The 63341-nt window shown below is 33.5% G+C and overlaps 4 protein-coding genes and 1 long non-coding RNA gene across 7 annotated transcripts in view; 2 read left to right on the forward strand and 3 right to left on the reverse strand.

Annotated features, from left to right (window-relative positions):
- LOC105319370 (uncharacterized) overlaps positions 1–198 on the reverse strand; it is a 2416-nt gene extending 2218 nt beyond the window's left edge. Inside the window, exon 1 of the long non-coding RNA XR_898634.4 lies at positions 1–198. This exon is cut by the window's left edge and continues 53 nt beyond it. This is a non-coding gene — a long non-coding RNA (uncharacterized lncRNA).
- An 11609-nt stretch (positions 199–11807) lies between these two features.
- LOC105319371 (potassium voltage-gated channel protein Shaw) lies at positions 11808–16798 on the reverse strand. Its single transcript, XM_011416888.4, has 2 exons — positions 16051–16798; positions 11808–13117 (listed from the first exon to the last, which is right to left on the reverse strand). The coding sequence occupies exons 1-2, from the start codon at positions 16537–16539 to the stop codon at positions 12254–12256; spliced, it is 1353 nt and encodes a 450-aa protein (XP_011415190.3). The 5' UTR covers positions 16540–16798; the 3' UTR covers positions 11808–12253.
- A 7110-nt stretch (positions 16799–23908) lies between these two features.
- LOC105319372 (neural-cadherin) lies at positions 23909–42003 on the forward strand. Its single transcript, XM_011416889.4, has 21 exons — positions 23909–25105; positions 29958–30137; positions 30716–30956; positions 31428–31674; positions 32667–32769; positions 33052–33157; positions 33776–34023; positions 34117–34394; positions 34484–34595; positions 34770–35143; positions 35258–35617; positions 36042–36245; positions 36877–37054; positions 37904–38044; positions 38348–38463; positions 38646–38807; positions 39174–39421; positions 39770–40029; positions 40433–40573; positions 40767–40877; positions 41303–42003. Exons 1-21 carry the CDS (start codon positions 24058–24060, stop codon positions 41557–41559), a joined length of 5115 nt encoding a protein of 1704 aa, XP_011415191.3. The 5' UTR covers positions 23909–24057; the 3' UTR covers positions 41560–42003.
- Positions 42004–42311: 308 nt separating this feature from the next.
- Positions 42312–53539, reverse strand: LOC105319373 (transmembrane protein 134). Of its 3 annotated transcripts, none has more exons than XM_066079334.1 (7): positions 53305–53539; positions 49657–49712; positions 46928–47056; positions 45867–45943; positions 45706–45750; positions 44795–44848; positions 42312–44410 (listed from the first exon to the last, which is right to left on the reverse strand). In XM_066079334.1, the coding sequence occupies exons 1-7, from the start codon at positions 53461–53463 to the stop codon at positions 44328–44330; spliced, it is 603 nt and encodes a 200-aa protein (XP_065935406.1). In that variant the 5' UTR covers positions 53464–53539; the 3' UTR covers positions 42312–44327. The 3 variants fall into 3 exon arrangements, with proteins under 3 accessions (XP_065935406.1, XP_011415192.1, XP_011415193.1); XM_011416890.4 differs by having other exon boundaries at positions 46967–47056; positions 53305–53536; XM_011416891.4 differs by lacking the exon at positions 46928–47056 and having other exon boundaries at positions 53305–53537.
- A 136-nt stretch (positions 53540–53675) lies between these two features.
- LOC105319375 (macrophage migration inhibitory factor homolog) lies at positions 53676–59121 on the forward strand. Its single transcript, XM_011416892.4, has 3 exons — positions 53676–53836; positions 58379–58545; positions 58811–59121. The coding sequence occupies exons 1-3, from the start codon at positions 53729–53731 to the stop codon at positions 58875–58877; spliced, it is 342 nt and encodes a 113-aa protein (XP_011415194.2). The 5' UTR covers positions 53676–53728; the 3' UTR covers positions 58878–59121.
- Positions 59122–63341: the final 4220 nt, after the last annotated feature.

The following is a 63341-nucleotide window of genomic DNA, read 5'->3' on the forward strand; positions in this document are numbered from 1 at the left end:
GAGAGCAAAGGGAAATCAGATTCCGGTCAATATCTGGATCTCCAGGTATCTACCAGGTCGATATATAGCCATAGACATCCAAGGAAGTATATATAAGATAGTCACTGGATTGTGAAATAACCCCATTAAGATTTCATGAAGCGAAATCATTTATTTCAATCTTTGACGTGCCGAACCGAAATTAGTGTAACCAAAGCTTTAGATGTTTGAACCCTTTATGATTAAGAAAACTTTTGAAAAAATGATGAAGGAAAATTATTAACGTTAATACAAAATATTAAAGATTTTAAAATAATACCATTCTTTTTAATAGCAGTAAATCTTAATCACGACGATAAAGCGGATAAGTAAAAAGAAATACTGTGGTTTCATCATTAACTGTTGAATACCTGCTTAATTTTCGCGGATTTCGTTGTTGTGTTTATCCACGAAATTAAATGTTCCTTAATTGGCCACGAATTTATGCCATTCCAAGTTTTTTCTATGTTTAGCGCCCGCGGACGGATTGGTTTTGAGATGTTAAAATTTAAAAAAAATACACACACAATGGTTGTTCATAAAATTAGATCGCTTTTTCATATGTCGGGCTCAGGATCGCATTTTTAAATCCGGATCAGAAATCAAATATAACAACATTCCAAATGGAAATCATATAGTAGGTATTTGTTATTTTTGTTACTAAATGAAGAAAATACTTCAAAATATATAACAAATTTTATTTTGTTAAACTTTAAAAGTTGTGGTTTTTTTTTATAAGGTTTGTGGTTTTTTTCCTGATAGAAAGATAGGTTTTTGAGTTTTGGGTGGACGCTAAACAAAGAAAAAACTTGCAATGGCCTTATGTATCCTTGAAACTGTGTTTTTCATTGAATCCGCGAAAATAGATGTCCACAAATATTAATGAAACCACAGTAAATTACAAAGTTAATTCAATAAAGAAAGGTCGCCCGAAAATTTTACTTAGAATTCAAAATTTCGCCATCCATACACGGCGTAATAGAGACAATCCGACCTTTAAAATTCTTTAAACTTTGCGTTTTAATTTTTAAAAAAGTTAAGTTCAAGCATATACCTCTCTATACTTACATTGTGTGTCGGTGCGGGAGCGAAGTATTGTAGAATTTAGCACAGTTCTGACAGTAAACAGACTTTTGTGGAATTTTAATAATTAAGTCTAATAAAGAAGAAAATCATATACTGACTTTATGTTAAATATAAGCTCTTTTAAAGGCCAAAGTATGATAGGTTCATTGGGAGAGGCATTCTATTATACTAGTAATTCATGTTCGTGTCTGGTTAAAATACACCATAATCAGTCAAAACAAAACAAAACAGAATAAAAATAAAATAACCAATAAAGAAAAAAAGACATCCCTTGCGTTCTATGGCCTTTTTTACCACCTTTTTTTTAACCTCTTGATAAAACACCGTACAACCGCTTTGAATCATTTCATTCATGTGACGTATGATACAATCAAAATTGTTTGTTTACCTGTGCAGCAGGCGTTCACCAAGGAAGATTTTTTTCTTTATCGTCCATGTTTAGCAAATATTAATCTCAGTTATATGGTTGCTCTTTTATCATCTATCTCGTTTTTTAACAGACATTGTCACATAAAGAAATTTAAGCATTTTTTAATGCAATTTTTTGAAAAGAATACAAACTTCGTGGTTTGAACAGTTATAAAACTTAAACGGTGTGTGCTATCAAAATAATACAATATCAGAATAGCGTATTATCTAGGTTTTTATTTAATATTTGCAAAATGTTCTATAGTTCATCCCTGTGGCTGCTATTTGAATTTTATTAACGCACCCTTGAAAAAAAATCAAAGTACTGAAAGTACTGTTAGACGGTGACGCCGTTTGAAAGTGGCATATTACATGCATGGAAATTATTGTTGTCGAAAATCCACAGCCAGCAACTCATACATGTACTAGCACAACTGGTCGTGAGTTACTCACATGGATAATTATGTGGAAATCGTAGTTGTGTTCACAATCCACACTTTACAAATGTTCAGTCTCTTTATAATCGTCATCTTTTGGGGAAAACCCATAGATTTATCACAGTACACAGGGCGAAAAACCATCTTTAAGCAAGTCCTTAAAGGTGGCTTAAAGGTGACTTAAAGGAGCTTAAAGGCTATACAACCTTTAAGCCGCCTTTAAGTCACCTTTAAGCAAGTGCTTATAGGTCCTTAATGTCCAAACTTCTTTAAGCCACCTTTAAGCCACCTTTAAGCATCTTTAAGTGGCATTTACGCTCTCTTTACACTGCCTTTACACTGTCTTTAAGTGGCCTTTATGTCAATATTGATCAAGCTGAACAATAAAAACATATATTAAATGCAAAAGCTCTTTTATAGAGATGGGAGGGGGTCATCCGAGTGATAATATAATTTCCAAGGAAGGGGGGGGGGGGTGTTCCAGGCGGTTTTAATCGTCGCTCCATTAAACACAGATCGCTATCATCAGCACCGCTCCGATGGACACAGATTGCCGTTATAAAATTCTTTATAATTTTTGGGGGGTTTCAACATTATTGTAGGGATGAGCGCAGTCTCTGTATCTTAATATGTGCATAAAACTAATTAAAGTATGTTTGTTTCCTATTATAAATTAATCGGTGAAAAAAATCTCTCTCTCTCTCTCTCTCTCTCTCTCTCTCTCTCTCTCTCTCTCTCTCTCTCTCTCTCTCTCTCTCTCTCTCTCTCTCTGTTCCTCCGGTTATTAAACAAAATAAAGATAATGAACCAAAAATGCATGATTTAATTTGATAACCGGTTTAAGGTTTGTATTTTTTTTTTTTCAATTTTCATTATTTCTAACTCTAGATCTGCTAGATACATGTTAAAGATGAAAAGACTCTCAACTGCCTTTGTTATATCGGGCAGGATATTACTGCTTTGTTTGTCTAGACATAGTTTTGTTCGTTTGTGTATATCTAATTAGAGTCTATTGTTTGTCCAACTTAAGAAAACCCCTGGAACTAACACAGAATATACAAGATATACACAACAGTTGTGTCGTGTGCCCAGGTGCATGTTTGTGTATATCTAATTAAAGTCTATTGTTTGTCCAACTTAAGAAAACCCCTGGAACTAACACAGAATATACACGATATACACAACAGGTGTGTCGTGTGCCCAGGTGCACGTCAGGGTTTCTAAAGGCGTTGAATCTTAGTATGTACGAGTATACGATAAGTCTAGTGAATAAAAGTTAATTTATATTTGTAATTCATTTTCAAAGTATTATTTCCTAGCTCTGGGTTTCAAAGATGTTACGTCTACAAATTAACGATACATGTATGTAAGAGTAAAATCTTGAGGCTAATTAATTAATGTACCGGTGATCATAAATAGGGGTTGATTATTTAAATATATGTATAAGGGTAAATATGTCAAATATACCCGGCCTGGCACATCATACAATTGTATGTACAAGTCATTTGCAATTGCCACATGCAGTAAATACGTCACCGGTAATTGGTTATTTTGTTTGTTATAGAATTGATAGTTTAAAAATCATGTACATACAATTACATGTAAATATTTAAACATATTGGATCGGCGCCGCGATCATGAAAACCGAGAAATTGCGGGAAATTGAACAAATACCCTAATAGTATCAATGCATATAATAAAAGAAATGATTTCATTTTCTTTCTTACATTTTTTAGCTATAAATTAGATGAACGTATATCTACTCGGTTTAAATTTATTAACTAAGAAAGCCTACTATAGTGAACCTAACGGTTTCCATTTAGGTATAATATATTTTTGTTCACTGAAGACCAAGTTCCGTATTTCATTCTAAATACACGCATGCATGTCATTTATAAATTAGATATAATTGATTGTTACAAACTGAATGGTTTGTCAAAATCTTTTCAAGTAAACACATTCAATACAGTGATTCAATATCCACTGTTATATAGGATATAAAAACGCTCATATATATGTAAGTTGCCGTGGCGCAGAGGAAGAGTGGTGATGCTAGTAAACTAAGGGTCCCGGGTTCAATTCTCGCCGTGGCCGGGTTTTTTTTTGTGTTTTTTTTTTTCATTTTTCTTTCTAGAACAAAAACCGTTTTAATACCTTTTCTTTCATAAAGTTAATACATTTTGTTGGAAATTAAGCACAATATTGAATTAAATTTTTTTTAATGGCTTAAAGGTGGCTTAAAGGTAGCTTAAAGGTGGCTTAAAGGTGGCTTAAAGAAGTTTGGACATTAAGGACATATAAGTTGTCCTTAAAGGTGGCTTAAAGGTGGCTTAAAGATAGTCTTTAAGCTGCCTTTAAGCCATCTTTACGCTTTCTTTAAGCCATCTTTAAGCAACACATATAGCTTAAAGGTAGCTTAAAGGTGGCTTAAAGATCGTCTTTAAGCTACCTTTAAGCATCTTTAAGCTATCTTTAAGGAGAACTTAAAGATGGTCATTCATCCTGTGGTAGCCTTTGTAGTATAGAAGTTTGTATCTTTATGTTTGTATCTATATTTGTGTATCTATATCAGTTGACATTAAAACTCCGTTTGAAAGACTCATTAAATATGTGGGTTGCCACCACATATTGAATGAATAAATCAAATCCAAAGTGATTTCATCACAGTACGCCAAAATATTTGATTGTATAAAGAAGGGGAATTTTGGCTTTTTCCCTTTTGACCTTTGGGTTGACCCAGCAAAGGGGAACAATTTTTGAAAAGTGTGGAGTGGACTATTGTGCTTTAAAGATATTGTAGATTTCTCAAAGTAACAAGAACAAATAAAGCTTTGGTATGATAAAATACTTATCAAGATTTTTACTGAGTATTTGGGCATACATGTAGTATGTTTATTGTCCCTCTCGACAGCATTTTTTTTCAATTTCTTCACGGGGAAAAAGTTGCATCATCACACTAGCTTGTGGACCATCACACTTGCTTTTGTCCTCATAGTCAGTTATACATTTAGGTGTACAGAGAACGGAATGGATTGCAAGAACCTGTTTGATAAAACTGATATTGCTTTTGGAATGCACGTCATCATGAAACAGAAGAGTCAGTCAATATTTTATCTTCGACTGTAGTGGATTATTTCCATTTGCTCACAACGAAAGTGAATAAAAATTTGAGAAAATAATATCATACAATATTCAGTCGCGGCAGTTTCATTACTCAACGTTTTAAAGTTTATTTGTCTTATTGTATTTAGCTATAGATTTATTCAAATCATTTGAATGAATTTGGGAAAGTCACATGTATATTTTATCGCTTCTCAGTACACTTTAACACGCATAATTAACTTGCTACATTAAACCTTTCTAGTAAACTTACAAGAAATATAGATTAATTATTTAAAATAAGTTTTAAAAAAAAACAAACAAACAAAATCCAAGTTAAACGCATGTTTTTCCCACCGTACAGTTGTGTATATTAATTTCATTTTATTCTTTGCATGTACTATAGTCTATACAATAGATCTAGGGTCTGCAAATCCCGGCAATTTTTCCGGAAAGCTATAGTTCTGTAGCTCAGCAGAATACTACAGTCATCTATGAAGCACCTTTAGTTACCTTTTACCGTCATGTTTCATTATTTATCGCAAATATAGCATGGATGTATACGCTACAGCCGGTGTAGCATTTCGTTGAGTGATGACACTTTCTAACCTGCTCGCCTATTTGTAAATGGAAACAAATATCGAAGAAAGCTCATTAAAGAGTTGTACTCACGAGTTAAAAATTATTTGAGAACAAAAGAGGCGATATTTACGTACATGTGTAAATAATGTTATCTGTTTGCGAAAAAATCCCCCAAAACCAAAGGAAAGGTTCTCTAGTAGCAGAGACGGGCGCATATGGATTAAAGTCACAGATTGTACTTCGCTCATCAAATTGCATTATTTCAGTTTAGTGTGAAAAATTCGTCAGAAACTGTTAAGTGAACAAAATTATTATATCTTACATTACCGTTCACAATGTACCATAAATGTATATGGAATATTGCATGAGTTGAACCGATTGTTTTTTCTCACAAAAAAAGCTAGCGTTTTCTGCAAGTAAATTAAACAATTATATCGAAATATATTTAGATTTTCCAGTGTCTTTGCCTGTGATAACACTATATATCGATTTTGTACTATATAACCCATAATACAAATGACGCCAAATTGAGGCGCCATCGGGGTTTGCTTATTTATTTAGAGATACTGTGGTTTCATCAATATTCGTTGAATACCAATTTTCGTGGATTTCGTTGTTAAGTTGATCCACGAAATTAAATGTTCATTGAAGTTCAATTTTAACTAACAATTTGTATTGATAGGATCATTGGCCACGAATTTATGTATTCTTGAAACTAAGGTTTTCAGAAAATCCACGAAAACTGATACTCACGAAAATGAATGAAACCACAGTACACGAGCTGACACGCCATGAAATCCATAAGACGTTTTACAGCATGTCTTTAATCCTTTATTTGCTTACAAAAAATCTGAACTGAAAATCTTTGAAACATCGTAAAAGTTTGTTTGTTTATACATGTGTACATGTAAAATGGCGACTTCATTTGCACGTGAATTTTACAATCCGAGGTCGATCGATTAGCGTGTTTGAGAGAAATTCAGCAGCAAGTAAAGCGTCAACATCAGTAGTAAATATTGTCTGATGAATATTGAGGTGCCTGTATTAATGTTCCTACAGACTGAGTGGGTTACAAAATACGGTAAATCACAGGATAGTCCAAAATTAAACACATTTGTACCGTAAATTTCAAGTTTTTTGTATGTTAAAAAAACACATGCACACTTGTAGAAGAAAGTGTGGCATTGATCGGTTAAAGTTCAATAAAATGTAATTTATCTAATATTCATCGTCAGTATCTGTTGTGAATTCTTTAGAATAAGCTACAACAAAATAAATAATTATTCTGCCTCAACTAAAATTAATGCGTTGAACAGCTGTTGAAAATTAATGAATTTATCGATGAAGCATACTTGCTGAAATATGAAATGGCAAACCTGTTTAAATAGTGTGTTTCTGACAATTGTTTACATCATAAAACACAAGAAGCGATTATTATGAGATCTCTTAGCTAATTATCGCAGTGATATAGTTTATGCAGTCTTGATACAGAGTTTAACGTCACAACTGGCAGTTGGTGCATAAATTATCGATACCGCGTAAGCAGACAGGGTAACGGCTCATTTAAAATAAAACACAATTTCATAAATTATTTAAATATATGTACAAAATGATTAGCAGCTATAGTGCTTAAAATATCTGATAAGATTAAAATTAGTTATCAAACTGTAAAACGACACATAGATAAAACATTGCGTGTAACACTGCATACCTAACAGAGTTATCGTTCCTTATCCGCTAGGGTCCCCGTGAGAAATACTCTTCCGGTCAGGACCGTAGCAATAGACCGTGGCTATTTATAGCCACCGTCTAAAAACACGTTAAAGTTTACAGCAAGAGTTTCGGCTATCGACTGTTCTCTTTTTGCTGACTGGAATCAAACCCAAGCCTCCCGCGACGTTAATTAAAAAGTCACATAACCACTTTATGTTGAAATGACTTATCAAATCTTGTACTATAGCTTTATACAAGAAAAATTAAAAAAATAAAATAAAATGACGATCAACAAGTCGACCTTGAAATTATTTTTTATTCAATAAATATTCATATCTTATAAAGTATATATCATGTAAGTTAAACATTCTTTACGATTTTTCAAATTTATTTTGAAGGTTGCTTTATCATTTCAAATAAAAAAGGTGATCGATATCTCAACAAGAGATAACTAAAGTAAGTAAGCTGTTAAAATGAATAACAACGACAACGCTTTTGCCAGGAAGCTTTAGCACTGAACAAATTCAAGCGCGATGACATCATGGGATCGGATAAAAAACTACTGTACAAAAAGAAAAAAAAAAGATTTCCCGGGTAATTCTCATGCCTCTTTGCTATGGTTCCCTACAAACTCAGACACAGTAAGATTATTGATGTGGCATCTAGAAAAACAAAATCACCCCCTCCCATAAACACTCGCACACACGAATCCTCTTGTCAAGATCGATTTTAGCTGCAAAAATTAAGTAAGTTTTAAAATGTATGCACTCGCGATGCACTTATAAAATTATGACTGTTGTTGTTCAGCCAGCTTTGATGCTTATGTGGTTTATAAAAAGTATTTGTTTGTTGATTACCAAATGTTTCAGTTTAAGTTTCATACCAAGCCCCTTTTGTTGTTGTACCTGTAAGAAGATTTTTCTATATTCCTATTCCCCCCCCCCCCCCCATTTCGTGGCTTCACTTTTCTCTAGGGAATCATGGTTTCATCAAACTTAAAACTGCATAACCTGTGCTTTCACACTAAGTACTGAGTTTTGGACCGAAAACTTTCCCAGAATATTTTTAAAGATTTTTTCTAGGAATTCCTATGTAAAAATTCAAACCGCCATCACGGCCCCACCCTACCACTAGGGACTGTGATTTTGCAAACTTAAATTTACACTACCCGAGGATGCCTCTACACAAGTTTAAGCTTTTCTGGCCAAATAGTCTTTAAAAAGAAGAATTTTTTAAAAGATCTTCTCTATATATTTCCTATGTGAAAATTCATCCCACATTGTGGCCTCACCCTACCCCTGGACTATTATTTAAACAAACTTGAATCTATAGGATCTGGGGATGCTTCTACTCAAATCTGGGCTTTTCTGGCCTAATAATTTTGAGAAGAAGATTTTTAAAGATTTTCTCTATATATAAAAATTTATCCCCCATTGTGGCCCCGCCCTACCCACTGTGACCATGATTTGAACAAACTTGAATCTACATTATCTGAGGATGGTTACACGCCAATTTGTGAGCTTTCTTGGCCAAATAGTCTTTAAAAAGAAGATTTTAAAAGATTTTCTCTATATATTCCTGTATAATAATTTATCCCCCAATTGTGGCCCCACCCTAACCCCGGGGACCATGATTGGAACAAACTTGAATCTACACTACCTGAGGATACTTTCACTCAAATTTGAGCTTTCCTGGCCTAATAGTTTTTGAGAAGAACATTTTTAAATATTTTCTCTATATATTCCTATGTAAAACTTGATCTTTCAATTGTGGCCCCACCCTACCCCCTGGGACCATGATTTTAACAAACTTGAATCTACACTACCTGAGGATGCTTCCACTCAAATTTGAGCTTTTCTGGCCTAATAGTTTTTGAGAAGAAGATTTTTAAAGATTTTCTTTATATATTCCTAAGTTTAAGCTTTTCTGGCCAAATAGTCTTTAAAAAGAAGAATTTTTTAAAAGATCTTCTCTATATATTTCCTATGTGAAAATTCATCCCACATTGTGGCCTCACCCTACCCCTGGACTATTATTTAAACAAACTTGAATCTATAGGATCTGGGGATGCTTCTACTCAAATCTGGGCTTTTCTGGCCTAATAATTTTGAGAAGAAGATTTTTCAAGATTTTCTCTATATATAAAAATTTATCCCCCATTGTGGCCCCGCCCTACCCACTGTGACCATGATTTGAACAAACTTGAATCTACATTATCTGAGGATGGTTACACGCCAATTTGTGAGCTTTCTTGGCCAAATAGTCTTTAAAAAGAAGATTTTAAAAGATTTTCTCTATATATTCCTGTATAATAATTTATCCCCCAATTGTGGCCCCACCCTAACCCCGGGGACCATGATTGGAACAAACTTGAATCTACACTACCTGAGGATACTTTCACTCAAATTTGAGCTTTCCTGGCCTAATAGTTTTTGAGAAGAACATTTTTAAATATTTTCTCTATATATTCCTATGTAAAACTTGATCTTTCAATTGTGGCCCCACCCTACCCCCTGGGACCATGATTTTAACAAACTTGAATCTACACTACCTGAGGATGCTTCCACTCAAATTTGAGCTTTTCTGGCCTAATAGTTTTTGAGAAGAAGATTTTTAAAGATTTTCTTTATATATTCCTATGTAAAACTTGATCCCCCTCTTGTGGCCCCTCCCTACCCCCTGGGACCATGATTTGAACAAACTTGAATCTACACTACCTGAGGATGCTTCCACTCAAATTTGAGCTTTCCTGGCCTTATAGTTTTTGAGAAGATTTTTAAAGATTTTCTTTATATATTCCTATGTAATACTTGATCCCCCCATTGTGGCCCCACCCTACCCCCTGGGACCATGATTTGAACAAACTTGAATCTACACTACCTGAGGATGCTTCCACTCAAATTTGAGCTTTCCTGGCCTAATAGTTTTTGAGAAGAAGATTTTTAAAGATTTTCTCTATATATATTCCTATGTAAAACTTGATCCCCCCATTGTGGCCCCATCCTACCCCCAGGGACTATGATTTGAACAAACTTGAATCTACACTACCTGAGGATGCTTCCATTTCAATTTGAGCTTTTCTGGCCTAAAAGGTTTTGAGAAGAAGATTTTTAAAAGATTTTCTCTATATATTCCTATGTAAAAATCCATTCCCCCATTGTAGCCCCACCATACCACCAGGGACTATGATTTGAACAAACTTGAATCTACACTACCTGAGGATGCTTCCACTTTTATTTGAGCTTTTCTTGACTATTAGTTTTTGAGAAGAAGATTTTAAAGATTTTCTCTATATATTCCTATGTAAAACTTGATCCCCCAATTGTGACCCAACCCTGCCCCCAGGGACCATGATTTAAATAAACTTGAATCTACACTACCTGAGGATGCCTCCACTTTAATTTAAGCTTTTCTGGCCCAAAAGTTTTGGAGAAGAAGATTTTTAGAGATTTTCTCTATATATTCCTATGTGAAACTTGATCCCCCAATTATGGCCCAACCTTACCCCTGGGGACCATGATTTGAACAAACTTGAAAATATACAACCTGAGGATGCTCCCATTTTAATTTGAGCTTTTCTAGCGTAACAGTTTTTGAGAAGAAGATTTTTAAAGATTTTCTCAGTATATTCCTATGTAAAACTTGCCCCCCCCCCCATTGTGGCCCCACCCTACCCCCGGGGACCATGATTTGGACAAACTTGAATCTACACAACCTGAGGATGCTCCCATTTTAATTTGAGCTGTTCTGGCCCAATAGATTTTGAGAAGAAGATTTTTAAAGATTTTCTCTATATATTCCTTTGTAAAACTTGACCCCCCTCTTGTTGCCCCTCCCTACCCCCGGGGACCATGATTTCAACAAACTTGAATCTACACTATCTGAGGATGCTCCCATTTTAATTTGAGCTGTTCTGGCAAGATAGTTTTTGAGAAGAAGATTTTTAAAAATTTTCTCTATATATTCCTATGTAAAACTTGATCCCCCTCTTGTGGCCCCTCCCTACCCCCGGGGACCATGATTTGAACAAACTTGAATCTACACTACCTGAGGATGCCTCCACACAAGTTTAAGCTTTTCAGGACGAATAGTTTTGATTTAGTTTAATTCAATTTTTTATATGTAAATTTTAAAAAGAGCCCCCCCCCCCCCCCCGAAGCTACGTGCCTGGTGCCAGCATCGACCTCGTGCATTGGAATAAACAGTTCAACTATATAGTGTCACTTTTAGAGCTCAATGGGCACTTTGAAATACATTAAAAATTTTATTTTAAATGCATGCAGTTAATTTAATTTAATTTAAAAGATGGTTTGATTCGAATGAGTTAACACTGTTAATGTTAACTTTAGTAACATAATACAACGAGTCGAAAAAAAATTCTTTTTAAACGAATTTTTCAAAATTAGTTTATGTTTGTTTATTTTTAACACACTTTAATCAATTGTAAGTCTAAATCATATTTGTATTTGTTTAGTTTTTAAATATCTTATTGTATTCCTAAGACTCACTGCCAGCAAAAAAAATATCGACCGGGTAAGATTGTTTTAGCACCATAATTTGTTGAATGTTTTATTTTTTCCCTCTTTGATTGATAAATATCACATGCAAAAGAACTTTTTTTTTTTACCTATTTACATAAATTGATCGTGCCACTCTCGTGAAATCACTAGAAAATTCAGGAGACGTTTAAATTTTTTTGAATCCTGGAAAGATGAGCGGAATTTTATCTGAACAGTTGTCTTTTTAAAACATGTTGAAAGAATTACTAAGAAAACAAAACAATTGCAAAAACTGACGAGACATCTTCCCAACAGTTTATAACAGCTTAAATCTTGAAGGATTATTTTCTTGTTTCGAATAGATTCTTTAGTGTGGATAAAGAACAGCTGTCCACGCTTTCCTACTTGCCATTAAAATTTGGAACACCCAATTCCACCTGAATTGTTACATTTCTGTTTCTTTTTTTGTGAAGCTTTTCCTTCTTCAAAATTCTTAACGGGAAGACTAGATTTCTTGTGTTTATCTCGCACTTTGTAGCAACTGTAGAAATTTCCGTAATTACTTGAAATCACAACGATCGGTATTGTACCGATCAAAATTCCAGAAAAGGCAGCCATTGTTCCGATCACGTGACCAAAGACAGATTCCGGAACTTTATCACCATAGCCAACGGTTGTTAATGTAATCAAAGCCCACCATATAGATTCAAAGAAGTCGGTAAACTCGCTGTTTTTTCCTTGTTCGGCAAAATAAATAACCGCTGCAAATATACACGCACACGTCAGAAAGAGGGCAGCGAAAAACAAGAACTCGATGAAATTGACCTTGATACACAGTTTGATGATTTTCATTCCCCTGGTGTGCATTAAAAGACGAAATAAGCGCAGTGCTCGAAGTGCATAGACGTATTTAAAAATACTTGGTCCCATAATGTCTTCATGGCCATTAACCCGAGACAAATCTGAGTACACGATGTGAAAAATCAGAGCAGACACTAATAAATCGATGTAGTTCAATAAATTGAATGCAAACTCCTTTTTGTTGGGACACGAGTACAGTTGGAGTAAGAAATCGATGAACAGGATCAGGTTGGAAGCAAAATCTGTCCACAGGACACAGTGCCGGAACAGTGTTGTATTAGCTAAATGGTCTTCTTTCTCCGCTTCGGATGCGTTATGTTTCGTTGAGTCTTGCAGACTGTAGATGTTTGTTGTTGATAATCCGAACACCAGGATAGACACTGTCACCGAGAAAAAGACCAGTGTAAACCAAGCCTATATTGTAAAAATGTAATAATATCATTCATATTGGATAAATTTTTGTTTACAAATTAAAATTAGATCTTTGATCCGCGCCAACCAAATAAAACGCTACACACAAGCAATCTATTTGGAGCGAATTTAAGGTCTAATTATGATTAGATTGAACTTGTTACTCTTGTATTGACTCAATTGAATCTAAGAACATGGGCGGTCTAGATGGCCAAGGAATGTGCGTTGGTTGAATCGTAAAAGAAATGTTATTTACTATAGTACAAAATCACGTAAAAGCCCACCTTAGTAGGTTTGATTACTTTATGAAACGCAATGAAAAGTAAGTTTACTATTAAAAACAAGTGCTGTCTACCACTGCTTCCCACTGAGTCTTAGCAAATGATATTTACTAGTAATAATATGCTATACAATATAATGTCCATAAGTGTACTCAATTTACTTATTTTTTTGCACCCTCCAAAAGAGTATTGTGAAAACATTTTAATGTACATGTACATGTATAGTGGAGTATCGGTTCAAACTTTTGTTCACCGAAACTGTTTTTTTTCCCATTGTTTATAAAGAAGACTTTAATAAAATATGGAGTATAGACCTACTTAATCCAAAAAAAAACTGAGGCTCTCATGTTTTTAAAGATGTTCTTTTTTGGATATACTAGTATGTACTCACCAATTTTGTATCAATTTGCTTCAAGTACCCAGCTTATCTTAATGCTAAATAGCTGAGAAAGGATTTTTTAAATCTTCTTTAAGCTAACGTATTCACGAGGTATTATTATTCCATGATATAAAATCAGTTTACTTTACATCGTAAAATTCTCATTATTTCAGACAGAATTTCTGTAAGAGTGTTTCCCCTTGCTCCTATTGGACAGTCAGAAGGCCGATTGTATAAATCTAATGACCTTAAACTTGATTGGAGGAAGGAATTCTAACTGCTTTATACTCGACACATTAACCCACAAACCACCACCCCCCCTCCCCCCCCCCAAAAAAAAAAATAAAAAATAAATAATCACCTACATAAATAACCTATATGTGTCTGTAAGTCAGATGACATAATATTTATGTTAAAGACCACGTTTATGCTGAAAAAAAATAAACAAATAGCTATTTGTCATATTATGTGAGGGGGGAAGCTCTGTGGCTCTGTGTCGGATATTGGTGATCAAAAAGACAGTAAAAAAAATACAACACTATTGACAGTGTACTCTTATCTGTCACGATAAAGCTCTGAACGTAATTGATCGCTGAATTTGCTACCTATTGAAAGATATTATAGATCTATATTTCATTAGCTCAGACAAACTTTTTTTTAGTACTAAAACGGATACGAGTAAAGTGGGATTGCTACAGGAGTCCCCTGCAACATGCTTCAAAGGCCCTTCGTTAAAAATTAACATTCCGTTATTTATTACGAACTGTAATGTACGTGTGGGGAACTCACGGTTATTTTTTGTTGTTGCGATTTTGGGCCGTGTCCCGTGGAATGAAAAAATGAAAACGATGTTAAATTACATTTAATAAAAGATTAAGGATTTAAAAAAAAAGTTTAATATTATTTATCGAAATAAAGAGATATTTTGGTATAATACACTACCCACTTATTTATTGACTTCCATTTTATTTTATTAACTTGTTTCATTACTTTAACGATTTTTCAGAATAAGGTTTTGTATTAAAGGAATAAAAAGAATTTTTCAGGGTAAAGGGACATATTCACAATTTTAATCATATTTCATTTTTTTATTTTCATTTCAATACTCTTTAGTAAGGCATTTATAATGATCAGCGAATATTTGAGAGTCAGTTGTCGTGTTGCAAGTATGATACAGAGCTCATAATTCTTGAGAAATAAATGTAATATTATTATTTATTCATCACACGGAAATATCGAGCTAAGGATATAGAAAATTTAATTAAAAAGGCCCAGGGACTTCGAAAGTATTGAGTTTTACCAGTTTCTTTGCCTCAACAGTATTTTGATCCATAATGCGTGTTAGGGTCTAATCAATTTGTTTGTGAATTAGCTACTGTTTTATTCGATGCATTTGGTGTAGCACATGTTTGATATACATGTTGTAATATATCTTTCAATCGATTTAGATATTTTTTGTAACAAATAACATTTTTTACAATTCTATCTCAAGGAGAGAGAGAGAGAGAGAGAGAGAGAGAGAGAGAGAGAGAGAGAGAGTCTGGGAAGTGAGAATTAGAATCAGATGTTAATTTGTTTTCCAAACAAAAAATGACACAGTCATGTTGACATTGTAAGTTTTTTAGAAGGCAAAAACTTTTATGCTGACGCTTTTCGACAGAGATAGTCAGTGCTTGTAGAGTCAGAGTTATATAGTTGTAAGAATGTTTAATTAAGAGTTTTGGGTGGTCGTGGTCTTTTTTAGACTGTATTTATCTTCTTCAAAAGAAGAGCTCTGTAAAAAGATATAGCAAAATATTCAAATTTTAAAGCTAAAAATTAATAGAACCATTTTAACAAGAGCTTGGACTTTGGGTAGTGGTGTTAAACAGCAATGTGACGTAGGCCTTTCTACATTATGTAGGCCACTCAGCCATGGCTCTTTGAAACCAAAAAGATTTGTCTGGCTTTTGAGCTTAGCCTACGCAATCGGTGCATATTTTGCTTGAAACCGCGTCATTTTAAACTTGTTTTGACGCAAGAATTAGATAGCTACGTCTTACTGAAAGTCCAAGGTCTTGTTAAAATGGTTCTACATGGATTTTTTTTCTTTTCTAAATGATAGGTTGTTTATCATAGCTATACAACTTATATACATGAAAATTTAAGGAAAATTTGATGGTGAATTTGTTGACCGCCCAGCCTCCTTAACTATGGGTGTATTTGAAGTTATTCAACGTTTATTTCTACGCTAGCTTTATGCATGGATATTACACATGCTTGAAAATGGTTCTTACCTTTCCAAAAATGCTGGATGCAGGTTTTTGCAATATTCTCCAAATATTGTATCTTAATTTTCTCTCGTGTTTTAAGATGCCCATGCCTTCGTTATTGATGATTCTCTCAGGTTTTACCTTAAAATCAAGATCATTTATCATTGCATAGGCTTCACTATCGTCTTCATCATTATATCGAGTTTTCCAGCAACATGATCGTAGAACATTTTCCTGAATTTCCCAGAATTCCAATTCGTTTTTGATACTTCCCGCGCACAACGTTTTTGGAAGATGCAACTCCCCTTTATCATAGAAGTCTAAAATAAAATGAAAAACCATCGGATTTCTATCAATGAAATATTCGTCAAGTTGTTCGTTGTATTCCGGTGCATCTTTCGTTAATTTTCCAAGCTTAGTATTTGGAAACTTGCTAAATTTCGAACCCAACGTGGTGATCAGCGATCCGCGAACGTTGAAGCGTATTTTAAGCTCCTGTTGCTCGCTTCCCATTGTGCGTTGGTATGACACCGTGCACTATAGAACTTGTATTTTGTAGCTGTGCATTCTTGATGTAATTATCAGCTGATTACTTGTTCTCGCTATTGTTGACAAGATGAGCAAAAAAATCGATAAATTAAAATGTACACAGTAGGTGGTAAAAAAAAATTTACCTTGTAGAAATAGACATGAAAAATTGTAATTGCTACTTACTCCCTGGAAATTTAAGAACAAATTTAACTCTCATAAAATATTCATACGTAAAAGGCATGCAATAAACCTGAAAATAAATAGGATGTGTCTAAAAAATATATGTTATTGCATTGATTCATCACATAATGCTACGTATGAAGCAAACTATCAAGTGAACATGCAAGGAAATCCGGTGTTCATGATGCTTAGCAACTCATCTTTATACATACAAAGCACACACGTATTAAAAAAAAAAGAGGCAAAAAGTAAAACAGGATATCAAGAGACACATAGGTCTCCTGAGTTATCTAAATACTTTTGAGTCAACCCATTACTCTGAATGATTTCGCTCTCTTTGATTTTAAAATAATGAACTAAAACACAGTACAATTGAAAATGGGTTTTTATACCAAAATGACGATGGACTTGCACAATGCTGACACGTATACGAGGGTTGTTTGGAAATTATTGAGACATTTGCGTTTACTCCTTTGAAACGAACGACAAATTATTGAAATTTCACACAAATTTCAAATTAATCAAGAACATGTTACACAAATATTTAAAATTGCAAAGTGATAGCATCATTAGATAATTCCCAAATGGGAAAAACGAATTTTATATGTCTATGCACTCGGCGCAGCCTCCAGCGGTTACGACGACGTCATTTGACGTAACTTTCACAGCGCAAGTTTTGATTAGGCCCCTAACTCAGGACTACTCTTTTTCAAAGTAAACACCATCTAAGTGGACGCACCTCTTATGGCGAGCTACGCATTTGTCATAAACAGATCGGCACCAATCAGTATATTGATCGTACAGCATGTAAAAATAATATTAAAACATATGCTATATGTAAGGTTTGTTACTTTTATGTTTACACTCACTACCCAAGAACAGAAAAAAATGTGATGTCTACGGGGATTTTGTACTGCAACCGATCCGGATGATAACGTTGAAAAACTGTGCGCGGTATTTCGAGTGTCTTCCGAATGGAGGAAAGATGTCAACATTCCCCACTATAAATCTCCGTAAGAAATCAGTTTTTGTTCCTGTGAATATTTCCGAGTGAAAAAAGATAAATGTGTGAATGAAATTATCTTGGAAATTTTCCCTTTCATTTATTTCAATTGCACTTCTTTCACAAGTATGTGTATTTTTATTTTTTTTTAAAATCGTCCAAACGTGCTGCATAAATAATAGACAGACTATAGAATAGCTTTCACATACATGAAGTTTTAATTTCGATCCGTAGCTGGTCTAGGTTAGAAGACAAATTTTTAAAGTTGCCACTGAATTCATAAATACGTTTTACCTCTACATTGTAAGCGGACATGACTTTATCTGAAAGAAAAAAATAGACTTCCAATATTTATGGATGATTAGTGGTAAGATTGATTGAAAATGGCAAAATGATTTTTTTAAAAAGAAGATAATTTGTGAAATGATTTTGCCGCCAATATCATTATGAAGTTAAGATAAATGGAGACTTTTCACAAAGACGAGATTAGAAATGAGGAGACTTTCCCCAAGTTAAAAAAAAACAACAAATATATTTATTATACGTTCATGTTAAATACTGTCAACCGACGCGAAGCGGAGGTTGACAATGGTTTTCGAGGGGTGTCAATTTCAACTGTTTTCCTCCCAAACAGGCACTATTTATTTTGTTATACTGAATGTCTTAATTTTAAAGAAAATTTTACTGCTTTTATATAGGAATAACGTGAATTCTACAGCGAACCGTACGCGCATAATTTTCGCGCATGTAACATTTTTTAATGTTACCCGTTGCTAAGTGCGTTGCTAACGCTGAGGGTAATAGAAAGAATTGTGAACTGCGTCTTAACCAATCAGATTTCAGTATTTAACATGAAAGTATAACAATAAAACATATGCTATATGTAAGATTTGTTACTTTTATGTTTACACTCACTACCCAAGAACAGAAAAAAATGTGATGTCTACGGGGATTTTGTACTGCAACCGATCCGGATGATAACGTTGAAAAACTGTGCACGGTATTTCGAGTGTCTTCCGAATGGAGGAAAGATGTCAACATTCCCCATTTTAAATCTCCGTAAGAAATCAGTTTTTTTTCCTGTGAATATTTCCGAGTGAAAAAAGATAAATGTGTGAATGAAATTATCTTGGAAATTTTCCCTTTCATCTATTTCAATTGCACTTCTTTCGCAGGTATGTGTATTTTTATTTTTTTTTAAAATCGTCCAAACGTGCTGCATAAATAATAGACAGACTATAGAATAGCTTTCACATACATGAAGTTTTAATTTCGATCCGTAGCTGGTCTAGGTTAGAAGAAAATTTTTAAAGTTGCCATTGAATTCATAAATTCGTTTTACCTCTACATTGAAAGCGGACATGACGTTATCTGAAAGAAAAAAATAGACTTCCAATATTTATGGATGATTAGTGGTAAGATTGATTGAAAATGGCAAAATGATTTTTTTAAAAAGAAGATAATTTGTGAAATTATTTCGACGCCAATATCATTAAGTAGCTAAGATTAATGGAGACTTTTCACAAAGACGAGCTTAGAAATGAGGAGACTTTCCCCAAGTTAAAAAAAACCCAACAAATATATTTATTATACGTTCATGTTAAATACTGAAATCTGACTGGTTTACACGCAGATTATCGTTCTATCACCCTCAGCGTAAGCAACACACTTGGCAACGGGGAACACAATGAATCGTTACATGCGCGTAAATTATGCGCGGACGGTTCACCGTAGAATCCACGTCAAGCAGTATCATTTTTTTAAATATAGACATTCAGTATAATGAAATAAATAGTGCCTGTTTGGAAGGGTAACAGATAAATCAATTGTTACCCTTCCAAACAGGCACGATTCATATACTCGTAGTATCATAGCTGTTGTCTGTGTTTTCGGAAGTTGCCGACACAACCACTGATGCTCAATAATGCATTGGTTCCTTAAAAAAATTATTTCTGATTTCGTTTTGCCTATTACATGCATATTTACTCATAAATTATTCATTCTTCGAATTAATTCACAAAAAACCTCCCATAGCTAATTTCCTATGCATATCCTATAAAACTTCATGCAAACCGATATCAAACATATAAATAACCAAATTGCATATCATTATTCTTGAAAGTTCTAAAAAAAAAATAAAAATCAGCACATTGCATATTCTTGAAAATTCTATAATCTTACAACTAACCGGCTTCGCTGGTTGTTTGTTTGTTTTGTTTTTGTTTTCGTTTACTTGTCATTGCTTTTTATTGTTTGCTGCAAATCTCATTCTGATATATTCGTTACAGAAAAATAATACTTTAAAATTGCATTCAACTTAATTATTTGAAGTGCTTCTTTTCTAGCTGCAATAATGTAGCCCTCTCCGATTTTTTATATCTGATGTTTACTGGAGAGGGCTACAATTCCACAGGATCTCCGTAATGGTGCAAAATTAATTTTTTAATGCGGTTGACTTTGGTCTAAAAAGATCGATTTTATATTTGACTTCCTTTAGATAAAATGATTTTTTAATTCAGGTTGAACAAACTAAACGTATATAAATCAAAACCAGATAAAACACATCAGCATGTTTACCAGTCGTGTATTTCAGCAGCCATGACAGTTCTCGCGTGATTTTATAGGATTTACGCTTGGAGTCTTGATGGGCTTGATAACGTGAATGTCAGTGTAGATAACCGATCTTACCTTGTTCAATCACTAAAGCATCATTTAAGGAAATGGTACATAATGGAAAATTCATATTTACCGCGTTAATTATGTTTAAAATAGGGGAATTCCTATATTCAGTTCAAGATCCGCTCCTGAATTCTCATTGGCTGTCCAAAAATAAAACCGGTCAAGGTCAATAAACATGGCGGACAAATTCAACTTGTGTTGTTGACACACACGAAAAATAACCGATGTATGGACTATACTTGATATTTTTGGATTAATTTATGCCATAGACATCTACAATGGTTGAGTTCAGGTAAGAAATGCAAATGTTATTGGCATATATATACGATTTGAGACGAAATCGTTGCGGGAGTGAATCACTCCCGCACTTGCACCATTACGGAGATCCTATGGAGTTGTAGCCCTCTCCCCAAAAAAAAAAAAATCGGGAGAGGGCTACATTATTGCAGCTATTCTTTTCCAGCAAGACCGTATTAAATGGTACAGTCTGCACGGCTCATTGCGTTTAATTAATAAAAAAGTACGAGTTTTCGTGAGAGTTGCATAATAACCTTCAATGTCGAGAAGCAACATTTCGAGACCGAGAAGGTTATCCTGCAACATTTTACGATAACAAGAACAAGATTTCTAGTTTACTAACGTTAAAAGCTCAGATTTTTCACTCAATCTTTTTTTCTTTTAGAGGACGAATAACGTCATTTAGATTGCTAACCCCAAAGGTTTTCTTAGTAAAGCTACATGTGCACTGGCTACCGATCAGACTGATAAGCAGACGACATATTTTGTTTGTTCCATATGAAATACACCTTTTTTCCAAAAATCATATTTCTTTAAATTTCAAGGGTAAAATACGATTATTTATGCTACTCTTTATTTAGCTCTGATCTCTTAAAAAAATTTTTGATTGGAACTAAGACGCGAAATTGCCATGACGATTTAAAAACTTTTTATGGTTTGAAGTTATATACTTTAATAGTTAGTGCGAGAAAAATAGGTATTTTTGATTTGAAAATTAATTGTTATTAAATTTTCATGTTAAATACTGAAATCTGATTGGCTTAGACGCAGTTGATAGTCCCTTCTATTTACTCTCAGCGTTAGCAACACTTGACAACGGGTAACACAACGAATTGTTACATGCGCCTAAATTATGCGCATACGGTTCGCCATAGAATTCACATCATTCCTATAAAAAAGCAGTAAAGTTTTCTTTGAAATTAAGATATTCAGTATAATTAACTAAATAGTGCCTGTTTGGGAGGATATTGAGATTGTATTGTATTGTTTATTGGCTAAATTCAAATGAATTATAAGCTGTTGAAACATATGTACATAATTATAAATATATAATGCTACACTCTATCCAATCAAAATCAAACAGTTCGCTATTGACGTTAAACAATATTCTAAAAAAATATTATTCATACAGAGGAGAGACCCTATAAATAAGAGTGGAAATTAACACACCTCGATTCCGATTCGCGTCGTTTGACAATGCTTTTCTCGGGGTGTCAATTTCAACTCTTACCCTCCCAAACAGGCACTATTCATATATTTATAATTTAACGTCTAGGGTATACATTGGAGAATAATGTCTGCGGCATCGCTTTGATCTCGGCATAAACTGCAGTGGAATTCATGTTTTATTCAGCATTTCCAATCAAAGTGTCATTTTTATGAATTTTCAAAGTGTTTGAATTTATAATCATTTCGGAATACCCAAAGGCATAGGGAAAAAAAGTATATTTTACCTGATATGGTATTTCCGACAAATTATGATTAACGTTCTATAAAAATATTGAGGAAGGATAATTTCTCAATTCTGTCAGTGTCCTGTTCGGGGAGTTAGTATTATATGATTGATATGCACAATCAGGGAACTTGGTTTAATGTATGGTAATATGCCCTTATGCAATGATTGAGGGAAAACTGTGTGATGATGGTTGTTAACAAGAAATGATGACTTTCCTCAAAATAACCAACATTATTTAAATTAGCCACAATCTGTCATGATCGTCCTCGTTGTTATCATCGCCGCAATCATCATCATCATCATCATCATCATCATCATCATCAAACATTGAATTCGCACTATCATTAAAATTAATCATGTTTTTCTTTGTTATTCTTTCGAACCATATATATCAGTGGACCATGAGGTACAAAAAATATCTATTTACAAATGTACCTATACAAGGTCATTTGAGGAAGAATAGTTTGAAAGATTTAAGTATCAAAACGAACAATTATTTTTTTGACAAATATAGACAACCTTTCCAATGAATTGATAACGACTTACTTACAAAATCGGTATCGTAAAGGACAAAATGTTCAGAACTGGTGGAACATTTTGCAGATGATTAGAATCATTTTTATGCTGATTTATTGGAATCGTGGTTCTAGTGCTTGTTCTGACAGTTGATATTTTAAACGTAATTTAAATGCCGATATTCTCAAATGAATTGAAGAACAAGTTTCATATAATGTACTGTTTGATACAACCACGGAAGACAACTCTCATCGACAGAACATCAATAGCTACGCAACCTGATTAGAAACTACTGGTTCATGAAATTTTTCTTTAACCGAGAACAAAATTAGGTCTTTGAAGGTAATACAAGCAAGTATAAAATTGTGGGTCATGATGTAGCGCATATTTGACATCATGTACCTTTGGAAAGTCGATGTAGACCAGTAGTTTATTGCCATTTATCATTGTCATTGTCATATTATATAATATTTTATTCCTGGTAAAACCAATTATCACAAATAACGTCAGTTCAAATATTATTTATCATTGACTTATAAACCGTATCATTGACTTATAAACCTTATCATTGACTTATAATCTTATCATTGATCATTGTTTTAGATTTATCAATTTATCATCGTTTCATTTTGTACAAAAATAAAGCCATGGCAGAAACTACCAACACCTGTTCTGTTACTCTGTTCTGTCGAAATAAGAAAATTCGACTATTTATCCAATGTCCCCCCCCCTCCCTTTCCGAATATTATTATTAATTTTTTAAATTACACTCGGAATAACTTTACATAGTACAAGGTAGACTTAGTTCAAAGACTGATGCATCCTCAGTTTGGAAAGATGACTCCCAGGGGTTTTGTTGATTTTAGCCTCAATCAATAGTCATAAAACTTTTTATAGTCTGCAATAGTACAGTCATGTATGTGCATGACTGTGCATTCTATCCCGACTACAAGGTATACCTCAAGATTTTAATAGAAATGTTTTTGATGTCAGACCTTACTATTTGGTATGTAACTCCTACATACTCAAAAGATTAAAAAAAAAACTACAGGTAAGGAATGAAACGCGCACCCACTCCGAAAAAAGCCAACCTCTTTTTTTTCACTTTTCAAATACTTGTTGTATGACGAAGCCGGGTATTATTGTACCCACCATAAATGACTAAGTGCCCGGTTTTGAAGTGATTTGAATTTTCTGCCCCTCACCTAAGTCCAGATAACGCAGCTACCTTGTTTGAACAGGTAACTGATAACGCACTCAACACATTCCATAAAGCACAGCCAAGGTCCAAAAACAGCAGAAGAAAGAAATAATGTTATCGGAAATACTTTTATCGTGTTTCACTTACAAACGGGGACTGTACTAGTACATGGATAGGATTTTTTTTTTTGATGTGTGTTTATATGGAATATTTAATATATTATCCGTAAAGGAAAACAAAACAAAAGGAAGAAACAAAATGGCGGCCATTATGAGGCTTGCCCTGTGTGTATTGATGGTCTTCTCGGATTGTGTTGGAAGTAACATTATCGAGTTAAGTGTATCAAAAGCCGCAAAGAAAGGCGACATGGTGGCAAAGTGTGGTTGTAGTGATTTGGACTGTTCGTTTTCAGGTGCTTTCGATTCGCAAGGTTTTGACATTTCAAAATCAGGAAATATCATTTTGGCCAAAGATGCCGTGAGTTTCGAACAAGAAACACTTCCGGTCTTGGTGAAAACAAAAGATAGTTGCTACACCAATATGGCGGCAGAGCAAAAATTCATCATTCATATTGTGGATTCGTCAAATTCAGTTTCTATGTCCTCACCTATACTCCATAGCTCAATGCTTAACGATTTCCCAGCATTGGTTGGGACCGTTGAAAGTTTAACTCCACCTGGCGGTGAAACCGATCAATATAAGTCATTTCATTTATTAGGACCGTTGTCTGAACATTTCAAAGTAAAAATAAACAGTGCAAATGAAGTTGAAATATTAAAAGAACCAAGTTTTCTGAAGAGTGAAACCTTTTCAACGTTTCTATTTATTTTAGTGTTCAAAAGCGAACGCCAGACGTACTATTATAATGCAGAGCTTTTCATAGGTTCTGATATTGAAGATTCAGAAGACAGATATATTAGTGTACAAGAATCTCATGACGTCATGAAGCGCCAAATCTCCACAGTTGTACCAAGAAATGTGGCAAAGAACATTTCTGTGTATGAAAACAATACGGGGGTTTTATTCAACATTCTGGATAATCCGTCTCAAAACAATGGAATGTCTTTCGAAATATTAGAAGCACTACCGGAAGAAATTTTTCAAATCGATGCAGACGGCAATGTTACCTTAAAAGATGGCGCTCGTCTTGACTATGATAAAGGACACCGGGTATACACTATTCGAATTGAGGTCAAATCAGAATTAGGAGGACAAGGTATATTTTCAGACTCAATGGAAACACTTCGGAAGTATCCACTGCAAACAATTTAAAGTAATCAAACGAATAAAAGACATTCCTTCCCCATTAACACATAAACACATACACGAAACCCTCTCAAAAAGTATTTTAATAATGTCTTAAATATAATAAAGCCTGCAGAGGATTTTTAGGTAAATATACATGAGCATTAATTTTTACTTACATAGAATAAGTAAACGTTATTTAACTCTGTTTAATTTCAAATTTTAATTCAGAATTTTCAAACGGCCATCATATGATGCTCGCTTTCAGGCTGTAAATTTGAATGTTTAAAACACTCCAGATAAGAGCCGCTAAGTTCTGTAACGCACAGGTAGTAGAGGGGATATTAGCCAGTTTACGATAAGATTCAAATGGTCAACAAAAGCTTTAGATACCCATTGCAGTGGCTAGTGTAATGAATACAATGACCTTTAGTACTCCTCTAAAAGAACCAATGCGTATGATTATAAAATATCTAAATATACGGTGTACATATTTAAATAAGAAATAAACCCAAATTTGATGCTATCGACAACAGATGTTGCGCATTTGATTAAATTAAGAAAATAAATTATTCATATAAATCATTTTTTCTTAAAAATGTCAATTATGACGTCATCTTTACAAGTTTACATTTGTATATAAGGTAAAATGTGGCGTTGCAATGCGTGTGATAATTCTGTTATTCCCAAATTACCATATTTAATCCAAGTTATTTAATAAATGTCTGCAGAACCAGCAACATCAGATTGTAAACTTGAGATGAAGAAATTATTGTAATATTTGAGTTGTGTTTTAAATCTGTATTTTCGATAATTCTTTCATGGATATGATATTCAAAGCCAATATAATGTAGTTATCAATAATAGAGTTAAAAATCTGATTAGGTGACAGACAGTAACCAGAATAACATTTAAAGCCATTGTTGTCAATAAGAGGCAATTAAATTTTCCAAAATACAAATACACGTGTGTTGACATTCCCTTGCCAAATAAGTCACGATTTTTTTATCAAATCAAATATTAGTAAAATAGATTTACTTGGTAAGCTTTATGTAAATAATGTACGGAATGACAGCACACTTGTGCTGACTGAAACTTCTATTTAAAAAATAACAGTAATGTTAGTAATGTGAACATCAGATATTTCTGATTTCGCTTGGAATAATAGTCTTTGTCAGAAGAACATTGTCAAAACCCCTAAAATTTATGACTAAGTTGTTTGAATATTAAGAAGTAACCTTGAAACGTCAATATATGTAATTAATCCGTACATAAATGTCCTCAAGAGCATACCACCTGTATACAACACTGTGTCGGATAATTATGCCAGTGCCAAGGTGGCATTTTTACACCCTCTTGAGATGCAGTTTCGGAAAAATCCATTTTTACCAAATGATAGACCATTGTCTAGAGAGTATATAACCACTTTTGTTTTTAGTGTGTTTCACCTGACAGATGAGATATTTACCTTTAAAAATTAATATCCCATAGGAAAATTATAATTTCCATAGGAGAAATGATTCTCCTACAGGAAATATTGACAATCCTATCCCAAAAATCCTAGAAGAATTATATTTCCTGTAGGAGAATTGTATTTCCTGTGGGAATTTGATTCAGAGGGGCAGTTTTCCTATAGGAAACTAATATTTCCTATCGGATTAAATCAAGTCCTGTCGGAATTGAAATTCCTGTAGGAAGTTCTTGTATTCCGATAGGAAATTTCAAATTTCCTGTAGGAATATTGTTTTTCCTATGGGAAAAATAATCTTCCTGTAGGAATTTATTTTTGAAAGGTAAATATCTCACCTGACAGGTGAGTTACGATGATAACAAAGGTGGTTGTAAACTCTTTAAGCAATGATCTATCATGTGGCATATTTGAATTTTTCAATATATGCAGCTTAGACGGGTGCAAAAATGCCACCTTGGCACTGGCATAATTACCCGGCACAGTGTTATATATACTGTATTTAGAAATATATATTTTACGTGCATGTGTTCGGCTAATCTTGCGTTGTACATATGCATACTGTTGCTCTGAAAATTAATTTTCATACATCATAAACAGAAACGACCGATATTAATTACATTTAAAGGCTGATTTTTAATATGATTTTAAAAGTAGAAGAATAATAAAAGTCTTTGCAAGATTTTATTCGTAAATATAGTTCATTTACATGTATTTGAGTATTAATCCCATTTAAGGGCATGTTAGCTGTAGGTCAATACCTTCCTTAATTTAATTTAATTACTTTTAATGGCGAATGAACCAATTATCAGTTCTCCAGGGCTGCGTTTTACAAATGAACTTACGACTCACGACCAAAGTAATGAATGCTAATTAATCACAAACTAATCAATGTTTCAGTCTCATGACTGTAAAATATTATTATGAATAAATATGGTTTTGTTCTTTAAATAACATTCCATGAGACTGAAAATATTCACGACTCTGTCGTAAGTTCTTTTGTAAAATGCAGCCCAGGTCAGAAGAGCTTAGTCTATAAATACAATGCACACATACAACAAAGCGACTGGTCAATCTGACAGGTCGGCTCTGTTTAATGGAATATTAGTTTTAGATCAGTATTTGATTAAAAAAAATATTTAAGGTCGAATAACATATCGTCACAAAATGGCTGACATCTGATCGAAACGACATTTCGTTCTATTAAAAGGATTTTATCGACGATAACATTTAACTTATTGCATAGCCGAGCGGATAAGTGGCGGGCTTGTGATCCGCACGTTCCGAGTTCGAATCCCGCAGGGCCTTTTGTTGTTACTTACTGAATTGAATTTTTTAGATATTCATTTTTTATCCCCAATCTGCAAATTTTTCGCTTATTTGACATATGTACAGTCAGTTTATTTATCGTTATATCTTTCATAATCAAAAAATTTACTGTTAAGTTAAGTGACTATTTCCAGGCGTGTTATTCCACCTCAATTAATTGTCGACCAAAATATTGACCAATTGTAAGCATTGATCAGTAGTAGCTATGGGCCGCACATACAGTTAGCACATTAACAAGCAAGTTGATAAATTTGACGCATAGGACATTGTTTATTTTATGCATTCTTTTGTTATTTTCTACAACAACAAAACTTGTTAGATTTGATCTCCTTATAAGATTTCTTTCCAAAGATTAAACAAGAAATCATATTGACGCAAGCGTCAAATGGGCCGCAAAAAGATAATTGTTGGGTGAATCATCATTGGTTGTTTACATAAAAAACACACCGCAAAGAAAATAACGAATTGGTTGTACTAATTTTAATGGTAGATTTTAATTTTAATTGCTATATTTTCAGCAACTCGTTTTGATTTTTAACATTTTACTATTATTATTAAGAATAGAGTTCGATAATTTTTCCTAAATGGAATTATAAATCTTACAGTTTATGAAGATAATCATTTTTATTTCAAAAAAATTAAAAATAAATCAGGTTAGCTCAAATTTTCAGGTCCATACAAATTTTCAGTCCTTTCAAATGTATGCGTAAAAAATGATATGGATGTCATTTCATGATAATGTTCTTCCAAAAAGCATATGGCAATATAAATTCACACACAAAGTCATTTTATTTGACGCAGCACATAGAAATTCAAATACATCATTTATATAAAAGTTCATGTCATTCAGGTCTTTAGTATTTCAGGTCTTTAGTATGTCCCGTATACCGATCCCGATACAATGAAAAACTCCGAAATTTTCCGAATATATTATAGTCTCGATAAAAATGCGTCTAAAACGACAGTCTTTGACCAACTTTTCATTTACGAGCAAAACAAAAAATATGTAATATTTTTAAAAGGCATTAAACATATTTCTACATGCAAATTTACTTTTAATTGATAAACATGAGCATTATATCAATTCATTAAAAAAAAAAAGCTATCCCGCAGAAACGCAGTAACAATATTTAAATGTGTATCAAACAAGTTTAGCTTTTTAAAAAAAGCTTACCGTCTTAAGAGCGAACCCGAAACAGCATTTAGTTATCAAAGACAATTTAATTCTTTTTTTATATAAATGTCACCTTCCTCATGGCGCGTGGAACATTTTTATGTCATTATGTATCTTTTAAGCCAGCGTGTCTAAAATTGAGAAATGCGTACCCGAGCTTCTTAGTTGATATCGACTATAGTAGGGTAAAAGAGGTCTTAAGAAGGGTCACAGACTCGTATTATTTTGATAAAATCAAAGTTATATAGCTGCATTCAGCATTTTGTTCAACAATTATTACATGTAGTTTTACATATCTTTACCGATATTAGCCATACCGCATCATTTTTTTTTTTTTTACATTTTTGTATCTAAATAAAAAAAAAAAAAAGCAAACAGCTTCAATAGATATTATTGAATATTGCTTTCAACTAGTTGGACCTGAAAATCAAAGACTGAATTTCATTCATAGCTTTTTGTATTGCTTTTTTCGTTTTCTCACTTTTTAAGATAAGAAATCTACGAAATTTGTTAAGTCGTACGTGAAAATGATCATCAGAAAATTACCTCCCGTGTGCCGAACACTATTTCAACCAATGAAATAAATGTAAATTTTTACATCATGTATTTTCTACCAATCACAAAGGAGAGGAAGTGCACAACCCGGAGACTGTAAATTATTTCAACTCTTTATACCGTCTTCCAAGGAAGACGGTAATAACGGGCCGCCTCCTGGCGGCCCGTAATAACATACAACCAACAAAAGGAAACTTGTCTTAATGTATATATTATATATTACATAATATAATTTGAAACTGTAATGTGCCCTCTAACTCTTTTTATATTTAACCGAATAAAAACTATTTATTTCAGTCACTCGCTATACAGTACACCTAAAAGTCCTCGACAGCAATGACGAATTTCCGGTCTTTGTGAACGAGCCACGCCCTTTCCTGTCTACTGTGCGCAGTAACGCCCCTTTAAGGACAACCGTGTATACCCTGAGCGCATCGGATCCAGATCCCGGAAGCAGTTTGCGGTTCTACAATAATGGTAAACCATACCTGGTACCTTCATTAACAGTTTATGCGAAAAAAAAATATTAAAAAATCCTTTTGATATCAAATATGTGTAAGAGCAGTACTTTATATAAAATATGAAAAACACACTACATTTGTAAAGCTACTTGAGGTTTTATAGTTATGAATAAATATAAATAATGTTGTTTTTTTTTTTATCCTAAATTGATAAAAAAAATTGTGAAGCCATACAATCATATGAAAATGCATGCAGTAATACATGTACATGCAATATTCATTTATACATGTTGTACTGTATTTAATAGAACTCCTTTTTCAAGGTATATTTTTCCAAAAAATCAAAACATTCCATTAAAATTATAAAAAAAAGAATGATATCAGAAAAAAACATTAATCTTCATTTTGTTTTTATAACGTTTTTAAAAAATACTCGAAGGCTTCATGGAAAAATAAATAGTTTTTTATTTAAAAGATTTCCATCTTCAGAATACAAAGTTTATAAACTACTAGTTGGATATTTAAAGGTAAATATTTAATCTCTGAAAAATGACTCTTTATTTCCAAAACTTTGATTAAATTCTACTTTTAAAGGTTCTCTTGACTTTGATGTGGACGAAAACACCGGAAATATCATGACTGCCAGGATCTTTAATGATGTCAACGATACAGATGGGACTGATTACGTCATAACCGTCTATGTGTCGGACATCGCGGCCCCGGTACTGCAGACGACAGAGGCCACGGTAACGGTCAGGATGGGGAGAAGAGGGCCCCAGTTTTTCTCTTCGTCATACTCTGCAAACGTTCGAGACGACAATGAAATCAATCAAATGTAAGGATCGTTATTTATCAAAGATGCCTAAAGCATCATTATATTAGTAGTTACATCACCGTGGCATTTGAATTTACATTTCTTGAGTAACTTCACTACAAACCTAAAGATAAAATACATGTAGTGTTGACTGAGAAAGAAATTATTTCACTTTGAAAATCAAACCATTGTGTACTAGTATGTTACTTCTACTTTCCATGACGTACTTAGTACCACAAAAAGTGGAAATTTTGAAATAAATATTCTAATTTTTTATACTGGGGGGGGGGGGGGTAAAAATATTTTTACTGAACATGCAGATACATTTAGGCCTCTTATTCTTTTTTTAGGATTCTTTCATTCAAAGCAATTTTACAAGATTTGAACAATTAAAGAATACCATAAGATCAAATTTGATTTGTTAGAAATGTCATTAGATTTTTTCTGTACACAGAGCAACACAATAAACACATTTTTATTCCGCTCTTTCAGATTTCCCCTTTTGGATAGTAACGGAGACAATTCACCTGTTCAAACTCTGAACTTCCAGGCTGATTCGGGTGGCACCACGACTTATTCGGTGTATAGCTCCACCTCCACCACATCTGATAAATTTGACATTTCTCCAGACGGAAATCTCCGAGTACTATCCAAGCTGTTGTTGGGCGTGGATCCCCCTCAGTACTCCTTGTACATCCAGGCCCAGGATTCTTTTACGGGATTATCGACAAACGTCGACGTAAGTTTAAAAATTGACGAAGTGAATTTTCAATCGATCTATTTATGAAATAAGGAATCATTCTTTGAGTACTTATATTGATATTATTTCGAATTTCTATACTTTAAAACAATATTTTTAAAACCACTATTTTTTCATGAAGCACATGCTATGTATTACTACGCGGCGAAGCCAATACCGTGTCTCGGTTATGTTGTAAGACACGCCCATTTTGTGTCACTCATGTTTTATGAAGTTATCGGGTTTTAGGGTTCAAAATTGATTCGTAATGTTATCACAGACAATGACTGCTAAAAATGTAAATATTTTTGCTAATTGTGAGTAAAAAAACAAATCTACGAGCCTGGTATAACAGAGATACCTGCATTGTTTATAAAGGAAATTGGACACGATTTGAGATCAAAAATTTTATTTCTATTTTTTATGTATAAAATGGTTTACTGGTGCATTTTAAATAATTGACCAAAATATTGAATGTTAAAGTCATGTTATAAGCAAGATACATAGGTAGGAATTGATTGTTATGTAAACAAAGTTCGAGTCTTATAGTTGTTTACAAAAAATGTAATGTAGAGAATTACCATTTCTTAGACAAAATGACATGTAAAAAACATTTTAAACTTGTTCAATATCTTCATAAATACTATTATCAACAAAAAAAAATACATTTGATTGAAACTTACACAAATGCAACACATATGTAAAAATGACAATATTCGATCTTTGTTTACAAAACAAAGAATTATGAACTCTGTATCTTGCTTATAACTTGATATTTGACTTTTAAATGTTGACATAGCATTATAAACTTCTATATTTATCAGTATAAATATTGAGAATGGAAAAATAAAATTTGAAAATTTTAAGTCAAATCGTGTCCAAGTCCCTTTCAAATCAATTACCCAATTAAAAGAGCTTTAAAAAAGTTTTTCCCCCCAAGAAAACTATTCAGTTGGGAACAAAGCATAGTTTGCTTTTTTGTGGCTTTTCAGCTGACTGTTCATCTTCTGAAGAATTACAAACCAATGTTTACGTTGCCCGTCTACACGCAAACCGTGCTGGAGAGTCTGAAAGTCAACGATTCCGTTTTGACTGGTTGGTTTTATTTTATGTTATTTTTTTTGGAAAAATATATTTCTACAAAATACATGTAGAATTCCGTCATTTTGTTGACTGATGTCAACTGAAAGAAAGGCCTGATAAGGTGACAAAAAAATTAGTAGAGGTATTTTGATAACCTTTCAGTTAATATTGTTAATATTCAGTTAGTGGAATGATGGAGCTTCTTCCTGTGGTATATTCCGTCATACTTGATAGCAAACCCGCAGTACTAGTAAAGCGATCGTAATTAAGTTTTTTTTTATATTATTATTTCAGTGGAGACCATGGGGAACAATGGCACGCAGAATTTTAACTACAGCGTTGACTCGTCTGTGTTCTGGGTTGAAAACTCGAATGGAAAAGGCATCATCCGAGTGAGGAGGTCAGTACATTTACCATCGTTATTTCGGTCCTAGGGTTATTCAGAAAAGGTGATAAATGTTTAATTTTAATTTATCATATTATAAAATCAAATATGAAACTGAATCCATACACTAAACCTCGTTTAGTACGAACACGGATTTAGCAAAACCTCGGACATATCAAATTTTTTTTCGAGTTCCTGGTAAAATTATTAACAAATCTGCAAAATTTTACGGTTATAACGAATTCGGATATAACGAATTTGCGGATATAGCGAACTGATTTTGAGTCCCGTAGAGGTAAATAAGAATGAAATTTAACATTTTTATAGCGAATTTCTTTAAAGTTTAAAAAGTTTGCACGACCATTTAACATAATAAATTGAATGAATTTATTTTAAAATAAATTCTTCAATTTACAATCCGATCGATTGTTTAAAATATCAAAAAATGTATTTTCATTCTAAGCCTCAATTAACAAAAATTGTAGTGTGGTGAAAGAAAACATGTATATAGTGAATTCGCTATAGTTATTATTACGAATTCGTTATACGTATAATTTTTATAACGAATGACGGATATAACGAAGTAAATCCATTGGTCCCTAGGACTTCGCTATACTACACTTTGATTTACAGTCAGTTAGACTACGAGGCAGCAAGTGATGCGTATTACCAGGACCATTCATACACCTTCCACGTGACAGTCGATGGCTACAACATTACGTCACTAGTTGTTGTGTACATACAGAACGTAAATGACGAAGCACCCACATTTACGAGCAGCAATGAAAGCACAATACAAGACACGATCGATTCGGGTCGCACCGTGATGAATGTCAAAGCCATTGACAAGGATGGGGATAAAGTGACATACAGATTTCTAGGTAAATATACGTTAAAAAATCGGATCGAAATAATTTTTTCCACATGTTCGTAATATGCAGAAGTGTAAATTGATCAAAATAATTGTCTTGCAGGATCCAGTTCAATATTCAGTATTGACCAAACTTCCGGGAAAATAACGATATCGATACCAGGAAGTCAACTGCCAGATAACCAAGACTCCTATGAGTTGATTGTGGAGGCTCAGGATGATGGGAGTTGCTGTGAATACGGCACAGCTCATACGACAACGCAACCCATCAAAATCAACATCGTGGACAGCAAAAACTTCAAACCCCAGTTTGTGGATTGCAGGTCGTACTATAACGCGTCAATTCTAGAAGAAGAACCCAGAGGAACAGTTGTTTTAACGGTGAGTCTAACGACTTGAATATAAAATGTTAACTAACACTGATTCAAATGAAGTTTTTTTGTCTGCAGTTTTCGGTGATTGCATTATAGGTATCAGCAACAGATAGAAACAAAGGAGAGAACGGCGTGGTAGACTATACCATTCTTAGTTTTAGAGATGACCTTACGCTAGACTTTACCATAGAAAAGATAAACGGATCTGGTTAGTGAAAACTTATAATTGTCTTGAACATTGATAATGCAAATTACATTTTTTACCAAAAACTAGAAAAACAACAAGTGCAAAAAGTTATAATTATTCATAATTTTGATGATGCAAACACTATTTTGATCTAAGAACTAATGAATTTAAGAAGAATATATACCATCTTTTCAGGAGTAATCAAAAGTAACGTCAAGTTTGACCGTGAGACGTTGAGGGACATTCTGAAGGTGACGGTCATTGCGACCGACCACGGCCAGCCCCCACTCAGCAGCGAGTGTTCCTTCATTGTTGACGTCATCGATATAAACGACAACGCCCCGGTGTTTCTTTCGGGGGAAAACGTACAAGGCTGTCAAGGACGCGACGAAGGAAGGGTGTCACGTGACTCTAGTGTTAGTGACGTAGCGTTGAACATTAGAGCGTTCGATATAGACTCTGGGGAAAATGCTGAAGTAGTATACTCGTTAGTTGACAATCCAGGGAATTACTTTAACATCATGACCAAAACGGGGATGATTATTGTAAATCAAAACCTTTCCGATGCTGTAAGTGAAAGCGTCTGCTGCATAAAAGGCATGCTTCATGTATCGATTAAATAGATACATAATTCAAACATTGGAGTAAATGACTTAATATACCTTTGAATATATTTTTTTCAGCCAGAACGTGTGAGTTTACAAGTTTTAGCATCGGATAAAGGGGAAATACCACAGAACTCAACAACCTTTGTTGACATTGTTGTCAGTAACTCTTCAGTAACAAAGATTTGGCCCAGTGATAAAAATAACCCGGACCAGATCATTGATGACAACACGAGAACTGACGCTCTGATCAACACCGTGTCATTCGGAACAACTATTACTGGTGCCAGATTAATCGTAAAATGCCAGTCTTCCGAAATGACTGACAAGTTTAAGATTTCAGTTCCGGCAAGCGATAATAGAAAATTTGAGTTGCATGCAGCAGGGGACTTTGATGATGAAAAAGACACAAAGGTCGTGCAAATAAGAGTGTACACGGTAAGCTCATTTGTTCATAACAAAGTTACGGCATTATGCATACATATATGTAATTTGCTTAATTAACTAAAGGCAAAACCTAGAAATTTTATATATCAAGATAACATGAAATCATTAAATTTTGTGGGGGCAATTTTCGTATATTGTCACTTATAACACGTTCGTGAAGACGTAATTTCGTGACTTATTGATTAAACATGTATGAGTAATGAATGCATGTAAATACTGCGTTTAATAAAATTTGTCAAAGATAAGGGGGATAAAGACCCTCGAAATCCACTAAAATTAAGTCACCACCCATTTTTATAGTTCCCAAGTTTTCTATAATCTTACTTATTTCATACTTTTTTTGGATCATATAATTGAAACTTTTTATTAATAATTTATGTTATGTCATGATATATATTATAATCTTATGAAACAGGGCCAAGGAAATGACCAAAAATACGAAGATTCTTACTTCCTCTTTCAAATAAATGACACCAACAACAAAGCTCCGATATTTGTGAACAGGGAGAACCCCAGCATTGGTAAAATAAAGTTTTCGGTACAAGAGGAGCAGGCGGTTGGGGAGGAAGTCGGTATTTTATTGGCCCACGATGGGGACAGTAACCCACTGTTCAACAAGGTACGCGTACCATACACTGTTTATCATCAAAGAACCATTTTAACAAGACCTTGGACTTTCAATAGGATGTATCTATCTATTCCTTGCGTCAAAACATGTCAAAAATGATGTGGTTTAATTCGAAATATGCATTAATTGCGTAGTCTTATCTCAAAAGCCAGACAAATCTTGTTGATTTCAACAGCCGTGGCTGCGTGGCTAGCAATGAAATGGACAAGCCTACGTCACTTTTTTGTTTGACACAACTACCCAAAGTCCAAGCTCTTGTTAAATGGTTCTAATAACAAGAGCTGCAATTTTCTTGAAGGAAATTTGAATATTAAAATTATTAATTTATTGCTTCGAGCTCAGGTACAGCAAAAATTAATCAACGTTTGATGTTTGTGGGAAAAGCTATAATTAGTTGCTTGTAGAAGGTTTTGATTGCTGGATGCTAACGTTTCACTGCCATTCATACAGATGAAAGTATATCAGAAAAATAAACAGCTCAATTTGCTTCGAAAAAGCCATTCCTCATTCATTTTTTCTGGTATTCAAAATTGGTGATTTTTAAAATAATGTAATTTGTCACCAAACTTGCATGTCATGACATTTGGTGTATGATCAAATCGATTTATATATTTCTTTTTAGGTGTCTTATAGAACTCGGTTCAATGACACCAATTTTAAGGTGGATGAATCTAGTGGTGTGGTAAGTACGCTTATCGAGTTTGACCGAGAAGTCCTTACGGCGGATACAGTGGACCTACAGGTGATTGCTGAAGACGGCTACCCATCCTCTATCCCTGGACAAACCGGTCCCAATACAGGTATAACAAGACTCTTCTACTGTGTTCGATAGTTCGAATGAATTCAAAGAAGCTATGTCCAGTGTCGTATTGTTGAATGAACTGCTCTAGAGCAGTCAGCACAAGGCTCTATGTTACGATGACCTTCTGATTAAATCAATGACATGGTAGTATCTAGAAAATCAACAGTTATTGAATGGTTCCGTTAATAATAATTTATTATATATATTTGTTTCTTTTGTACCAATATATTTGGTTTGAGAGAATAAACTAATCTTGAGCTCATACTAAACGCCTCCAAGAAGCTTTTGTAAAGATTTGTTTATTACAAACATATTTTTTCAGTGAACAACGGATTAAAAGGTTGCAAAAATTGGGTTTTGATGGTTTTGATCTTTTAGGCCAATGCGTGAAGTATTGCCAAAAAAATTGAATCAAGCTAGTTTGGTTTAATATATTAAGTAGTATTGTGTTTGCTTGTGTTTTAGCCATTGAATTTATGTGTTGTTAAATTACATGTTTCTCCAAAAACTGAGAGCTTATAGCGTTTTTTTTAAAATTATATTTGATATAAGCATATTTAATATGAGATAATGGAAGAACTATACATATATGTATTTTATATATGCGCGTTTACACTACTGAAGCTGAAGGTTACTTAATTGACATCCTTAATACGACCATCTTAAGCCTCAACCAAGTCTCAACCAAAACGTTTCGTATCGTCTGGACAAACCCATAAAACCAGAGCACTATTTTGCCCTTTCTTTCTTACCCGCTTTGAGTGCTATAAGTATCTTGCAACAGACGAGTATATCGAATAATAGAATTCGAACGTTTACCCACCATTCTTTTCCTATTTCGTAACAGGATCAAAAGTTGTCCAGATCACTATAGAGGACATCAATGACAACCCGCCATACTTTGCCAAGAACCCTTATTTCTTCACTGTACCAGAAAATGCCCCCGTTTATCAGCCTGTTGGAACCATCAAAGCCTTGGACAAAGATGGTAATAAATCCCCACAAGTCTTCAAAAATGATGTTTCAAAGAAGTCGTTAAAATGCTTGGAAATATATGAAGAGATAAGATGAAATGGATTATTAAATGCATAATTATGAAAAATCGTAATTATATATACGTGTAAATAGAACATACAAAGATCACTCCTGTTATATTTTTATAGGGAATCCAGCAAGATTTTTCAGTGAATCGGAATATTTGACCTTTCTTTCTGTATAATATTCATTTCTATATGATGTGTATTTCTTCACAATGTTTAGTACGACAAAGGGTTTATATTTATTTTAAAAGACGAGAAGACTTCGAAGTATACTAAGTATTCTGTTGGAGAATCGAGATATTTTGGAGTGAACGAAAATACCGGCGACATTTTTGTAGCTGGAATTCTTTTCGGTCAAGCCAATACGGTAATTTTGCCCGTTATACATGACATATTTTCATTGTTTCTGAATAAAATATAATATCGATAAATTTCCTTGAAATTATATTGTAACTAGAGTTTTATATTCATATGCACAAGAAATGTACAAACTTAAAACCTGTTGAATTTTTTTCTTGAATTATTTATTATGAATTAAATATGTTTCAGAACATTACTGTTATGTTCACGGCAGACGATGGGAAGTACAGTGCATCCGTTAACGTGTATATCGGGGTGCAAAAAACTTACAACAGACGTCCGGAGTTTTCCGGAAATTACGACATCAAGAGCATTGTGGCCAACAGAAATTACAACGAGTCTCTGTTTCAGGTTGGTGACGTCATCATTGGTAATTGTCACTCGGAAACCATTTTGCTCTCTTGTAGTTGTTTTCAATACAGAATTTACGAATATTCATGAAACTTTAAAAACCTATTTAATTAAGTTGCTACTTGTAGTTTAAATTTGTTCTTTTGAGTATGGTATTGTATTTCAGAAAATACATAGTCTTCCTTATAAAACTATTGTTTTCAAGAGAATTGTTGTCCTTAAATCTTTTAGTTGATTATTATAAATTGAAACATTGTGTTATGATAATTAGCAAAATTTTTTTCAACGAATTACAAATTTTTTAATAATTGTTTTTAAAAATCTTTTTTTTCACGCCATAACTTTATTTTTTGCAAAATATTTCAGGTCAACGCTAATGACCCAGATTGTGGGGATCCTTGCCAGTTGACCTATGACATCATTTGGGGGGACCCGGTTATTCCGCGGGTGTTTAGAATCGACCAATCGACCGGAGAAGTGTTTCTGTTGGCGCCCCTAGAATCCCGGCCATATGTGTTTAGTGTGAAGGTGACGGACAGTTCTTCTGGTGGTCGAAAGAAGCGATCTCTTGCCGCCAAGGATGCTTATACAACGGTCACAATTAACCCAGCAGCGTAAGCCTCTCCTTAATCAAGTTATTTTGCTGATGTGACAAAAATATATTAACATGGTCAAAAGAACCAATATCATTCCAAAACGATACCATACATGTAAGAATGGTAATGAAAAGAACTCTCTAAACATAGCATCCATTTAATCAAATTGGGTGAGAACCTAGTAAGTTGCAAGAAGTTGTGTTCGAACCCTTTGTATATTATATATACAATAAAATATGTTCAAACCAATCAAATAAGAAATCAACAGATTACAGATATTTCATTAAGGTTTATCATATTTACTTAAAATGAAAAAAAAAACATCTTGATAGTCTATTCTCACTTTTAGTGTCTTAATTTGCACAGTTGTAACGCTCACCAAGAGGCAAATGCAGCGGGCACCTGTGAATGCATAGACTACTGCAAGAACACGGCTCTCTGCCACAATGGGGGCACGTGTCAACTGAACTGTACAGATGGTTCAGAGCGGGGCTATTCCTGCCAGTGCCCCTCGGGGTACAGTGACTGGGATTGCAGTGAGGTAGTGGTGGTCACATCCTCCTCCATCACAAACAACGAAGATGACAACACGTGGCTAATTGTGTTACTGGTGTGCCTCGCTGCATGTGAGTATCCAACTAACATTCTTGAACATATATGTACACTGCCACGGATCCAACTCTGATGGGCACAGGCTCGTGTGTCAGCAATAAAGTTAACCCATTTACATACATTGTAATTCTTTCAGCACCGGGTAAATTTTATTGCAGAAACAAGTGCATATATGGTTTGCTTGAGATCAGCGTCATTTTCAACGTTTTGATGCAAGAGCCATGTATCGGATATCTAAGCTAGGTCATAGAAATGGCTCATTTTTCAAAGACATAAAAATCATCGATAGAACGAAAGCGAAATTAAAGAAAAAAGTTTTTTATGATTTGAGTAACGTAATGCTTGCTTTTTGTTGCTTAGATTAATAGTTTAACGATCAGTTTGATGATCTCAAAATTGTCGTCTGCTCTATTTCAGTGATAGCAGTGGTCATTCTTATCGTGGCCTTTTTGGTCATGAGACGGAAAAGAATGGACAAGGATAAAAGCATGTTTGCATACGACAATGATGACTATGACATCAGAGAAGACGTCATGGATTACGACGAAGATGGTGCAGGTTGGTGTTTTTAATTAAGATCATTTGCGCCTTACGTAAATTTTTAATTCACATGCTTTAAATCATGTGAATGCCCTTTTCAAATTTTCAATAACATAGCAACACTGCACTATGTTATTTCGTTTACTTTCAACGTAATAATGTTGCAATCATCAAAGCCATTTTCTTTCTGGATGTCTGTATTGTATTTCAGGAGAGGATGACTATGCTGGCTATGATATCTCAGTCATCAGAAAACCTGTGAATGCTAGAGAAGGCACTATCATACCCAAATCTAGGACAACATCAGACAAACCAAATACCTGTAAATAATATAAAATATAAAGTGTCATAAATATTTTTTTTTTATAAAATATATGATTTCTCCAGAAATTCACAAATGTGTTCCCTACCATTGTGCTCAATGCGTTGGTGGTTAGAATCTATTTTGTAACAAATAGAACTACTTCAACAAGAGCTTGGACTTTGGGTAGTTGTGTCATACAGCATTAATGTGACGTAGGCCTGTATATTTCATTGCTGGCCACTTAGCCAAGGCTCTTTGAAATCAAGAAGATTTGTATGGCTTTTTGGCTAAGACTACGCAGTCGATGTATATTTCCCTTGAAACCAGCGTCATTTTTAACTTGTTTTGACGCAAGAAATAGATAGTTAAGTCCTACCAAAAATCCAAGGCCTTGTTAAAATGGTTATAATGGAATATAATGGGAATCAACTTCTCTTTTGCAGCGTCCGGACCAAGCACGGGTCACCTCGGAGATTTCATCAACGAGCGGCTGGGAGACGCCGAGGGGGAGAGCGGTGCCCCTCCCTACGACACTCTGCACGAGTTTATGTACGAGGGTGAGGGAAGCCTGGCCGGGTCCCTCAGCTCAATCAACACGTCATCGAGCGGAGGGAGTCAGGACTACGAGTACCTCCAGGAATGGGGGCCGAAATTTGCCAAGCTTGCCGATATGTACAATACATATGAGGATTCTGATTGACACATATCAACTAGAATATCACGTTACCAGTGCAAATCATTTACTAGCATCATCTTGTCGATATTTTTGTTTCATATTTAGTAATTCTCTGTTTTGGATTTCAGCGTCTGCATCATCATTTCATATTTTAATTCATTAATATTTAATCATACTAGTATTGTATTGACTAGTTTTTTGTCAACTGCTTCTTTTAAATTAAAATGCTGATGAATTTGGTGCCATAACAATCCGTAAGTGTATATGTGTGTAGTGTAATGATTATTTTATCATAGTTTTTTTTATAAACAAAAATGATTTCTATAAACTGCATGCTACCCTTTTTGTCTCGGAATATTATTTTTAATTGGTTCGGGTATGTTATACCGTAATTTTGCGGAGAAAACAATTTCCTCCAGAAATGTGAAGTCACCACTTTACAGATGCTGATATTTTGTCAAATAAAATAAATAATAAACACGTGTATCTGTATTTAGATCCGTCGTTATTTGAGAAAAAGAGACTTTTCATTTTATAAATGAAAAATAGTTACATGTATCATTTATATCATTTTAAATCATTAAGTTGAAATCTTTTTACTATTGGTGTTTAAGTCCAAAACTTTACCGAGATAGCGGGGACAAGTTATACGTGTAAACCAAACAATACCCCCCACCCCCAGATATGTATAATATTGATCCAAATTCTGGAAATACAATGAAAAATTCATAATTTATACACTTGTTTGAAGAAAAAAAAATAACCCACACAATTAAAACATGTATTTCTCGTCAAAGTTTTTATTTTCTAGAACTATTTTTTTATGACAAAACATTTTCCAACAGCAAGTGTAATCTATTGGTCAGTGGTTACAGAATGTAAATATCACAGATGTTCGAAGTCACAAAAAAAGGGCACAAATATCAACAAAACAACAATAAAAAGGAGGAGCGAAATACCAACCCAAAAAATTTGACACTTACAATTTTTTCATTAGAAAATGTCCTGCAGCAAGAAAATTGATCTCAAGTCAACATTAAAAAAATGTAAAGTTGTCATGAGCACTAATCCGATTAGTATCAATTTGATATTAGTTGTGCAAGTCTGCAAAAAACATCTTTATTGAGGGTGCAAGATGAAATAACTGGCATGGCTAAAAATACACTAAAACGTATTCTTTAAAGGGACTTGGATATGATTTGAGGTCAAAAATTTTATTTTTAGTTTTTATGTGTAAAATGGTTTACTGGTGCATTTTAAATGATCGACCAAAATTTTGAACGTTAAAGTCAAGTTACGAGCGAGATACAGGGGTAAGAATTGGTTGTTATGTAAACAAAGCTCGAGTCTAATAGTCGTTTACAAAAAATGTAATGTAGAGAATTACCATTTCTTAGACAAAATTACGTGTAAAAACAATTTATACAAATTCAGTATCTTCATAAATACTATTATCAACAAAAGAAAGATATATATGATTGAAACTTGCACCAATACAACACATATGTAAAAATGAAAATATTCGAGCTTTGTTTACAAAACAAAGAATTATGAACTCTGTAACTTGCTTATAACTTGATATTTGACTTTCAAATTTTGACATAGCATTATGAATTTCTATATTTATCAGTATAAACATTGAAAATGGAAAAATAAAATTTGAAAATTTTAAGTCAGATCGTGTCCAAGTCCTTTAAGAAGTGCAATTCAAAGAATTTTAAATTACCAATATATCCCAAACGAACTAATTCAAAAACCGGAAAATGAAAAATCTACTTTGCAATTTAAAATTAGAATATTACTCCAAAACTACTTTGAACAATGTAGTTGCAAGCATATTCAACCTTCTGCAATGTCTAAATTTGTGTTTTAATTTACATGTACTTTGTGCTAAATGCACTTAAAAATAAAATAATTACAATATAATTTCTACAGCAGTATTATTCTGTCTATCAAAGTATGTGTATGACTGGTCAACGTTTTTGGCAAACCAATTAGCGGTAGATAATGCTACATGTATGAATTGTACTACGACTAAACATTGAGCTAAATACATGTACATGTTCCTTATAAAGATTTTTGAGCTTTTGCCCTTCAGAAGGCTTATGTATACCATATTTGCTCTAGCATATTCTCTTAAAAAATGGTTTGTTTTTTTTCAAAATGAAGTTTTTATAAATATTTAACAAACATCGTTTTGTGTCAATTTCAGAAAAAAAAACTTTTTAACATTGTATATGGTTTTCATGGTAAATCAAAGTAAAAAGAAATCCAAATTAATCTTATTCATTCAATCCAATTAATGTGAAACCTCTTGAAAATCCTGCATTTACTATACACCATTTTAACATAATGTACGTGTATTAATCTTGAAGTTTTTCAAACAAATAAAACTTAATCTCATTAATGTTGCAAGAGAAAAATAAATAATCAGATTTACCTTTAAGAAATTATAGACAAATAAATATAGTTACATGTAATTAATAAAATAATAACACAGAGTGTAAATGAAAAAAAATAAACAATATAAAGCTGCGCAAATCAGAGCATAAAAATCATGAATAAGGTGATAGATGCCATAAATTCTCATACAATAAATGAAAAATACAACCTCTGAACAATGTGTAAATATAAATAATATTGCAAAAAAATTAAGGTGAACACAATGTCCTACTTTTTTTCGAACATTCCTTTTTTGTGAGTTGTCATTGAACATAATCAAATATCCAGCATATTTAATCTGTTTTTGACACAGCACTGAACAATTTTTTTTAGGCGATCAACAATCTTTGCTATGTGTTGAACACAGGTAAATTATACAGGTTGTATCCACCGACGCCGTTTATAGCTAGAATTATATACACCACGTGATACACTGAAAGAAAAAGCAAAGGAAGTTAAAGGCAAGATATACATTCAAAACGATATACCAGTATTTACACCAAATGCTGTGTTTCATAAAGACATTGACAAAACCAAATCAATATCTACTTGTTAAATATTTTTATACATAGTATTACCCATTCATTTTTTAAAATATTTTCATATACATTATTTAGCCCATTAAATGGCAATGGCTTTTTTTTCATTATACCTATAATATATAATGGTTACATCGTTCATAAATGGATATACTCGACAGCAACTATTTCCCTTGGCTTCTCCTCGTGAAATAGTTGCTGTCTCTGGGAACAATGAACGTGCTATCGTCCTCATAGCCAGTAAATAGGTATATAATGTCTTCCTGTCCAACACTTACCTCCTGGAATAAGACACAACACGCCCCCAATAAAGAACACTAAACAGTGGAGACCTGCAACAGAAGAACATGGAATCTACAAGATACAAACTAGAGCATTGCATTCTCTAAACAAAACAAGCACTCTAAACGCGTGGTTTACATCTGTACAAGAAATGATAGGTGTGAACTAGAAAGATGTTAAGAAGATGAAAAATGTTTTCCAATGCATCTCTAACATGAAATATAAAGCAAAGTAACGTTTTCTTAGAAAGTATGAAGTCAACGCAAAATACCGAATATTGGAACCCAAATCCGCAGTACATGTACATCATTAAAGGAGCATGGTCAAGATTTTGATCAAAATTTATTTTTCCACTTCCATTGTTTATAATGCTTTAGTAAGGTTTTTCTAATAGTCAACCAAAATTTGAGCTTCAGTCGTCGAGTTATAAGTGAGATACAAAGCTCACAAAGTATGTAAACAAAGTTCAGGTCATGTTTTTGTTAACATTTGGAATTTTCCAAATTTATACCTAAAATGAATGTGACAATTGCTAGGAACTGTTTACTCCTATTCAAAACTAATCAGCAAATAGAAAAACCAGGTAAAAAAAAAACCTTTAACGTATAATGAACCAATATATTATACAAAAACATGGTATAAACCTTATTTACAAAACATAAAAATCGTGAGCCCTGAATCTTGGTCATAACCCTACAACTGACACTCAAATTCGTGACCATGCAAAACTTTTAAAGTTTAGAATTCATAATTTCTTTTCGTTTGACAGCTTAATACATGCGAGTATGGATACATACATCTATTTCCAATTGACGAACAATAGAGCCGAGTACTAAATCAATATTACAGTATTTGAAAGTTAAAACGCAGGATATACATTATTGGGGTTGTGAAACAACGATTATACCTCGATCTGGTGACGCCACGATACCAATCCCAACCAAGAACAAGGCTGTAGAGCAAAAAATGTAATCTTTGAAGAAATTGCTTTCAACAAGAGTTAAATTGCAATCAAATTAAAATGCAGATGTACAATGCACAAAGAACATTAAAGATTAGATAGCTTACCGGCTCCCACAACAGTCAATAGAATAGCTCCACAAACTGTTTTGTAGTTCTCTTTAATTTTGGGATGTCTCCACCACCTATAAATAAGTTAAGCGAATTGGAAATATTTTTTTTTGGTCAACAAACAAATACATTTCCAGATTAGAATGAAATATATTGTAATCTGTTAACTTTGATGTTATTGCTTTTTTTGTGTGTTTGTTTTTTTAAGGGGGTGTTGTTGGAAAAGTGTATATTTCGTACACTGACTTTATACATCATCAATATTTTGTCATGCTTACTTTATTGTTTATCAGTAAGTATTTACACCGATATTTTTTTGTTGGGAATACAACGCAAGTTTTTAGAAACTCTTTCATGCGTTTCTACTTTACATGTATTTTAGAAATTTTACAAATATTTTGTTTAAATCAAATAAATTTATGAATAATTCAAATGTACAAGACATGTTAACCAAAACACTTGTTTTAATGTATAAAAGAAGGAAACATGCTGATATTTTATAATTTTGCTGTATGTTTTACTTTTAAGGCAAAAGGGCATAACCTATCCTATTTTTAGATTCTCATGTCTTTTAAGGCAGGGTGCCAATATTTTATGTATTGTAACTATATGAAATTTTACTTGTAATTTTGGCATGTGACACTTAAATAAACAATTACTTACTTCTTACTTACTTTATGATTATCGTTAATGAACCTGAATTTTATTTTAAATCATCATGTTTTGTTCAACAAATTGCTGGATACAGACAGGAGTGTTAATTTTCTTGATTCCTCACTGCATGTTTGTTAAACAATAACTTATACATCATTATTAAATTACTATCATTGCCTTCATCTATAGGTATGTCTGATTGATACATCTAATGAATCGAAAAGTCAACCCTCATCTAGATCGAGTTTCTGAATTACACATGTATCTAACTGTATAATTTACACTTCTAGAGTGACCATAAAATTCTACAGGTACTTGGACACACCTGTCGAAGTACTTGATCACACCTGTCAAGCCATATCTAATGGTATATGACCCTAATTCAAACTTTGTCACACAACGACCTGCTTGGGTTTGATTTGTGTTTACACAGATGGCAGTACCGTGGCTCCTTTGACGATTTGGAGGATACTACAGTCTCCCCTGACCAACTCGTGTGATCAGAGACTCCGGATGCCCTCGCCAGTGGATTGCTGGAAAAAGAAATGTGTTAGTAGAAATAAAACAACCCTCAACCAAGCATGCAATTGTAGCATAACAAATTCAAACTAGCTGATATGATGTTTGCAAAAAGAAAATACAGGTTCTAGTATATGGTATTGCTTGGAATCGAACAATTGTTTCTTTCACTATACATTCATAGGAATCACAATTTCTAGCATCTTAATTGATATTGGAGATTACATATCCATGTGATGTTTACAACATACTAAGTTCATTCTTTACTTCCTCTTCAGTTAGTCATCTAACAGTTCATTTTATTAGTAATTTATTTATAATACTGATGTCAGAGTGCAAATATACTGAAACTACAAGGGAAATAACTCCAGTAATATACTGCTATACTATAATTATTGAATCAAGATACAATTTGCATATATTATAGAAAAAGCATAGATATGATTACAATTATCAATCATGATTTGGGCACATGATATAATCAGAGTTTGCATTGATTTTAATTACTACATTTCAAGTTTTATGACAGTATGTAATATAATATACATGGTCATTGCTAAGCTCTAAGGCTTATGCATTGTGGGTCTTCATTAATATTAGCTAGACCTTGCTTAACTTGGCATCTGGCAGTGCAACAAAAAGGCCCAGTTGCTAACTGTTAACAGCCAAAAACCAGTCAAAGCAAAGCTTTATAGCATTGAAAAATGAAAATATAAACTTCATTTACTATCAAGAAGCCACAGATATACACAAAGTTGCAGACACGTAGCATCAGGGGGGGGGCCTGGCCCCCCCCCACTTTTTCTCGCAGCAAGAAATTTTTTTCAATTTTTATATAAAAAAATGAATTATAATGGAGTTGCCCCCCCCCCCCCCACCACATTTTTTGAAGTAAGTAAAAAATTGATATGAAAATAAGGAAATGAGTAGTCAAATTGAATATTACCCCCCCCCCCCCCCCCCCCCCCCCCCCGGATTATGATTTTTAAGATTTTTGGAAACTTTAAATTTCCCTTTTTTTTTCTTCTGCTTGTCAATATTTTTTGAATGGGTCTGGCCCCCCCCCCCACTTTCAAAAACGATGCTACGTGCCTGAGTTGTATCAAGAGTTCTCAGTCAAACAATTTTAAACTGCATATGCATTATCAACAATAGTTCTCAACCAAACTATAAAAATCACTCAATCAACTACTCCATCATACAAATCACTGCAAACATTTGCAGTTAATGAGCTTGTTGTAAAAAAAAGCTTATGAATTTAAGCAAGCTGGAGTGTAATATATTCACCAATGTCTTTAAACTCTCGTATAAGACAGTTTAAAGAATCAATCTAAAAATAATGAAAATATTACAGATTTTTTTCTAGCCTGCGTGATAATTTAAGTATAACCAAGACCAATTTTGCAAGATCAATTATCAAAAGTGCTAATGATGAATCCAATACCATACACAGTCAATGTAGAACTGTAAAACTGAGGCCATCGGATTTATACTCTCACAGAAAAACTGATATTCCTAGAGTAAAAGATGAATGCATCTCTTTTAAAACAGCAATGACATGCTTTTAAGTGTCAATAATGGTAGAAGAAATACTTATTTTTCTCTTCAGTATCGGTAATGGTTATGTAATGGCAGTTTTTAAAAATATTTAATCAATTAAACCAATTCATTGGGATATTTGAACATACAGGCTTTTTAAAATTTCTCAGCATAAACTTGTCTGAGTTTTTAATAGATGAAACCCTTGGAAAATGCTACTCACATCTTGTTGCTTGATTGAAAATTTGAATCCATGCTTTAACAATTAGAGCTCCAAGAAATAAAAAACACCTTCACCCAATAAATTCCAAACCAACTTTCCTCCATGCTCTTAATATCAACAGTCAAAAATTACTTTTTTTCTCCAGAATAGTTTCAGTTCTTTTAACACAATTAGTCTACACATGCTGGTACAAGTAAGTACAAGGTTCTCTATTCTGTAACTATAGGACTGCTATGATTTTCCTCGCTTACATATACAAATAACGCTCTCCTCTGCCATCATCTTGCAACCTGCAGATCCATTACTGGCTTCATTATTGGGCGATAATAATAACAAAGCCTTATTATATGTTCAATCATAGAGTAGCCCTACTCTTCTTGCTGTCATAACCTGCAGGCATTTACCCATGGTATTACGTTTTTTACAGAGTAAATTGCTTCCACGGTGGAATTTACATTTTCTGTTCATTAGCACATACAAAAAATTATTAGTTTGTATCCAATTTTGTCCTTCTCATTGTTTCAAGCAATTTAACATCTGCTAGTAATTACAGCTGCTTTTGCTTGAGTTTATTTCCCTGAGCTAAATTTATTGTTTGTTTTAATGAGAAATAAAACCTGCAGTAAATTTTTTTGAAAATTCATGACATAAACTCCTTTACATATCATTAAGTAGACAAAAATGACTAGTATATTATTAGAATAAAACCACTTTCAGCAACCTTCATAACATACATGTACCTTTGTCTTCAATAATTAACAAACATTTTAAGTCGTTAACCTGCAATTTTAACACCACAAATGCCAATTAAGAATAAAAATAAAATAAACTGAGCAAGTTTTGGAACCTTACCCTGGTTTTTGGCTGCTCCCCATCAACTGCTGTTCACTGTAGCCTTGACCGTCATACTACAAAAAATTTCTTATTCACAGTTAACCTATTACATATATTCTCCTTAACAGCATGTGCATGGGAAGGCAGTGACATGTTGTTATACGTTTGATAATATGTATGTACAATTACTCACTTCCTTCCTTGCATTCTTTTCTTATCATAAAATTTGAAGAAATCTCTCTCTCTCTCTCTCTCTCTCTCTCTCTCTCTCTCTCTCTCTCTCTCTCTCACACACACACACACACACATATGATATAGGGTGGTCAGCACTTGTCAGTTACATGAGTACAGCTCACAGTAAATAGCAGTACTACAATATATTCCAATAAGCACTGAGATAATCAATGCTTTTAATTATGTGTTTGACTATAAATAAATGAAAATCTCTCTCTTTCTCTCTCAATCTCTCTCTCTGTTATGATCATGATGACATGTTGGTCAGCACATGTCTGTTCCACATTAGTACCGCTGTACTACAAACACCGACCAATAAACAAATAATCAATGCTGTTTATTGTGTGCTTGGCTATAAATGAAAGCAGTCTGGGGGAGAAATTCAATAGAATAATAACACAGAAATGGTCCAAGAACAAACACAGTGCAACATGGACAAAAGTACTTATACATCAGTGTAATAGTACAACATATTGGTCAATGATGCAGCTTTATATGTATATTGTGGTCAGAATGGCTACTAAGCATCAGTTTTCATTAATTTCTAATTATTCAAAAACCTGTACTGATAAATGACATTAGTTTCAATATACTGCAGATGTACTACATTTGGCTGTGTATATTCTATTTAATGCTTTTGGCGGAATGCGGCTTCCACTAAATCAAGTACATTGCCAAATGCCATGCATATAGTCACATTCAGGAAAACCCTAATTCAAATCTATGCCAACTTGTTCAAAAACTAATTGCCACCAAATATCGTACACGCCAAATATAATAAGTTTACAATATACTCACATTAAAAAGGCATGTGTTATTCATAATGCTATAATTTTGTTTTTCAAAGACAAAATTAAGATACTACAAAACATTTATATCTTTATTAGTATAGAGTACCGAAGTGTAGCAGTATATATATTGAGAATAATAAATATGATATCACGTGTAAATTTTTATAGAAAATGTAAATTCTGCAAACAGAGAAACTATTTTGGTGTCATACGTAAATTTATACTGGACAAATCTATAAACATTGCAAATAGAGAAAACTATTGACAATTGAAAGCAAAGACTTTCATACAGCCATTCATTATTACCTGGCATCTGGAGGACAGGAACAATCAATCAATTAATTGCCTTATCAATATTTCCAGACAGTAAATATTTATCATTAAAAAAATGGTATTTTTTTGCTCTTGATTAACACACAGAGGAAATTTATCATGATGAAATAAACAAAAACCAAGTTAATTTGATTTTTTCAAACTTTTTGCACAAGTTCACAAATTCTACTATATAAATTACACTTTAAATTCCTTATTTTTTTGCAAGTACTTCCTTTTTTAAAATATGATATGCTTGCATATACCGGTAATTGTTACATGACTTTTAACATACATAATCTGCAATTTCCTGTAACTTACAGAAAATATATACTTTCAACGACATACCAGGTCCTATAACTTTGAATGGGTGGCCTAGTTAATGATTAATGAGATAAATTTTCCATTGATATACAATAATTATTAACGGTATACATATACCAGGTACCACAAACTTCACTTCACCTAATAAACAACGTATGAGTAGCTTATTAAATATGTTTTTTGAGTATTTTTTAAAGCATAAAATTTAAAAGCATGGAAGAAATCAGAATGACATCAAGTTTATCTAATATGCATAATTTATGACCTTGATCAATTTTTTTGTAACATAAGAATATGTTACTATACAGATTAACTGATAAATGGGTTATTTTGTTTTCTTTTTAAGCCTGATCGATGATGGTATATTATAAGATACTGATACATGTTGAGGACATCTAGCTTTTATATGTATTTTAAAGAAGATGATTTACAAGAAATTCATCTGGACTTGCTTAAAGCATTAAAAAGGTAAACAAGATGGAATTCTAACCGGGGCATTCAAGGAGGGTCAGGACTACCCCTATGGCTCATGACCTACATACTATTTAATTCCCCTTGACACAAGGAACAAGAATATATATGGTTTAGGGGTTGAGATCTCAAAACTTATTATTTGAATATATAATAATTAGGGGTGATATCTCAACCGTTTTGAAGATATTTGGTTATTTTCTGTTTCATGGGGATCAGGACCACCCCCGGGGCTCATGACCTAGACACCATATTTGATGCTCCATGACACAAGGATAAAAATATAAGTGGTTATACATGGGGACAGGATCTCAACTGATTTCAATATATTTGGGCATTTCTAAATCCTGGGGGGTGAAGATGACCCCTGGGGCCAGATCTAATATACCCCATATCTTGCCTGTAACATCTTGCCTGTAACAGTCAATGTATGATTCTGAAGACCCTACGTTATTATCTCTCATCATTTTCAAGTTATGCACATTTAATTGAAATACATGAACTTTTCCTTTACTAATTTTAAAACAGTTTAATGCATAATAAATCATATCTTAAAATTCTATATATATATATAGATAGATCTGATGGTTAATTTGTTGACCATCAAGCCTCCTTAACTTAATGGCAATGGCAAAGTTTTGTAACTATACATCAATCTACAAGCTTAATAGCTTATGTTTACTAACAGTTATGTTCTGAGGCTATTTATATGGTATCATATTGCATTTTTCATTTCTGATTTATTTTCCCCTTTACATCATTTGGTGCTTTATATGCAAAATATATATGTTGAACAATAACTACGTGGTATCTAATAGTATCAATTAACAGAAATATAGAAAGAGCATATATTGCATGGCTTTGAAAACGCGTAAGACGTACAATAAACTAAAGGAATAGAACGTAATCAATGAATGGTAGACTGGGATGGGCTTGGATATTAGCCAGGGTAGATATTGTAGAACATTCATAATTAGCACCTTCGAATTACAATGTAGGTACCAGGGGATCAATGTAATCAGTCCCTAGACTTCATTTAATCCACACAATAATATGAAAAAACAAATATAAATTTCTTAAATCTAGTGAAAATATTGTTTTATGACGATTTTTACTGTATATTTTTGATTCCGACATTCTTTCAGCCATCAATAATCTGATAATTATATTTCCATGTGTACACATGAATTTTATTTGGAGAAAGATTCTATAAACTTGAAAACATTTTAAGACAATTTTTAGACACATAATTTAATAATAAATTAAAGAAAATGTATATGCCTTAAATTTCTAGTATCATGTGAATATTTGGATTTTGAAATACACGAATCAACCAACCATAGTTATTTTAGAATACATATGACACCCTTTCACTTTCAAGTCAATATCATGGTCGAAAAGTATTTACAATACCAAGCCAGTGACCACAAATTAGTACTAGCTTATGCATCGGTTTCTAACTGTTTATGTTGATCAAACATGTAAAAAGTATGAATACTGCACTGTACAACAATGCAACTTAATATCAACTTACCTGACATTCCGTCAAAGGTATTTCATCGGAGGTAGAGCTGATTTTCTCCCTATTTTTGGGACCTTTTACAGGTGTTTGTTTTGTAGCGCCATAAACCCGAATCTTTTCATCTTCGTCCGATTCAAATGCGTCTTCGATGTTGAATTTATCTTTGTTCATCTTTTTGTGAATTTTGTGAATAGATTATTGACATCTCCAACCATAACTGCCCCTTAGGTCAACAAAAATAGTCAGATAAGTTTACTTGTTCTACGAGTTATCAATACTATTCAAGATTAAAATTGGCAATGAAATTATCTGATATAAATAATTCGTAACATGGAAGCATATTTTATGTTTTATTTTGCATGATCACATGACCTATCAAAAATACTGAATGATATAAGCGATATAAAACCTCACTAAAGGGAAATAATCATTAAACATGCCTACTTTTGCCGTGTACACTAACTTGCCAAATGACAAAGTTCCAGGAGATTTCCTGCAACAGGCGTCTGCTTTTTTGGCAAACCAGCTAGGGAAACCAGAATCAGTATGCTGTCATTTTTTTCTTTGTGTGTTATCTCGCTTGAACATGAAACGCATGGACTTCAGTCCTCATGCAGTCACCTCATCATGCTCATAATCGAACTGATATAATCTGCAGTGAACTAGTTGGGATCAGTTTCCGAAATGGAACAATATACATAATAGTCTATTTGGGTTATAATTTAAGAAATTGAATACATACTTTTTTTTATTGGTTTGAACCAAAAAATTAAACATCTTCCTGACAAATTGCGTAGTGCATGAGCACTGGAGGGGGAGGGGTGGATTGAGTTGCTACCCCCCTTACCCCCCCCCCCCCCATACACACACACACACACACGTACACACACAATTAGAATTTTGAATGTTTTGGGGAAAGGGTCTCCTATATGCCTGAGTTCTGGGACCAATTAACTGATTAAATCAACACACTTTTTTTGGTTAAAATACTTGTTATTTTTAAAATACATATTCAAAATATGTATTTAGGATATTTAACCTTGTTTTACAGCTAAATGTACGAAAGCCGAATAGGGCCACATAAAAAAATATTTTTATCTCGTAATTACGAGAAAAGATCTCGTTATTACGAGTTAATTATCTCGTTATTACGAGAAAAGATCTCGTAATAACGAGTTAATTATCTCGTTATTACGAGTTAATTATCTCGTTATTACGAGATAATTTTCTCGTTATTACGAGATAATTTTCTCGTTTTTACGAGTTAATTTTCTCGTTATTACAAGAAAAGATCTCGTTATTACGAGAAAAGATCTATATAAAATGGTGCGTTTCTGAAAAGGATTCGAGTGGATCACACTTTCAATTTTGATCAAATATTTAAAAATAACAATGATCATTATTCATTAATTTCTACATATCAAAATGATTGGATTTGACATTTTATCTTATATTAATAAAAGGAAAGAACTTCATGTAATTTTTCTATTCAACTTTTATATATTATAATCCCACTCCGAAGTAAATACCAGGTAGTCCTATAGTCGTAAAAACACAATTTTATTAGTTACAGATAACTTTAATGACTATATAGTTTCAGTCATGGATATGGATATACAGGATTTACCCGAATTTGTGTTTTATATGTTCATACACAACCTACATGTATATTGAAGATAATTAATTTTGTATATTAACATTTTGGAGTCTGAAAACAAATTACACGTATCCTTCTTAATTTTTGACAAATAGTTCAATGAATTTATTAATCAATCTGCTAAGCTAATTTTTCTGAAATTTCTTTAAAACTGCTTGGTCCAATTTTATATCATATTATGCATTTTAAACGATGATCATGCAAAGTTAGTGTATATTAATAGACATTGCAGTAGTTCATATCCTTTACATAAAAAGAAAAGAATAATGAAATGCGCCATTTTAAATTAGATCTTTTCTCGTAATAACGAGATAATAAACTCGTAATAACGAGATCTTTTCTCGTAATAACGAGATAATTAACTCGTAATAACGAGATCTTTTCTCGTAATAACGAGATCTTTTCACGTAACTATGAGAACTTTTCTCGTAATTACGAGATCTTTTCTCGTAAGAACGAGATAATTAACTCGTAATTACGAGATCTTTTCTCGTAATTACGAGATAAAAATATTTTTTTAAGTGGCCCTATTCGTCTTTCGTATAAATGGGATACATGATTAAAAAAAACCCCAAGGCATTCTCAGCTAACTTGATAAACAGTTTATCAGTTTTATATAGTCACAAGCTCACTTGGAGGGAACATACTGGTAGATAGGCATTTGAATCACAGCAAGAACTACTAATTGCAATTCATCCAAAGTGGCAAACATGTTGAAAACATAACCCATAAATAAATGTTAAACAAGGCTACCCGGAGAGCTCCCCAGAAATACAGTGACATAATGGAATAGTACATACATGCACTGTTATTACCAATCTCGTATGTGATAACATACATATGACTAGATAGTCAATTTTTGCCTTGTACCAACATAAACTAATCATCCATGTGTGCAGATCTAAAGATGGGTGGAGGGGAAATCAAATTTATATTCACATAGTAAAGTTACCTTGAAACATACCTCCTAGCCCCACTCCCTAAAAAATAAAATTTATTTACATGTATCTTTTAAACTCCCTTCCCATGAGGACATTTTTGATTCCCAAGATTCCCAACTGATCGTTTATTGCTATTTGTCATGAAAATCTGTATGTTTCACAGCACTAGTATCTGGCCAGGTGTGTGCAGGCTGGGTCATGTTATCTTAGCACTACTATACTTTTTGTCAGGAATTATCTGGATACATGTAGCAGGTTACAGGTTTTTAGCTCACCTGAGCTGAAAGCTCAAGTGAGCTTTTCTGATCACTTTTTGTCCGGCGTCCGTCCGTCTGTCTGTCTGTGAACTTTTTACATTTTCAACTTCTTCTCTGGAACCACTGGGCCAATTTCAACCAAGCTTGCCACAAAGCATCATTGGGTGAAGGGGATTCAAGTTTGTTAAAATGAAGGGCCATGCTTTCTTTCAATGGGAGATAATTAGGATTTATTGAAAATTTGTTGATATTTTTCAAAAATCTTCTTCTCATAAACCATTCGGCCAGAAAAGCTGAAACTTGTGTGGAAGCATCTTCAGATAGTGTAGATTCAAGTTTGTTTAAATCAATGTCCCCGGGGGTAAGGTGGGGTCACAATGGGGGGTTGAAATTTTATATAGAATATATAGAGTAAATCTTTAAAAATCTTCTTCTTAGCAACCAATCAGCCAGGAAAGCTGAAACTTGTGTGGAAGCATCCTCATGTAGTGTAGATTCAAGTTTGTTAAAATTATGGTCCCCGGGGGTAGGTTGGGGCCACAATGGGGGTCATACTTTTACATAGGAATATATTGTGTATCTTTTAAAAATTTCTTCTCAAAAACCATTTGGTCAGAAAAGCTGAAACTTGTGTGGAAGCATCCTCAGATAGTGTAGATTCAAGTTTGTTGAAATCATGGTCCCCGGGGGTAAGATGGGGCCACATTGGGGGGGGGGGGGGGGGGGGCGGTTGAACTTTTACATTGGAATATATAGAGTAAATCTTTAAAAATCTTCTTCTTGGAAATAATCAGCCAGGAAAGCTGAAATTTGTGTGGAAGCATTCTCATGTAGTGTAGATTTATAGTTGTGAAAACAATGACCCCCAGAGGAATGGAGGAGCCACAATAGAGGGTCGTACTTTTTACATAGGAATATATAGTGTATATCTTTTAAAATTTTCTTCTCAAAAACCATATGGACAGAAAAGCTGAAACTTGTGTGAAAGCATCCTCATGTTTTGTAGATTCAAGTTTGTTAAAATAATGGTCCCCGGGGGTAAGGTGGGGCCCTAATGGGGGGGGGGGGGGGGGGGGGGTGTTCAAAGCTTACATTGTAATATATAGTGTATATCTTTTAAAATTTTCTTCTCAAAAACCATTTGGACAAAAAGGCTGAAACTTGAGTGGAAGCATCCTCATGTAGTGTAGATTCAAGTTTGTTAAAATCATGGTCCCCAGGGGTAAGGTAGGGCCACAATGGGGGGGGGGGTCAAAGCTTACATCTGATATACATGTATAGAGTAAACATTTAAAAATCTTCTTTTAAGAAATAATCAGCCAGGAAAGCTGAAACTTGTGTGGAAGCATCTTTATGTAGTCTAGATACTAGATATAAGTTTGTGAAAATCATGACCCTTGGGTAGGGTGGTCAGTTACAATGGGGGTTGAACTTTTACATGTGAATATATAGTGTAAATCTTTTAAAATCTTCTTTTCAGAAACCAATCAGCCAGGAAAGCTGAAACTTATGAGAAAGCATCCTCAGGTGGGATAGATTCAAGTTTGTTCAAATCATGGTCGGGGGGGGGGGGGGGGGATTTACATAAGATTATAGTTATAGAAAAAAAATTAAAATATCTTTTTCTAAAAACCACTTGCTAATTTTACTGAAAGCAACCTCAGATAATGTAGATTTAAATTCTTTCAAATCAAAATATTGAGGGGTAAGGTGGGGCCACATTGGGATTCCAATTTTACAAAGGAAAATTCACAAAAAATGAAATGTTATAATTATGGTTTTACTTATATGCAAGCATTTTGACATACTGCTGATTCTTTCAAATTGTTTAGACTTTGGCCCCTGGAATATTCTTTAGCCTCGCATGGGGTTCAGAGTTTTATGTAGGATTAGAAAAATGTTTAAACTGCAATGCTCAACAGGTGATATGACTATAAAATCATCCTTTTAGAAAAGGGACTTGATTATAAACATATCCAGGGAAAAAATAAACTTTTATTTATACAGGATCTACATATATTATACTACATTGTCCAGATAGTTTGAATTATGACTCTGTTAAGCTGATTTTATCATACATATTGTTGGTCAAGTGAGCGATGTGGCCCATGGGCCTCTTGTTTAAATATGCAAACAAAATTTCAATATCCAGATAAGTTTTGTGAAATAAGAATCATTTATTGCGATTTCAAATTACAACCACATCCTTAGAGGTAAACGGTTTTTTTTAGTATGTTACAGTGAGGGTCCATCCAGGCCAGATGATGACACATGGAGGGTCATCTGACCTTTGTGCAAGCGTAGAGTTGTACAACATTACAGATGGAGCCAAAAATAAGGAGCATGCAGCAGCCATAGCAAAATTTGTGGAAAGTAAATTATCCATACCCCAAAACAGGTACAGTGTAGATGTGATTTAAGTCTTTCAACATTACTCTCATAACATATCATATTGTCAAATGTATTGAAAACTTCTTTTAAAAGAACACTGTGCATGGTTATACACATTTTCTTATTTATTTTAAAAAGACTCAATTACTATAACCATCTAGTTTTGAATAAGGTACATGTACTTGAAACAAAGTTTGACAAGAGTAAAACACAGTCTACAACTAATAATTTTTTATTAAATATGTGTACAATTCTTCATTATATCTTTATAGATTTTATGTGACATTTACAAACTTGAGAAGAGAGGATGTTGCCCTTGATGGAAAAACATTTGCGTAGAAGAATGTGGAAGAAGTTTATTAAAACCTTTAACAGGCAATCACAAGTAAAAGACACTGCAGCTCAGCTGATTTAAAGTGCATCCATAGACCTTAGTTCTTAAAGTCAACACTAAAAATGAAACAATTTGAAGAACTTCAAAGGTTCATAAATGCTTTAATTAGCTAATATTTTAAGTGCCATGTTTCTGCGTAACATTTTTTTTACCTGCTAGTTATTGTCTTATTAATAAATTACGAATGTAGAGGATTGTTGTGTTATTATATTATCCTTAAGTTTAAAGTAATGAATCTATTGTTTTTGTTACTTTTCCTCCTAAGGTTTGCAGTCATGTACAAATCTTCAGTGAAATTCTTTAGTAGGAGGCCCAGGGGCTACATCACTTACCAGAGCAAAAAAACCATAGCCATAACCTCTAATAAAAAGACCAAACTTGCCTTAATTAACACAGAGAATAGAATAAAACATAATTAGCTATTTCTAAAGCCAAAGTTGAACAAGACAATCGAATCTATAGGAGAGCAAAACTAGTGTCCACAGATAAAGTTAAAAGTTGAAATGTTTCTTATGGAAAACATTCTGATAGGCGAAATCCTGATGGGAAATTTTCCCCCAAAAATGCATGACTTTTGTAGCTCTAACGGACTGGAAATATTTAACATACCTAATACAAAATTTCTTATCCCTACGAAAGTATATTGAGCTCATTTTCGTAGCTAATAAAATATTTTTTTTCGTGAAAAACGCGAAACTTTTGCGATATACATGTAACGCGTTACTTTTGTGAATAAACACGAAACTTACGCGATTTAACGCATTACTTTTGCGAACAACACGAAACTTTGATATAAATAATGAAGTTCTGGAGATTTGATATTCACAATCCAAATTAAGATATTTTCGGCCTGCATATTGCATAAGATATATAGAAGAGCACTTGAAAAATATCTTTGTGTTGTGTTTGAGATATCGTATTTCACAAATGAGTTTTCAAAAAACTATCTCAATGTATGTTAAAAAGTGCAAATTGAATCTGATTTAATCAATGAAAATTTCTTTTAAATCTGACAAAAAATAACATCAAAAACCCTAACGTGCCAAAATTATGTCAGCTTTTCTTTTTTTTCCTATATATTTCTTTGAAAACAATACTATTAATAGTCTTGTTTTCAAAGAAATATATAGAAAAAAAAAGAAAAGCTGACATACTTTTGGCACATTAATGAACGTATATAAGGGTGCTTTTCATTTAACTGGCATCGCCGGATTTGCCTTTCTTGCCGATTGCTGGAACGCGCGTTGCGGCGAGCGAATGTGGCAACGCAACATACCGATGCCGACTAGGAAACAATATGGCGTCCAGGTTATAAAACAGTATTTCTAAAACTACAATTTGCCCTACTACGTTGAAATATATTAAAACTGCAAATAGCCAAAATTTCTGGATCAAATTTGAAGAAATAAGTATCAGTTTTCAGCTGCAATCGTCATCGTTGGATCATTGTGTCGTTGCCAACCGTTCCATTAACGTCACCGTTTCCCGATAACGTCGCCGGTGGGGCAACGTTAATTGAAAGCGCCCTATGTGTGTTTTATTGTATATTGTAGAAAAACACCAAAATACAAAAAAAAAATAAATAATAAATAGAAAAATTGAAAAACAAAACAATAAGTAAGAATGAAAAACAAATCAATAACATGGCTCTCATTAAGGAGGCCTTCCCGTGACTAAAGCTGGAAACATTGACAAATTATGCGGTAATTGAATATTATTTAAGGAATGAATTCAATATTTATTCGTTTTATACGATATAAAATGGTTTGGGGCAGTTTACGCTTTATAAACAGCGAAGATATTTTGTGCGCAATAAATACACAATTTTTTTCAATAGGTGGCACTCTATCTCCCAGGTCGTCCATCGAATTTTTTTCAAACCGAGAGCTACAGAACTGCAGCTATGTACTCCTATCCACAGGGGCCAAGCCCGTTTTAACATTAATTTCAATGTAACCATAAATAAAGAAAGGGGTCGAACTCTGACCCAGATAAAAAACTACCAGCTCGCTTCAAAAGCCTAATTATAATAAATCAATTAATTTTTAAAACACTCGCAATATGCATGTATTTTTCATAAAAGTAATTTCTGAGATACACTCATGCCGAATTTCAAGTTGATGGGTCTTAAAATAGCGGAGATATACGTCATTATTCTCTCGAAGTCGCCAGGTTTTTTTTACTCGGACATTTACCGGTCCAGGGCTCACGATGGGATTTTGCCGATGACAACAGCAGTACTGCAACAAGTCGAGAAACATTCGCACTAATCTTTTAAAATCAGAATACAGAATACAGAAACTCCTGCCAGCTGGGATGTATTCATTTGTTACATGTACCTCTGGCCCCCGGAGCTGGTCCAGGAAAGTAGACATTGGAGATTTACCGGAGATCTTCATACTGCAAACGAGCAAATTAGGATAACTCTTGCAGCTCTCCAATCGACCAAACGAATACAGCGTACTCTCTGCTATTCTTCCGTACAAAAGAAAGATTCTGTTTTAATACAACATAGCTGAGACATTACTAACTACGTGGTTGTTTGATTGGTCCGGCCAATTAAAATTGTTTCTCCGATCTAGTAATGTTCACAATCATATCACTTACTATTTGTTTAAAGGGAAAATGATGAAATAAAAGGTTATTTAAAGCGATATATAACCCTCTTAATTGAAATGAATTTTCTTGATTATCAAACTGTTTGGGCAATTATTCATTATTATTTGAGAAATTACTAGTATATATTAAGTACATTTTTGATAATAAGTGAAGATATATTTCAATGTACATGCAATATAGGGCATTCTCAAATCATCAAGGTTTACACTATGGAAATAACGCCAGAAAATATAATTCTTTGTAAGTTATGAAAATAAACATGGTAAATGATGGAGTATAGTGTCGGATGCATGCATCAAGACTGGCAGGTATTTTTGTAGAATGTTACGGTGAGGGTCCATCCAGACCAGATGATGACACTTGGAGGGACCTCGGACCCTTGTGCAAGTGTAGAGTTGTATATCATTTCAGATGGAGCCAAAACCAAATAAGATGCGGTGGCCATAGCGAACTTCTTGGAAAATAAAACTTTCCATTCCCCAGAGCAGGTACTTGTGAAAACAGGCAACTTAAAAGTTCATTACACAAATTGTCATTAACAAAACAAAAATGTTAAAACTTATTATAGGAAAAATAAAGGAAAGTTTTTTTGTTCTTGTACCTGTTTGGAATTCTCTTCGACTAATGAATTTTTCTGTTATTATAATCTCTTTAGGTTTGAGTTATCAAATTAACATTGACACACCACACGCAAGCTGGAGTTTTATAAAAACAAAAAATAAGATACAATTGGCTATAATATTTGTATTTATGTTCATGAGAATATACACGAGTTAATTCATCCATTGTTATTCTCCATTCATTTAGGTTTTATATAACATACACTAACCGTAGAGGCAAGGACATCTCCCATGGTGGAAAAACAATTGGTTGATTAATCAGCAAGCATGCAAAAACCCAAGAAGTTTTGAAGATCATTTTGATAATTTCATAATTAATGCTTTCGTTTCAATTACCATGTATAAGTGTTTCTGCATTGCCTTTTTATTACTCCATGTAACCAGATGTACATATGTAACTACTGATTATTATTTTTGTATAATTATTATAGAATAAATTGAGAAAAAATGGTATGTGTAGTTGCTGTATATGCTTGGATATTTGTAAGAATAAAAACTTACTGTGCCCACAAAAGTACTGTACTAATACATGTATTTCAGTATCTATTTTCACAAATTTCATCTGCATGAACGGCGAATCAAATGATAGATTTTGTTCATACTTATTTTGACACGATTTCGTTCAAAATACTGATTACAAATTTACCTAACCACTCTGGACTATAAGATCTTGACTTAAGGAAGCAAACGTGAAATCAGTACCATTTTAACAAAACCTTGAACTTTCGGTAGAATGTCTCTATCTATTTCTTGCATCAAAACAGGTTAAAATGATACTGGTTTCAAGTGAAATGTGCATAGATTGCCTAGTCTTAGAACCATTTTAACAATAGTTTGGACTATGGGTCGTTGTGTCAAACAGCAATGCGACCTAGGCCTGTCTATTTCATTGCTGGCCACTCAGCCATGGCTCTTTGAAATCAACAAGATTTGTCTGGCTTTAGAACTAAGACTACGCAATCGGTGTATATTTCGCTTGAAACAGTGTCATTTTTAACTTGTTTTGATGCAAGAAATAGATAGCAACGTCCAACCGAAAGTCCAAGGTCTTGTTAAAATGGTTCTAGCTTAAAAGCCAGATAAATCTTGTTGAATTCAAAATTCAGCTGAGTGAGCATCAATAAAATTGAAAGGCCTATGTCTTACTGCTGTTGGACAGAACTACCCAAA

This window comes from Magallana gigas, chromosome 3 (assembly GCF_963853765.1).
Source record: "Magallana gigas chromosome 3, xbMagGiga1.1, whole genome shotgun sequence".
Classification (NCBI taxonomy): domain Eukaryota; kingdom Metazoa; phylum Mollusca; class Bivalvia; order Ostreida; family Ostreidae; genus Magallana; species Magallana gigas.

Coding starts and splice junctions, on each gene's coding strand:
- LOC105319375 (XM_011416892.4), top strand. CDS start 53,729: ATGCCTACTTTTGCCGTGTACACTAACTTGCCAAATGACAAAGTTCCA. Junction 53,837..58,378: donor AGCTAGGGAAACCAGAATCA/GTATGCTGTCAT, acceptor GGTTTTTTTTAG/TATGTTACAGTGAGGGTCCA. Junction 58,546..58,810: donor TTATCCATACCCCAAAACAG/GTACAGTGTAGA, acceptor ATATCTTTATAG/ATTTTATGTGACATTTACAA.
- LOC105319371 (XM_011416888.4), bottom strand. CDS start 16,539: ATGGGAAGCGAGCAACAGGAGCTTAAAATACGCTTCAACGTTCGCGGA. Junction 13,118..16,050: donor CATCCAGCATTTTTGGAAAG/GTAAGAACCATT, acceptor TTTACAATATAG/GCTTGGTTTACACTGGTCTT.
- LOC105319373 (XM_066079334.1), bottom strand. CDS start 53,463: ATGAACAAAGATAAATTCAACATCGAAGACGCATTTGAATCGGACGAA. Junction 45,944..46,927: donor CACAAATCAAACCCAAGCAG/GTCGTTGTGTGA, acceptor ACTTATTTATAG/GTGGTGGAGACATCCCAAAA. Junction 45,751..45,866: donor ATTGACTGTTGTGGGAGCCG/GTAAGCTATCTA, acceptor TTTGCTCTACAG/CCTTGTTCTTGGTTGGGATT.
- LOC105319372 (XM_011416889.4), top strand. CDS start 24,058: ATGGATAGGATTTTTTTTTTTGATGTGTGTTTATATGGAATATTTAAT. Junction 25,106..29,957: donor ATCAGAATTAGGAGGACAAG/GTATATTTTCAG, acceptor TATTTATTTCAG/TCACTCGCTATACAGTACAC. Junction 38,045..38,347: donor CAAAGCCTTGGACAAAGATG/GTAATAAATCCC, acceptor TTATTTTAAAAG/ACGAGAAGACTTCGAAGTAT.